This window comes from Pyrus communis, chromosome 5 (genome assembly GCF_963583255.1).
Source record: "Pyrus communis chromosome 5, drPyrComm1.1, whole genome shotgun sequence".
Taxonomy (NCBI): Eukaryota; Viridiplantae; Streptophyta; class Magnoliopsida; order Rosales; family Rosaceae; genus Pyrus; species Pyrus communis.
This window is the reverse complement of record NC_084807.1, coordinates 17,617,973-17,687,177: the sequence shown is the minus strand read 5'-3', so window position 1 is coordinate 17,687,177 and position 69,205 is coordinate 17,617,973. Positions and strand designations below refer to the sequence as shown.

Genomic DNA, 69,205 nt, shown 5'->3' with positions numbered 1-69,205 from the left:
ATTGAGTCAAACCGACCACTTACATATTAGTATGAGAAATGATTAATACAACATTTTTCTCTCCTTACACATCCCTGTTTAAACATGTTTATTTTTGTTTCATTTATTCAGCAAATAAAGATGAGTATGGCTAAAAAAGGTGTATGAAAATCAACTCTCCGGTACTGTTCACTTTAACGAAAAACTACATTTTTACACTAAAAAGTCACACCTGATACTATTCACTTTACTCTTTATTTTGTCTATATAGTTAAAACTCAAAGTTTTCAAGCCCTTTTCATTAGTTTTCCTTTTCTTTTTTTTATTGTCTAATAACTAGATAACAGTGTTGAATTTGATGATTGATGAATATCAAAGTTGTTAATTTTTGAGTTGTAACTATATTAGTTACTAAAGGGCTGTTTGATAACCTTCATTTTCAGTTACCAAAGGAGTGTTCAAATTTCAGTTTTCAAAAAATAAAAATTAAAAGTTAAAAATGAAATAGTTATCAAATGACTATAAATTTTGAATTTTAATGGCAAGTAGGATGTATTTGGTGTACTAAACGAGAATATATGTAACAAATTATGATATTTTTATCATTGTAATTCCTCTAAAATGTTGACAAAATAATTGAGCTTAGGTCCAACCCGCTAGAACAAAACCATTAAATACTTTAGTTTGGTTCGATTTCTTTAAAAACCTTTGACAAAATCAAACCGAATCAAACAGTAATTGTGTAATCGATCTAGTTATGATTTTAACATGAAATCGATTCAATTTAAGTGGTGTCAACTAGTACACATACATCACCACTATTTAGAGCGCGTGAGACGCATTGGAAGACTAAAGTACAATGGTGACCTCACAGAAAATGGGTTAGGGTCCGGTCGAGTAGAGGGCGACTTTGCATGTGACTGACTATGCGAGTGTGTGACTCATCTCTCTCATCTCACCACTTTCCATGCCCCAGGGTGGCCAAATGCAAACTAGGACGAAAACATCTACACAAAGAGTACTGATGGCACAAACATATACATGTAGGACAATGGAGGCTGGAGAGCCACCTATAAAGTGAATGTATGTGGAAGGTTTGTGCTTAATGTGTGAGTGTGTATTTAGCTAAATCCCCAAGGCTTTGGTCGCAAGGTTTATATACATTGTTGGTTTATTTTCTAATGACTTAAATTTTCAAGTCAACGTATAATTAGAAGAGTTTTTTTTTGTAAGTGGTTATGAGTTATATTTATATTCAGCACTTGTTTGTTAGTTTCTAAACATAGAATGAGACATAATTTATATGTTTTGTTTTGCTTCAATAAATGCACGTGTTTCTACATTTCAGTTTAACGTTATTCGGCACGAGTGGGAAAACGTAAACTTGATATACATTTTTGCTTAGTCACCTTTTTACCTTTCTTGCTAATTGCCCATTAATAAGGGTAATTGCCTAACATTAGTCTAATGTGGAAATGTCCACACTAATTCTTCATGTTAATTAGGCATCAACTCATGAACAAAGATGGGCTAAAAACTATTATACAAAGATTTGATCTTAGAACTATCCCATACCAAATTAAACTAATTTTATAATATAGTGAGAGACTATTTTTATAATATTGGATAGTTGCACAGATTTTTGGAGGACTGTTTTATTTGGTCCATGAGCATGGGATCATGATCTCCAAAAGCGGATGTACCTTTTTTTTTAATAAACAAAGTGGAAGTACCTTGAACTCTGTTTTTAGAAAAATTCCAATTTTTAAACACAATTTTTTATTTGTTTTGGTGCTTCTTCAATCAAGATTTAGCCAATTATAGTGGGCCAAAAGGTTATGGGTGTCGTTTTCAATATCAATCATTAATCCAAAGTTTATATGGCAATATTTTTTTGTCAACTAATTTTAATAAAAATAAAATATACTAATACAAAGTGAGTCAAGTCCAAAGACAATCTACAATATTAAAGTAAAAGTATAACCCGCTACAAAGGTAAAATAAGAAAACAAGCCCCAAAAACGCGAGCCCATAATAATGCCTAAGTCGTTAACTCTAGATCTGGAAACGAGAACTAGCGTCCTCCACCAAATAGACACACCACCATCGCCAAGCCACCACCACTAAGAAGAACCAACGAACTGAAAGGATGAACTGAAAATAGGGTGGCAAAGCCACCGCACTAAAAGCTTCCCATAATCCACCAAATAATACGAAGTGCACTTTAGTAGCCACCGAAACTCAAAGCACGCCTCATTTCAAGGGCCAAAGAAAAAGAAAAAGAAAATAAAGAAGGTGGGGCTAAGAAAGAAGGAGAAGGGATTAGAGAAGAAGGAAATGGGGTTGCCACCGACCCCATCCGGCAGGAAGGGTCATCAACTAATTAGTAAGATTGGATTTGGGGATTCTTGACTTTGGGAGTAAGGGAGCGGCGCTAGGGTTCTCTCGTTATTGGCACCTTGTTTATATGGCAATATATAATGTTGATAAATACTTGCAAATTTGTAGGTTTTTCATGACATGGGTTAAATTACTTAGATTAATGTGTTCGTTTTTGCACTCATGACACACCCTGACCTAGAATGTCAACTAAGACTCTGAATCAAGTTATGCTGGGCGACACCAAGAAGGTGACGAAGCCATAAGTGTAGTGATGTAGAAAATGTGAATAAATTTAAACCTAAAAGTGCCTAAATACAAGAGTGCACTGTGAGCGGGAATGAACCCAATTCACACGTGATGACAGAGCATAAGTACAGTACAGTAAAATAGGGTGAGAATTATACCATCGATGATAATCGTCTGCACCAAGATTTGCCAATAATCCTCGTCGGTACAAAAACTCTGCAACTAACACCTAGAGGGGCGAAAAACAAGGATGAGTAGGCCTGAAAATAAAGTTTTAATAAATACCTTTTGAAAGTGTTATAACCCCTCGTTGTAAAACCCGTATAGTTTCCAGAAAATAATACTACATAAGTACGAAAACGAATGCATGAGTGCAATGAAAATATAAGTGTGTTATGCCTCAATATCTTAGCAATACTAAGTGTAAGCCAGGTGTGAAACCAATACAAAATAGTATGCCAGTCGGAGTCACCTAACGTGACCTGTACAAATGGACCTGTAGCTCATCAATCTAGGCTAGCACACGAGTCAGAGTCACCTAGTGTGACATGTACGACATGCTGGGTATAAATATGTACGCTCAAGTGCTACAATCACGTGAAGGCTATGCAATAATTCGCGGGTCGCTTATGAGTCGAAACCACCTATTATGGTTTGTACGACAGGCTGACAACAGACTTAGATCCCAGGTGAGTGTGCGGTGCGGGAGATAAACAATCATGTGAAGGCTGGCCCTAGCCCCGGGTAAGAGCACTAATACCAGGGTGCAGCCATAATGAGCTCTAAATAAATGTGTGCATACCAATGTAATACAACCCATTCAATAACATAATACTCACTTGAAGCTTACCTGAGCCTTCGCAACAATGCAAAATTTAAAATGTAACTTATTTACGACATGGCAAGCAAAGCATAGTTCCACATAAAAATGCTTTTGGAGATTGTGTGTGTGTGTGTGTGTGTGTATATATAAAACAAATGTTCACTCACCTGAGGTCCGCGCTACAACTCCCAATCATGAATATCGAGGCATCACGAACGATCATCACCTAGAACAAATATTCAGTTACATCTCAGAATTCTTATCGATAGAATACGTAACTTACATAAAACACATCCCCAAAGACGTTCTAGAATGATTTGAGACCCATTGACCAAAAGTCAACCGTCGGTCAAAGATCGATGGTAGGGTCCACAACCCTATGTAACTCGATCCGGAAGATCCACATCACATATTTCCGATCCTTAACTTCCAAAGATCCACATTATGCTTCTAAAACATCATACTAAAGTTTCATTACGATCCAACGGTCGGATCTCTGACAATTGTAAATTTAAATGGCAGTAAACATTTTATTTTACGAACTTAGGAATCCAATTCGGGAAGATCCACACGTCGGATTACCGATCCATTAGTTCCTATTGTCCTCAATTATTATGAATAATAACCTACTAAATTTTGGTGATGATCCAATCTTTGGATCGTTGATTCAAATAAGGATCAAGTGGCGGACCTTAGCGAAATTGTACCCAAAGAATGGAATTTCGTTAATCGGAATTCACCTATGCAATTGGAGTATTAGACTTAGCTTAGGAAGGTCAGGTGGGGTCTCGGCCCACTGGCTTCCGCCACGCGCCACCGCACACGGTGGTCGACCGTCTCGACTCGCCAAAAAAATCAACTATTTCTAAAAATTCTCAAATTTCAATAAAATGAAGATCTCAATAAGTAGAGTAAGTTTCATACCTGCGGCCAAGTCCAATTTTACTAGAAAAGCCTCAAATCGCCACGAACCCGTCAGAAACCTTAGAAATGAGTGGTTTTGATTCGACTCCAAACAAGTTCCGACACCCCAGCCAATGCATGGGCTTTGTTCCTGAGGTTGAGGAGATTCTATTGGTGGTGATGGTTGGTTGAGTTTGCTTCAGGAATGGCGGTTGCCGCCATAAGACCCGTCGCACCCACCGGTGCCATTCTCCACAAAATAAAACCAAATCTTGTTGAGTTTGGGGTGGAATTCATAGCGAGGATGTCGTAGTGATGTTTACATGTGATGGTTGGCCGTGAAAAGCTAGGAAAACGCCGTGAAAGGCGTCGGAAAAGCCGCGGAACATCGAGTCGCGACCTGGAAACGGGTCGGGGGTCCGATCGGCTACCCCCCTCAACTCTCTCATTTCCCTTCCTTTTTCTCCTCTCCCATTGGTTCTCTCATTTTCTCCCTTTCCAAATTGGTCATGTTCCCCCCTTCCTTTCTCTCCTTTATCTTCCATCTCCACCGCCCATCTTACATGGCTTTCCAGATTTTGCTCCAAAAATCTGGAGCATTCCAGAAAATAATAAATTCACAATTTTACCCTCAACTTCATTCATTAATAACTCCTTCGTTATAACTCCAAATTACATTCTGTTTGCATCCATGTGTTTGTAGCGACGAGTACTACGAGGATACACCAAGAAAATGGATCTTACATGACTCGACAAGGTAGTCAACAAAAGTCAATGCATTTGCCTCGAAGGGCATTTTCAAAATTTCACATTTTAAAATTATAAAAACTGTAGTTTTTGGGGATGGGTCAGTACAACTCATATCTAAACCTTCTTCTTATTGTAAAGTAGAGTAGTTTAGAATACTGTCTAATTGATCGAGAAAATAGCATGTTTTTAAATAAAGGATCAATTTCATTGAAGATGGAAGACGAATAATACAACGAAGCACCAAACGTGAGTCAAAGAGAAGCCAACAAACTAGCTATCACGACCCTCAAATATCAAATTAGGAATAAAGGTGGGAGGTTCCTCAAACCAAGAGCAAAAATTGTGAATACAATGTGTAACAAACAAGGCAATGAGAAACACCATTGGCTTGGTAGTGGACATGAGTAAAAGTATCCGCCGATGCATCAAATACACCAACCAAAGAAATGTTTGTAGAAGAAAGATTTGGATAAGAATTTTAAACAGTTCAATTTCAAACGGACTAGCAAGATCATAGTTTTCAAAGTAGAATGATATTTTCCCACATCCTACATTTCTTGTAGGTTCAAATTTCCTACCCTAAGGATATGTAATTAGATTTATTAATAGGATGGTCCAATTTCTAAAATAATAAGTCACTTTCTTGAACATCAACCCTCCGTCCAAACAAAATGAGAGGAGGAATATTTGAGAGGGATAATGACCTAAGCAAGCTTATGTTGGTTGGTGGAGCTACCCTCAACCTGTAGTTGTTGAAGAGTAACTTGTATATATTTGCTGAATTTAAAAGAAACAAATAGAACAAAGGAATTATTTGTGTAATATTTTAAAGAATGAAACAAATGTTGGTTTGGACTAGGAAGTTGTACTTGCTATTTATTGGTAACCATGTCTTTTTTATTTCTTACCTAGTGTCCATATTTTAGACAATAAGAGAGTTACTTTCCCAAATGGTCAAATGAAAGAGGGATACGACCTAATCTTATAGACAATGAACCAAAAAAGTGGGTGGTTGATTGCCTTAATAACTAGGGCATACTTTTGCGTATTACGTTCAATCTTTTTTTGTTTCTTAGAGTAGTTTAGAGTAGAAATATAATTGTATTAAAAAAAATAAAAATAAAAAGAGAATTTTGGACGACGAAGTTGAATCGAACCTAAAGCAGTTCCTAACAAAAAGATTATTAGTGTTAATTAATCACCATCAAATAATTTAGAAGGCATCTATCTAGAGGTCAAGATTACAACGGATAAAAGTGTCCATCTTCCTCTCTAAACTCAATTGACCTAAGCAGTTAGCCCGTCGGTGCACAATTTAAGCTTTCCAAAATGACCTTACTAGTAGTTGTAATTTCATGGTAATAGAACACTCGGAACATTTGGAAACAAGTATAAAGTATGAGATTCCTTTCTCAATTCATTTTTCTTCACACAAGCGACACTGAAGGAAGGAAAAATCGAACAAAGGACCTTATGTGTAGGTCATGTAGAGATAAATGTCCTTAACTACTCGAGCTACATATCGCTTACTTACCCCATTTTTTAAGTTTTTCACTATAATTAGGGCGAGCGGGGAGATTTCGAAATTATTATAATAATTTAGAGTAGGGAAGAGTTTCGAACCCCAGATGCATGGTTAGAAACGCAACACTCTATCCACTAGGATATTAGAGGATTCTTTTAAGGACATTGGAAGTTTTCAAGATTATCCAAACTTTTCTCAGAAGCTTTCACAGAAAAGCTTCTTGTTGTTAACCTGAAGTGGTGATCCATGGTAGTTCTTATTGTTTATTTTTCAATTGGGCCGTGGATGAGTGATGAGATGGCCAACTTCCCACTTTAACGAAAAATTTAGTTTCAAGTTTGCCTGCTAATGTTTGTGGTTCTTCACTTTAGTCCGCATCCTCCTTTTTAGGAATTAGGAGATGATTTTAAAAAGAAGTTTTCAATTTTCATACAAAATTTTTGGAATTGAATTGAATTGGATCACAATTTTCTAAATTACAATATTTATAATTTTCAAAGTCAGAGTTAATTAAAAAAAAACTTGAAATATAATGTGGAATTTCATATAATTTACAAGTTTTTGAATACTCTCGAACTTGATATATATTTATCTATATTTATTCTTTTTAACATACAAGTGTATGACAACGAACACAATGTATATCGTAAAATGTATTAACTAACAATAAAATACAAAAGTTGATTACAAAGTAAATAATTTTAGTAAATAACTATAATATCGACAAAAAAAATAAAAAAGAAGAAGAAAGAAGTAAATGACCATAATAATTTGGAATTTTCAGAGTTTTTTTAATCAAAATAAATTTATTCCAATTTCTATTCTGGTTTTTCAAATTTTCAGATTAGAAATTTTTGTGTTCAGATTTTTTTGTTTTTGGTCAAATGATAGATTGATTAGATTAGATGTTAGATTAGGAAGCTGACAGAATTCAAACGCACGCCATAGTGTAAGAACAATACTCATCTCCACTACTACTGTAGTAGATGATCACTTGCTTTTTAGTGCGGAGCTGACAAGTCAATTTGCCGATGCTGATTACGGGCTTTGTTTTGTGGCCCAAATAAATGCACAGTTTCATGGCCCTAAAAAAGTATTTTTAATTTTGGGCCGTAAATGAATTCATGAGTCCTAAAATTATATTACGAAAATACCACAACCTTCAAGATTCTTTCGTTCACTCCCACAGTTCTGAGATATTTCAAAGGCTTCCGTCAGAGCGACAGAAGGATGTTAGATTGGCTCAATCCGCAGAGTAGAGAACGCAGAATAAGGATTGTTAATTTGGGTCAATCGGGAAGCTTTTGATTTCTGGGTTTCGGGTTTTTGGAATCTGGGTCCTGCAGTTTTTGTTGATTTCAGTTACGCCGAGCCCTCAGGTGCAAGTATCTGATCTCCGAAGTCCTGGCGTTGTAGATGATTGTCATCCAAAGAGAAAGGATATAATTTCGGATGCAGAAATCGACCCATCAATCAGGTACTTATAAGGAGGACGAATTAACTACCGATTTCTGGATAAAGTACTTTTGATTATGGTAATTAATGAGATAATTTTGATTTTTCTGTTTAGGGTTCCCTTGATCGCATTGAAATGTTCGTGTAATGTTCGTTGAACTCCCTCGTCCGGGTAATATCGAATCGTATTGAATTCTGCGTGGTTTGGGTTTTTTGGGTGTGCTCTGTTTGGATGCTCGGAAAATTAGGTGGGAATTGGAAATTCAGTTTGGAACTGAGGATTTGGAGTTATTTTCTATGTGGGGTTATGAGTTTGAAGATTTTCGGCTTAGTTTTGGCTAAGAAAGAATTAGAGTGTTACTTATTGAGTTGAGTTAGGAGGATTGCGGTCTCCGAAATTAGGAAGGGTTAGTGCTATTGTAATGGCACTTGCATTTGTTTTGAACCTACGAAATATTTGGCCCTTTTCGGTACTGAAATCGGATGACTTGACAATATCGAATGAGTTAGTGCGCAAACTCCGAATACCTGAACGCACGAAACAGTTTGTTTACGCGGTAAGGGAGCCTGAAACTCAATCTGTAATATACGTACTTTCTGCTCAAAGTTTATCAGAGTGGTCAGCATCGGATGTTGATTGTCTAATTAGGGAGATTAGACCTGATGCTGTCGTTGCCCAGGTGGGTCATTCAACTCTGACTGAAATTCAATCAGAAGAAAGTGTCTTGAGTGATGGTTTTGACTACTCATTTCCCACTTCATCGTTAGGAGTTCTCAAACGATGTTTTTTGGAGAAGGTTAATAAGGAGAGGTATGAAGATATTGCAGGAAACTTGGTTTTACAAAAGATTTTTGGGGTTGGTTTTCATGGACATTTTTTGGCAGCCAAGAGGGTGGCTCAGGAGGTTGGATCATCATTCTTGGTGCTTGAATTGCCATTTGTAAAAAGTTCTGGTGTGGAGAATTCCCCGGGTGAACTTGAAACAGTGAGCAAGTTCCAAGGTTTAGTTAGTAGTTTGGTTCCACAGAAAGTGGGTTCAGTTGCTTCGTCGAGTTCGAGGAGGCTATACATAACCAATGAAATACAGTCACAGATGGTTAAGTTATTATCCCCATCTATTGATTTATCAATATCGAGGCTAAATCCATCAACTTCTGTTTCTGTGGTGGCGCCTAAAGAAATCCAGCTACAATCCAATTATGAGGCCCCACAGTTTGCTCAGTCAATTTATCCATTTCTTTTGGATCTACATAATATCTTTTCTGATCTCCCAGCAATGGGAAAGGCTTTAGCTTATGCGCAGAAGATGTTTTACGATGTGAACGGAGGTGAAGCTGTAGATACCAGTGTTATGTCTGAAGTCTATGCCTTTCGGATTGCAGTCGAGGGGCTGAGAATTTCTCTGAATAATGCTGGTCGGCTTCCCTTTAATAAAATAAGGGATTCGAATTTAAATAAGGTTGAGTTTTCTGATCTTCCAGTTGAGGACAAGTCACATGCTCTGCTGGTAGAGGCTCTTCGTGGCCAAACAAAGAAGTTCAAGACCATAGTGGCAGTAGTGGATGCTAGTGGCTTAGCAGGTCTTAGAAAACACTGGAACACTCCTGTCCCTTTAGAGGTCAAGGATATGGTCGGAGAGCTTGTTAATAATTGCGAAGGTGAGGGGGAAATGTCAAATGACACTGACAGGAAACGACTACTAACTGATAAACCATTGGTGGCAGTAGGGGCCGGGGCAACAGCAGTTTTAGGAGCATCTTCACTCTCTAAGGCCGCGACACTCAAAGTTCCTGCTTCAACTTTGATGAAAGTGGTGACGTTTAAAGTCCCAGCTTCACTCAAACTCTTTCTAAGTCAAACCCATAAGACATTGGGATTTGCTCTTAGTAAAACTCTTGGCCCCTCAAATGTGGTGGCTCCAGGTGTCAAATCAACAACTATACTGAAAGCAACTGCTTCTGCTGAGAAGATCCGAGCCGCTGCCCATAGTGTTATAGCTGCTGCGGAGAAGACTAGCTTTTCAGCCATGAGAACAGCATTCTATCAAATAATGAGGAAACGGCATATCCAGAAAATTGGTGTCCTACCATGGGCTACATTTGGATGTAGTATTGCAACTTGTGCCGGTCTGGTTGCATATGGAGATGGGATTGAATGTGCTGCTGAATCACTACCTGCAGCTCCATCAATCGCCAGTTTGGGTCGCGGAATTCAAAGTTTACACCTCGCATCTCAGGAAGTGGCACGGAGAGATAGCACAAGCTTACAAAAATCTATTGAATCCCTCATGTACAGGTTGAAGAAAGTCAGAACTCAGTAGTAAGAATGCAATTCTTATCTGATTTGTATACTAGTCGTTGCCGTTTACAACAATCTTTATAGAAAACCGAAAGAGACTGTCTAGAGCAGGGGTTATTTGTATCATCATTTGTGTTTTTCCTTGTTTTGTATTGGGAATCTGTTTCTAGAAGTAGATTGCCTATACACAAATTTTGCAGGAATTTTTTTGTGTTTTATGTTAAGTATTGAGAGTTCTTTGAGTGGAGTTAGCTAAAAAAAAGAATGACAATGAATACATTTATATGCAAACAATGATTTGTCTCTATCTAGATTTGAGTAATGTCTTACTATAACAGTATAAACATTTCACACATGGAAACTCCATATGCTTCTACAATATATCGCGCTCCTCTCCAATACAGGCACAAGATGAATTTAGCCATATGTTGCGTGAGGCAACTCCGGTAACCAATGGGCTTGCAAGCAACTTACATACGTAGAGTGTGCTTGTTTGTTTGTATTTTTAAGATCGTTTTAATGACTAGGATTCTGATTAAGTTTTGACAATTTCTTTTCAAACTTGCTGTCTTACCCTCACACAGTTTCCATTCCATTCTTCTCCCACCCTCGCTTGTCATGGTTGTCAATGCTCACAAACCTAGCACTCACTTCTCTCTCACACGCATTCGTACTTAGATTTGATGGCAACTTATATGTATTGTCCTATATAACATATATTAACAAGTGTAAAAAAATTCTGAACATTTAATTTGGGGAAAAACAATAGTAAGAGCTGGTCTTTGTGTCCCAAACTAAAAGTGGAATAACCTTAGAGGGAGTTTGAAAATGCGTCCAATCCGTCAAAGAATTAGTGGCTTTCACTCTGATGTTGATTGGGATCTCAGAGAGACCGAAATGGATTCTAATGACATTGACCGAAATTTCTCAATCAAGGTGAGCTTTACTCTGCCTTTGGCTTTATTATTCATTGTTTTGTGCCTGTTTCTCTTTGTTTTAGTGTTTTTAGCTCTGTTATCGTTTCTGTATAAATACATTTCTCAATTCTTATATAGTGTCTGGTCGTTGTTAGGGAAGCAGGTGCAGTTCATGTACAAACAAAGGTGAAGGCTGTGTACATGTTGGGATACTATCCCCAAAAAAGGTAGGTAAGGGATTTTTCGTTTTGAGTAGAACAAATCCATACAATGTAGTTCATTTCGGTTTCTTTTCAACATGCAGCTCATCATTGAAGACAGACATTATTCTCATGGGTTTATGCATTTGTATCTCAACATTTTGTGTCCAAAAAATTCATATCTTCACCACCTTCACGAAGATGCTCACTCATGATTTGTATCTAAACTTTATTTTATTATTATTATTTTATAGTAAGGTCAAATCGAGATTAAATACTAAATTGTACCCCGATGCACCTTATTAGTCGTAAAGTTAGCAAATGATTGAAAGTCTCACCTTTTGTTGGCCGTTGGCCCCATTCCCATTCAATCCACACAACAAAATTCAATTCAAATCCCACCAATAAACTCCAACGCCGTTGGCGGTGGGATTTAGAAAAATTGTGGAAAAATCTTCACAAGTAAATTAATACAAGAATGATTACTTAATTTAATATCCTTGACTCGTGGTATGTTTTTTTATAGATTGATCAATTTACTCAGTTGTTGCGAAGGTGATGAGTGGTTGCTTGTGGCAGAATATATGCCCAATGAAACACTTGTAAAACATCTTTTTCATTGCAAGGCTTACTCCTTATACGTATACGAGGTTTTTGGTTACTATCTATCTTGTATTCATATTTTAATTGTTGGATATCGGATCCGCTTGGTCTTATAATTGCCTCTGCTTAATAGTTTTACTTTGTCTCACAGATCATTTAACTTTGGGTTCTCATTCGGAAAGGACATACTAGGATATTAGGCATCACATCATCTGGCATTTACTTCTCCTGAATTTTTTGAGGCCTGGTAAGTACATCATGGAGAAAAAAGCGGCGTGTTCGAATTTATGATTTACTTGACAAACATCCTTTAAGTATGCAGTTCAGCAAATATTATACACCGCACATCCCATGTATTGCAGGGAGAGTAACACCAGACAGTGTAATACACAGCTTTGGGACTCTCTTGGTTGATCTTCTCAGCGGAAAGCATATTCCCGCTAGCCATGCAAGTGATTGTTCGAGTGATGGAACAGCGGAAAGCATATTACCGGCGTGCATTTACCGTTTGAGAAACTTGCAAGAACTTATTAATCAAGTTACAGAGAGAAAAGCTGACAGATAGTTCAATCAAGATTTGATAAATTAACATTGAGAAATATCGCCGAATTGGTCTTCCCACATCTTCGTTAAAAACCAAATCCTGACGAGAAATCGGACCCCTCAAAATACAACCATTAATTATTATATATACTCATTACCATAGCCTAACAAATTCATTATGAAAATCGTGTTTGCATTAGATAAACTGGCAATCAGCGTACACGCTCTGCATGTGCAACTATGTTTGCTTGTCATTTTATTACAAATTATCACGGGTAGGGACTAGGGGTGGGCAAATAGGTAGAGGACCAGCGGGTTGGGGCGGGTAATCATGGTTTCGGAGGGTACGGGGCGAGTCTAATTTTTTTTAATAGAAACGAGATGGGGCGGGGCAGGTCTAAATCTTTAGACTCACAGGGCTTGGGACCGGTCCATTTCTATAATGCAATGGATGGGCACTGTTGGGGAATATAAACCCACCTATTTGAATGAATGGATGGGCCCATTCCTATAATAATAATACAATGAAATTGGGCCCGTGTCTACAACAATAATACAAAATGAAATTAAACGAAAGAAATTTAATTGGCAACTTCTTCTAGGCCCTCTTTCTCTCTCATTTTGAAACCTTCCCAGGCTTCTAAAGCCTTCTCCTTTCTTTGATTCCAAACCGAAACCCACCAAGTTCATACGTCTCTCTCATTACTCTCTCATTACTGTCTATCTTTACTCATATTTTAATTGTTGGATATAAGATCCATTTGGTCTTAAAATTGCCTCTGCTTAATAGTTTCACTTTGTCTCACTGATCATTTAACCTTGGCTTTTCTTTTGGAAAGGACATACTAGGATATTAGGCATCACATTTATTTTCGAACTTCCAAAATATAAATTACGCTCGTCTGGTATAATTTATCACTTCTTTTCCCTGAATTCCATCGTCACCTAATATTGCTTAAGAGGTGTTGGTGTGGGGATCTACATTGAGATAATGGTTGCAGGGTTTTTACTGCATCCCCCCTTTTGGGTGTTAGAAACATTTGCTGATAATCATTTTTGTTTATAGCACAGGTTCACGTTTGACAACTACGTGGTCTTATTTCAGTTATAGCATCTTCTCGAATTTTGCTAATTATCTTGTCAGTTGCATGGATGTTTCCGCTAATGAGTACTGTGCTAGTGTTATGTGGAATATAACTTTATTACCTTCTTGAATCTTCAATGAATGTGCAGCCTATGAAATGGGTAATTCGATTAAGGGTTGTGTTACATCTTGCACAGGCTCTAGAATACTGCACAAGTAGGGCGTGCACTTTATCAAGACCTTAATGCTTACAGAATTTTGTTCCATCTTTTTGGTATCCTTTTACTAAGTACTTTCTGATTGTATTTGTTTATTTTATATATTATAATTTGCAGGTTGGCAATCCTAGAATATACACCTTTGGCCTGATGAAAAATAGTAGAGATGGGGAAGAGTTATGGTACAAATCTGGCATTTACTTCTCTTGAATATTTTGAGGACTGGCGAGTACATCATGGGAAAAAAAAACAGCGGTTGAATTTATGATTTACTTGACAAACATCCTTTAAGTATGCAGATCAGCAAACGTTATACACTGCACATCCCTTGTATTGCAAGGAAAGTAACACCAGAAAGTTTAATACACAGCTTTGGGAGACTCTTGATTGATCTTCTCATCAGAAAGCATATTCCTCCTAGCCATGTAAGTGACTGTTCGAGTGGTGAGCAGGGGAAAAAGAAAAACCATTTGTGGGAAAAGATAAATGGGGAAACTCTTATAAGGATCTAACAATTATTTGTGAGGTAAGACGATGAGTCATTAAACTGATTGAATTGTAGCATTTGAAGTATTTGGACCTTTGGGATATTAACTTCATTGGGAGCAAAATTCCATATTTCATTGCTTCTCTTAAGTTTAAGATATCTTAATCTCTCTTATGCTTCTTTTGGTGGTCAACTTCCAAGTCAAGTTGGAAAACTTAACACTGTTGTATATTATGATCTTACAGGTGATGACATTACGAATGCTGAAAATCACAATTCATGGCTTCCTCGTATTTCTTATTTAACATATTTGGACTTGAGTTGGAGCAATCTCATTAATGGTTATGAATGGCTGGAAGCAACTAATAAACTCCAGATCTTAGGAACTTGGCATTGGCTGAATGCAGTCTTCCTTCTCTGATTACCATAAATTCTTCTAAATCTCTTGTTCGTGTTGTCCTCTCTGAAAACCAATTAAAACATGAGCTCTCTTGCATATCTAGATCTCTCTTTTATTTAACTAACCAATTTGAAGAGGGATTTCAGAAAGTCATTTCTGGTGACTCTCTAGATTAAGACGTCTGTTTTTCTCCTCCAACTCACTAGCCTTAAGCTTTGGTTCTAATTGGATTCCTCCTTTCTAATTGCTTTACATAAATTTGACGAGATTTTGACACCCTTTTGGAAAATACATGTGAATTTGTTCTCTCCAGGGTTGAAAGATGGTTTTCGTGTTTTTTAGCCTGATCCAAATAACGTGAATTACGAGTACAAAACAGGCTTCTAAAACATAAACGGGTCAACACACTCAATGCGGATTTGTGTTGATTGTTACTACAGTCTTTGCAGATATTATCAATGTTTTGGAGAGATGAGTCATCGTCATATTACTAACCACTTGCAAAAAAGTAGCTGGTCCACTCACACATGTTCCATGCTTGACCATTTGAGTCAAGACAACCCAGTGATGTTGATAATTGATCGAGAAAAAGCCACTACTGACCAGTACCTCTGGTGTGAACTCTGTGTTTGCCTTGCCCACAATTGATCCTCCTTTCCCATTGCTTTATTATCTCGGGTGATTCAATTAACACGTTCATTTTTATCACTCACACGCTCCTCTTAATTTTCAGTAGTTGGATCGAATAAATTAAAGAAGAACATAAGACATAAATTAACAAGAGGTGTGGAAGATGTAAATTTGGTTGGGTGAATAGCAACATCCTTTTATCTTCTCACACACTTCTTTTTATTTTTATTTATCTGATTGAATAAATAAAATAGAGATCAATGACAAAATTAAATAGGTGTGCTTGAAGCTGAGTTTTTTGTAGACTTGGATGCTCTTTAACACGATTGTTGCGTGTTGAAATCCCGGGCCACTTGTGTGGTGGGAAGTCAAGTCACACGTAAGAATAATGCATGTGTCGCTTTTACCTGTTTCTTCCACACGTCTGGACTTGTGGAGTGTTCTGTTTGCATTCCTCCTTTCCAGTTGGATTCCATGTATTTCTTCCACTTGTGGAGTTGTAATGATATTGACTGATTGAAACCCATTTCACCCGACTTTCTTTTTCATTACCCAACATTCTTTTTCATACCTTGGCATTGGAGAAGCTAGAAGGTGCAGTAATCCGTCAAAGTCAAGTGAACAAGTGGCCACTTGAGTTGTTAGTTTTCAAATCATTTTCATTAGTTTTTATTGTATATCAAAACCACAATTTTCAAAAGTAATGCAATGAACTTGGGATGAAAGTTAGTCCCTTTGAAAGCAAGACAGTCAATGCACGCTTCAGTAGGTGGAATGTTATGGTCAAAAAGATAAATATTATTTGAATAAGTGGTTGGTGCAAAATCGTGGGGCTTGAGTTTGGGGCTACATCTAGCGTTTCTAATTCGTGCAATATTCTAATCTAATCTAAACGATGGGGAGGGGGATTCGAACTTTGGGAGCATGTTCAAGGGAAGTATACTACTTTAGCCAACTTGGCTACATCTAGGTATGTTGGGGCAACAAATGGCTTGAACTAGGGACATTTGTCAGATTTTGTATGAGACTGACTGTGTCTAGTTGCTTTTCTTGCGAACAGGGTGATTCAATGGACACTCGAGAATTGTCTTAGGGCACCCAAGAACGGTTTATGAACAACTAAGAATTTGTCTTCATAGTCGGAGGTCCACAGAATCACCCTTGTGCAAAAGCATAATCTGGGCCAGCCATAGGGGATAATTCGAACGGTCAAGCTTGATATTAACGACACTAGTCATTGCAGAAGAGAATGAGGTGATGGAAGTATGAGCAGCGGGAGGTGGGAAAAATTGGTTTGAGTGGTGGAGTTGGTGTTGTTGTTTTTAGCCATGGAAGCGACGATGGTTTGGAAAAAATTGGATCGTTTGTCGTTAGACTGTAGGGCTCAATACCATGTAAAACTTTAGAACACTAGGGTTTTCAACTCAGTTGCACACCCATATAATGATGGATTGCCGTATATTTATACACATCAATTTCAGATTACAAGTAGGTTTTTGAATACCCTATTTATACAGAGATCTTTGAATTCAAAAAGTACAAAATCACAACAAACTTATCCTTGAGCTATTCAAACTAAAACCAGACCTAGCAATCTTATCCTTTGAAGAGTTTGTTTCGGAGCTGAGTTTTTGATAAGATTGACTCGGTTTAACATAAAGATGGTTTTCGTGATTTTTAGCCTGGTCCAAATATCATGAATTACGAGTATAAAACAAGCTTCTAAAACATAAATGGATCAAACACTCAACGCAGATTTGTGTTGATTGTTGCAATTTTTGCAGATGTTATCAATGTTTAGGAGAGATGAGTCATCAACGTGTTACTAAACACTTGCAGAAAGTCGCTGGTCTACTCACACATGTTATCAATGTTTAAGGCGTTTGTTTTTCTCCTCCAACTCACTAGCCTTAAGCTTTGGTTCTAATTGGATTCCTCCTTTCTAATTGCTTTACATAAATTTGAGGAGATTTTGACACCCTTTTGGAAAATACATGTGAATTTGTTCTCTCCAGGGGTTGAAAGATGGTTTTCATTTTTTTTAGTCTGATCCAAACAACGTGAATTACGAGTACAAGACAGGCTTCTAAAACATAAACGGATCAAACACTCAATGCGGATTTGTGTTGATTGTTGCTACAGTCTTTGCATATATTATCAACGTTTTGGAGAGATGAGTCATCGTCATATTACTAACCACTTGCAGAAAAGTAGCTGGTCCACTCACACATGTTCCATGCTTGACCATTTGAGTCAAGACAACCCAGTGATGTTGATAATTGATCGAGAAAAAGCCACTACTGATTGGTACCTCTGGTGTGAACTCTGTGTTTGCCTTGCCTACAATTAATCCTCCTTTCCCATTGCTTTATTATCTCGGGTGATTCAATTCACACGTTCATTTTTATCACTCACACGCTCCTCTTAATTTTCAGTAGTTGGATCGAATAAATTAAAGAAGAACATAAGACATAAATTAACAAGAGGTGTGGAAGATGTAAATTTGGTTGGGTGAATAGCAACATCCTTTTATCTTCTCACACTTCTTTTTCTTTTTATTTGTCTGGTTGAATAAATAAAATAGAGATCAATGACAAAATTAAATAGGTGTGCTTGAAGCTTAGTTTTTTGTAGACTTGGATGCTCTTTAACTCGATTGTTGTGTGTTGAACTACCGGGCCACTAGTGTGGTGGGAAGTCAAGTCACGCGTAAGAATAATACATGTGTCGCTTTTACCTGTTTCTTCCACACGTCTGGACTTGTGGAGTGTTCTGATTGCATTCCTCCTTTCCAGTTGGATTCCATGTATTTCTTCCACTTGTGGAGTTTTAATGATATTGACTGATTGAAACCCATTTCACCCGACTTTCTTTTTCATTACCCAACTTTCTTTTTCATACCTTGGCATTGGAGAAGCTAGAAGGTGCAGTAATACGTCAAAGTCAAGTGAACAAGTGGCCACTCGAGTTGTTTGTAAGAGGCAACTTTATATATGTATATATGTACACTTGTAGTGTTGCAATCTTCTTCCAAATTTCCAATAACATAGCCTAAATACTTTTTCTTCTTCATTGTTGTTGAGATGCGGGGCGAGGGCGAGGGAATTAGGTGCTTCAAACTATTTCATGCTTCAATATTTGCTGTGCTAATTTTGTTACAATGTTGCAACCATTCCCTATCCCTTGATTTCAATAATATTTCTTCTGGAGTAGTTGGCCACTGGGATATTGCTAAGGTGCCCAAGGTGATCAGGTGCATACAGAGAGAAAAGGAAGCACTCCTTGCTTTCAAACGAGACGTCGTGGATAGCAAAAATCGCCTCTCTTCGTGGGGAAGCGAAGCCCAAAAACAAGATTGTTGTGCATCATGGGAAGGAGTCTACTGCGACAAATATACCGGCCACGTTGTCAAACTTGATTTACAAGGAAGATTTTCTCTTGGTGGTCGATTATCAAGTCAGGTTGGAAACCTTACCCACTTGCAATATCTCGATCTCAGCCTCAATGACTTTGCTAGTGTTGAAAATCTTAATTCATGGCTCCCTCGCCTTTCATCGTTAACCTATTTGGATCTCAGTTGGAGCAATCTCAGTAATTCTTATGACTGGCTGGAAGCAATTAATATGCTCCCTAAACTGACAAACTTGTCATTGTATCACTGTGGTCTTTCTGCTCCTCTCATTCATTCCAGTACTCTTTTTAACATAAATTCTTCAAAATCTCTTGCTCATGTTGACCTCATTTCCAACCAACTTACTTCTTCAATATTTGTATGGTTGTCAAACTACAATGCCAGCCTTGTTCATCTTGACCTCTTTGACAACCAATTAGTTGGTTCAATTCCCCATGTTTTAGGAAACATGAGCTCTCTTGTTCATCTTGACCTCTCTGTAAACCAACTAGTTGGTTCAATTCCCCATGTTTTAGGAAACATGAGCTCTCTTGTTCATCTTGACCTCTCTGTAAACCAACTAGTTGGTTCAATTCCCCATGTTTTAGGAAACATGAGCTCTCTTGTTCATCTTGGCCTCTCTTACAACCAATTAGTTGGTTCAATTCCCCATGTTTTAGGAAACTTGAGCTTTCTTGCCATTCTTGATCTCTCTGGCAACCAAATTGAAGGAGGGATTCCGCAATCTTTTTCCAAGTTATGTAATCTGCAAGAATTGGACCTTTTTAACAACATTCTGAGTGGACAGCTTTCCTGGTTGCTTCAAATATCAATGTCTGCATGCCCTGATCAGAACTCATTAGAGACTTTGCACCTTGGAATGAATGCTCTGGAAGGGGTGGTTTCAGAAAGCCATTTCTCCAATCTCTCCAGATTAACAATTTTGGATTTGTCCTCCAACTCACTAGCTTTAAGCTTCAATTCTAATTGGGTTCCTCCCTTCCAATTGAAATTCATAGATTTGGGCTCTTGCAAGATGGGTCCACATTTTCCTAAATGGCTTCAAACTCAGAAAAATTATCGGATTCTTGATATTTCTAATACAGGAATTTCTGATATCCTTCCAAGTTGGCTATGGGAAATGATGTCTCATTATCCAGAGTATATACTTATAGATCTCTCCAACAACCAAATTAGAGGAATAATACCCAATTCAAGATTTGAATTTCCCTCATATTCCTTTACTAGAGTGAATTTGAGTAAGAATCAATTGGAAGGTCCAATCCCTTCATTCCTTTCCAAAGCGACATTGCTCGATCTCTCCAACAATAAGCTTTCAGGGTTAATTTCTTTCTTGTCCCCAGACAAGGTTAGTAATTTAACCTATCTTGATCTCTCAAGCAACAATTTACATGTACAAATTCCTAATTGCTGGACAAATTTTGCAAATCTAGCCATTCTTGATTTGAGTAACAATGCTCTTTTTGGGAAAATTCCTACCACAATAGGCTCTTTATTTTCAATTCAAACATTGAAGCTGAATAAGAATAGATTTGTGGGAGAATTGCCTTCATCTTTGAAGAATTGTACAAGCCTCGTAGTCTTTGATGTTGGAGAAAATAATTTATCAGGGTTAATACCTGAATGGTTAGGGGTTGAACTTCCAAAGTTGGCTATCCTTATCTTCCGTTCTAATCACTTTTATGGAAACATTCCCCTGCAGTTATGTAATCTAAAACAGATTCAAATTCTAGATCTCTCGATAAACCATATCTCTGGAAGTATACCCAAATGCTTCAACAATTTGACTAAATTGACTGAAATAGGAAAGGCAAATCTAACCGTCCATCATGAGTATGGCGGTACCCTCACTATGTTTTTCGGGAACAGGGTTTATGAAGATAAAGCATCCTTGATATGGAAAGGCGTAATGTCCGAATACAAAAGTACTCTGGGGCTTGTAAAGAGTATTCATCTATCGAGCAATCAGTTAACTGGGGAGATTCCTAATGAAATTGCTGATCTTGTTGGGTTAGTTTCTTTAAACCTGTCGAGAAACAATTTAACAGGTCAAATAACTCCAGAGATCGGGAAGTTGCAGTCATTAGATTCGCTTGATTTGTCAAACAACCAAATACATGGTACAATTCCAACAAGTCTCTTTCAAATATCTGGCCTTGGTAAGTTGGACCTGTCAAACAACAACTTGTTTGGAAGAATTCCAATGGGGACTCGGCTCCAAAACTATGAACCCTCTGCTTTTGCTGGGAATCCTCTACTTTGTGGAATTCCACTTCAACAGTTGTGCTCTCCCAAGGAAACAAGTCCAGAGGAGCCACCCGTGTTCAGGGATCAAGTTGAAGACAATGATGGATTTATAACACCGGGATTTTTTGTGAGCTTGGCGCTTGGGTTTGTTGTTGGATTTTGGGGAGTTTGTGGGAGTTTAATGTTCATCAGGTCATGGAGATACACATACTTCAAGTTCTTGAACTGTGTATACGACTGGCTTTATGTGAGGGTGGCGTTGATTAGGCGACGAAGAATTGTTTATGGGTAAATTGTAAGTACTCTTCCACATAACTATAGTGTGATGATATGGCATCATTGCTATCATGATTAATATGAATTTGGTCTGTCTAATTGTCTTTGAATTTGTAACTAATATATGCTGTGGTTTTTCTCAATATTTTCAGCTCGTGCATCTACCGTTCGCAAGCCATGCTCCCCTTCAGCCGGAGAAGGAGATAGAAGAGTGCAATTAGAAGTTATGATTTGGTGAAAGTGTTGTGCTTGATTTAGGGGCGTGTTTGTTTTTGCAATGATGTAATTCAGATTATCTTTGAGGGGTTAATTAGGTCCCTTTAATCCCCTTTTACTTATTGTTATCATTTTATTATTAAATTTTCTTGAGAAACTTGCAGAAACTTATTAATCAAGCAACAAAGAGAAAAGCAGACATATAGTTCAATCAAGATTTGATACATTAACCCTAAGAACATCCCAGCACCGGTCTTTCAATATCTTCGTTAAAAACCAAATCTTGACAAGATTAGATTCGGCCAGTGACCATCTAGTTTTTCTATATGTATAGCTGCGTTGTAATATCCGATCCTTTTTTTTTTAGTTGCTTGCATTTATTATATAAAATCCTGCATCTTCAGTCGTTCATCAGTTATTTTGTTAGTTTGAAACCATGTTCGTTAGCGTCAAATTAAGACCAAGAAACACAATAACTTAGGGCAAATAAATCAAAAGAAGAACCACAACCAAACTAATAATCATGTACGTACAACAAAACAACTGTATTTATGCTTGTCTGGCCTCTCAAAATATAACCATTAGTTATATACACTCATTATCATAGCCTATTAACCAAACATACAATAATTCCACTACACAGCATATTTCATAAATTGACCTTGTGATGCACCAAGGTATTGAAATCCTAGTGGAGAGCCCATCTAAGCTAATAAAAATAAGGAACTTTAACGAAAAACTCTTCGTACTGTTCACTTTGACGGAAAAATCACATTTTTACACTAAAAAGTCAATCTTTGTACTATTCACTTTATCTTTTATTTTGTCCGTATCGTTAAAACTCAAAGTTTTCAAGTCATTTTCATTAGTTTTCATTGTATATCAAAACCACAATTTTCAAAAGTAATGCAATGAACCTGGGATGAAAGTTAGTCCCTTTGAAAGCAAGACAGTCAATGCACGCTTCAATGGGTGGAATGTTATGGTCAAAAAGATAAATATTATTTGAACAAGTGGTTGGTGCAAAATCGTGGGGCTTGAGTTTGGGGCTACATCTAGCGTTTCTAATTCGTGCAATATTCTAATCTAATCCAAACGATGGGGAGGGGGATTTGAACTTTGGGGGGTATGTTCAAGGGGAGCATACTACTTTAGCCAACTTGGCTACACCCAGGTATGTTGGGGCAACAAATGGCTTGAACTAGGGACATTTGTCAGATTTTGTATGAGACTGACTGTGTCTAGTTGCTTTTCTTACGAACAGGGTGATTCAATGGACACTCGAGAATTGTCTTAGGGCACCCAAGAACGGTTTATGAACAACTAAGAATTTGTCTTCATAGTCGGGGGTCCACAGAATCACCCTTGTGCAAAAGCATATGTTTAGAGAGAGGAATATCCAAATTTTGGGGTTCATTGTTGATTGCTAATAGACTCTTCTGCAACTGGAGCTGCAATGGAAAGAAACATGGCAGCAGATGGCTCACCTTGGTCTAGGTTTGCACTTGAGCCTGCATGCATGCTTGACATCCCGCAACTGTTTTAAGTTGATGTCCTTGCAGATGACTTGTCTGATGTCAAGATAATAGTATCGTATATCCAGCAAAGATACTTCTCAGACAGCCCGCCTTTCTGGAACAAAATAACTGACATAAATTTCATTGAGAAGGGGAATGCAATGAAAGGCCTGCACCATCTGTCTTTTTTCCAATTTTTTCCAAAGCAATTCATTGAAAATATCACATGCTAAACCGATCACAATGTTACAATATGTCCACTGATCGCAATGTTATAACTCGAAATGACTCCTTTGTTATTCCATAGTCTGAACTGTTTCTTTGCTGCCATTAGCTCGAAATGACTCCTTTGTTATTCCGTAGTAGACTGGTTCTTCGCCTACAAAGGTAATGAAATTCCAGCCGAAAGCAGACCCACCAACAATATATGTCCCTTGAGTCTGACCATCTTCAGCCCGCTGCTTTTCGCTGGATACACCTGTTGGAAACTTATTTTCTGATGGCTTTGCAAAAGCCCTTGTATCTTGGGGCTTTTCACCTGGGACATTCTTACTTCTTGTTGCCGAAACTGTTTCAGCCGTCATCTGTTTGCATAGTTCCATTAGAAGTTTAACATCTGAAATTTGCAACATAAGCGATAATTAGCAGATCTCATGATCACTAAGCAACATCTCAAGCAATTGGCCCCATCATACAAAGCCTTGAACTCTAAAGTGTCCAAAGGAATCCAAAAACTGGAGAATAGGCAGATATGGTGCTCAAGAAACTCAGAACAAAACCATGTGTCAATATAAGAAGATGAGTGAGACAGATATCTCCTCGTAAAGAAAGGAAAAGGTCAACTGAACGCCACTAACAGTATTCTAGGATTGGGCTGCCACCAATAAAACTATCAGAGACTCAGTTTCAAGGGTGAAACTCGATATAATCATTTACACAAAGATTAATAAACCAAGCACATGAATGAAAGTCAGATGTCATCATAACCACCACATTAATAAACTGCTTATTTTAAGATTAACAAATCAGCTCAGCTTTAGCATACAACTCAAGGGATAACTATTTGTCTGTGAAAAGATGAAAACAAAATCTAAATGAGCTTACATTCTTGAATTTCTTCAGATGACTTGCACGTTCGAAAGTCAGGGGTCCTGAGAACCTTCAAGATGACAAAAAAATAAGTTACTCCATGCATACTTCATATAATGTAGCAAACAAACGAAGCAGTTCAAAACAGCAGGATTTAGACAAATTGATTGAGAGTGATTACATTGACAACCTTGATAGATGAAATCTGCAAACCAAGTGATTACATTGACATACAGATTACACAACGATATAGCATGCATTCAACACATTACACTTGGTCTGCAGCCTCAGATAATCAAACACTATCCGAAATGTAGCACATAAACACTAATTTTGACAGCTTCACTTGATACAAATTAGAAACACCTCAATTCACTTGAAAGCATAAATCACTTGCCTTCATTCTTCACCTAATCCCAAAAATGATTACTAATAGTTCAAATATTACAATTCTGCACCGAAAATATTAAACAACTCAATCATTAGATTCATGACCAACAGCCATTTCCATAAAAAACGTTATTTACACAATTTTTAAATGCATAGCTACTAAGGGCACCTAAAATGTAAGTACAAGGCAGCAGAGTTACAAAGATTATACATTTATTTAATATTTTAAGAAAAGTGAAATCTTTAGAAATGTTAAAGACATGCCAATTATGAATCCAAACAAACCCAAAATCCACAATTCAATACAAAGAAAACCCTCTGATATTAAAATTTAAAAAAAAAATTAAAAAAAAAGAACAATAAAAGGAAAACCCAGATCACAAAAATCTTCAAAATTTACAAGAAATTCACATCAAAATGAAAATTTTGGGAAATGGGTTTTCAACTGTACCTCGAGAAAATGAGGGCGGACCTCTTTGAGGACCGCGCGAATCTTGTCGAGGGTGGATGAGTTGGAGAAATGGGCATCGTTTTCAAGAGGTCTCTTCTTGGACTTGGGAGGAAGAGAAGACGGAGGAGGCTGGGGAGGGAGGACTTCGGCAGAGCTCGGAGGGATTGGGAGGATTTCGGTGGCTGTGGACTCGGCTGGCTTTGGATCTTCTTCCATTAGTGCTGTTTGTCCGCGGAGTTCAGAGTACTATTGGGTTTTAAGTTGCATACAAGCGCGAGTGACAAAGGCTTGTGGTGTGTTTGGCTGTCAGTGTAAGCTTATGCGCTTAAAGCAGGACTACATACAACCGTTACATTACATTAGCATTGTGATTTTTGTACCTGTAACGTAAAGATATATGTAAATTTGTATCTACGTAGCGTTATATTAATTAGCACACCTGCTACACTCGTGTCATGTAAGTTTTTTTTTTAGGGAAAATTAGAATGCCTACATCTTTTCTATAGTTATTAGATTAAACATTCATCCCTTTTAAAGATTTGATTAAAGTGCTTTAATCAATTGTCACCTCAATAATTTTTTATTTATTTAATTTCCATGTCATTAATTTAAATGCATTTATATCAAGGCACAAGGTAGCTTAGCAACTAATTACCTATAATATAGGAATTTAATTTCGAATCCGCTTCTACGCATTAAATGATATTTTTTAATAAAATAAAATAAAAAATTAATTAACTAATTCCTCATTTCCTTATTATCAATATTTAAAAAAGAAATTCTCTTTCTATTAAAAATGTCTCAATAAAAGGTCTTCAATACATATTTTTTTCACGTATAGATATATAAAAAATATACTTAAAACTTATGGTACATTTGAGAACAAAAGTATCGACTTTTGGTACGTTTAGATTTCAAATGCACCGAGAAACCAAATGTACCAAAATTTCAAATGTACCATAAAACCAAATGTACCTATTGTTATGTAACTCTTTTGGTTCATTTAGATTTCAAATATACAGAAAAACCAAATGTACCAAAATTTCAAATTTACCATAAAACCAAATGTGCCCATTGTCAGGTAACCCTTTTGGTATGTTTAGATTCCAAATGTACCAAAAGACCAAATGAACAAAAAATCCCAAATGTACCACAAAACCAAATATCTTTATCAGATAACCCTTTTTGGTATATTTACATCCCAAATGTACCGAGAAATACAAAAAATTAATCCACTGTAAAACTAAATGTGTCCATATTATAGGTAACTAGACATAGCTATATTGTCACATCACGGTCCGGGGCCCACCACATCCCGGCCCCGCTCCACCACCGTAGTACGATATTGTTCGCTTTAGGCCTTACCATTCCCTCACGGTTTTGTTTTTGGGAACTCATGAGTAACTTCCCAGTGGGTCACCCATCATGGGATTGATCTAGCCCCCTTCTCGCTTAACTTCGGAGTTTCTACGGAACCCGAAGCCAGTGAGCTCCCAAAAGGCCTCGTGCTAGGTAGGGATGGGAATATACATTTAAGGATCACTCTCATGGGTGATGTGGGATGTCACAATCCACCCCCCCTTAGGGGCCCGACGTCCTCGTCGGCACACTACGGCCAAGGTTAGGCTCTGATACCAAATTGTCACATCCCGGCCCAGGGCCCACCACATCCCGAGCCCACTTCACCACCGTAGCACGATATTGTCCGCTTTAGGCCTTACCATTCCCTCACGGTTTTGTTTTTGGGAACTCACGAGCAAATTCCCAATGGGTCACCCATCATGGGATTGCTCTAGCCCCTTTCTCGCTTAACTTCGGAGTTCCTATGGAACCCGAAGCCAGTGAGCTCCCAAAAGACCTCGTGCTAGGTAGGGATGGGAATATACATTTAAGGATCACTCCCCTGGGCGATGTGGGATGTCACATATATAATCAAACAAATCTTTATTATGTGTTGGGTCTTCTAAATAATAAAATCTGACAATTTTTTTTTATAAATATTCTACTATATTCACAAAAAAAAAAGTAAAAATTATAACAAACAATAAAAAAATGCATAGAGATGGATAATAAATACATAAATATAGGGATAATAGGAAAAGAAAAAAGAAAAAAGAAAAACAAAATGTCCAGGAGAAGTCGTGAAAAACTAAAATTCTAAACAAAATTGAACGTATGTGAAAAACTGAAATTAATAACCAAAATTTTAAGAAAATGTTTGATCAAATTTTCAAAATGAGTGTACGTTTAATCTAAAAAATTAAAAAACAAGGTGCCTATATCAAAACCCCCCTTTTATTTATTTTCAGAAACAATTGTGATAAACAGAAAACCAAATGGTGTTTTCTCATATTTTACTAAGACCAACTCCAATGGTTGAAGTTAAAACTTAAATCTTTAGCTTAAAAAATTTAGGTTTTAACTCAAAAATATTTTTTTTTTCTCTAATGATTTTGGCTTAATATTTGAGCCCAAATTATTGAAGAATGAATTTAGACTAAATTTTGGTAACTTTTTTTATAAATAAAATTTATGTGTATTATTCTAATTTATTTTTATGAAAATTTTAACATAAAAATATTTTCATTCTGATAAGTAATGAAAAATCATTAAATATGCTTCAATTTTGGATGAATTTTGATTTAAATAATTTTTTTTTGGATTTAATCTTAGATCGCATATTTTATTTTATCGATAGATTTAATTATATTCGACCTTAGCGGTTGGATCTAATGTATTTATAAATTATATTGAATAAAAAAAGTTTGAATTTGTGTTGTTGGATCAACCAACAACCCAATCTTTACAAGCAACGGATTACAAAATAGTCGTTGGAATGGAATAGTATAAGGTGGCATACAAAGTTGTTAGCATCATGAGAGCCCGCCACTAACTTGGCTCATTTTGTCATTTTTGAGCTAAATCTGCCCAAATTTTAGGTTTTATCACAAACACAAATTGTAGCCCAATTGTTTTGGAGAAGATTGGGGGTGTTTAAAATCTAAAATTATAAGTTTTAACCCGACCATTGAAGTTAGTCTAAATGGTAATTATAAATATTTTTTTCGATGAAAAAAAATACTTATATTAAATAAAGTTACTATGATCACAACCAGTTTTGATAAAATAGGTCTTGAAGGCCACAAATGGTAATTGCCTATCCCAAACATGAAGAATATTAAATTGAATAATTGCATTTGCTAGAAAGTTTGCTTCTCTAAAAATGTGGGCTAACGAGAATAAATCAAAAGAGGTCGTCAAACTTTTGATGTCTTCAACAATAATCTTTAAGCGCCAAGGAGCACTACATGATCCTAATTCCTAATCTAGCGTCAATCACTAATTTTTTTTATTTATTTTTTATATCTTCAGTTTCCACATTTTCTTCAAAAATCAAATTTCAAGTTATCATTATTTACATTATTTTGGATCCGAGTCACAAATTTAACAATAAATCTTTCACCGGCATTCAAGCCCCAACAAATATGGGTCCAAAATGTTTTGACCATTTATGACAACTCGTAGAATGATATTTCAGTCAAGTAGATGGATTACGCCCTTCCATTTCATTTCCTCCTTTTTCCAGTTCCCTATATTTCTGTCTCCTTTAAGTCATAATCTTAAGAAGAAGAAAAAAAAGAGCTCAATAACAATTCATGATTTTGCAATCAATTTACTTCAGAAGAGCTCAACACCAATTTATACAATTTGGTTGCTAATATGAGCAATTGATAGGTTGATGAAATGTGGAGTTTCCTCAAAATCCAAGCCAACTAGTATCTCGGGTGGGGGAGTGGGGCAAAGCCTCACACTCGGTTAGCCATAATAATGTGGTTTAAATTCGCCATTAGTGAGAATTGAACCTAAGACCTCTCATTTACAAGTGAAAAAGAAAATCACTAGACCATAATATTAAGTGGTCCAAGTATATCACTTTTAAACACACTTAACAACCTTTAATCGTGATTGTGCTCTCGTCATTTTGTCCTTATTAAACACATTTTTAAAAATTTGAGAACTAATAACTTGGAATGAAAATACATTAAGGATCAAACTGAAGCAACCCAGAAAGGGGGATTTTCTTTAAATCCTTGACTAATATTTTTTAGCACAAAATCTAATATGGTTTGAGGAGGCACTTGATACAATTATTGATTTTTGTAGTAAAACTATGTAATATTTTAGTGAAAGAAAGTCCTTCTTCTTTGATTGAAATTTCCGACAAGATTTTATGCTTTATTTCATAAATATCAGACTTTCGCTATACATATAGAACAATATTTGGCTACTCAAACATGAGTAGGAACTCCTATTCAAAATTTCTCAAAATTTCTCAAAATTGTTCATTGTCAATTTATAGAACTTCATGTTTATAATCAGAACCATTCATATTATAAATCGTGTAACGACTCGTCCCCAAAAGTTACAATCTTAATAATTTTAATAAGTGAATTTACGAAAATGCCCTTCGAGGCAAAGTGTTGACTTTTGTTGACTGTCATGTCGTGTCATGTAAGACTCGTTTTCTTGCCATATTCTTGTGGTACTCGTCGATACGGACACGTGGGCGCAAATGGAACGCAATTTGGAGTTATAACGAAGGAGTTATTAATGAATGAAGTCGAGGGTAAAATTGTAAATTTATTATTTTCTAGAATACTCCAGATTTTTGGAGTAAAATATGGTGGAGCCACCTGTGTGGCCCAAATTTAAAGAAGAAAAGATGGGCGATGGAGATAGGCTATAAAGGAAAGAAATGAGGGGGATGTGAAGCCAACCAGGAGAAGAGAGAGATGGTGAGTGACCAATGGAGAAAGAAGAAAGGAGGGGAAAGGAGAAGGGTGAGAAGCACGGGATCATGGATCCCTTACCGGTTCTGCACGACCCGACCTGCGAAAATTGTGAAACCTGAAGGGTTTCGATGGTTTTCCGGCTAATTTCCAACGATTTACGCTGAGTTATCATCTGGGAACTTCTCACCAACCTTTCCTCTTCGATTTTCCACACAAATTAGATAAGATTTGGTCTTGGTTTCGTGAGAATGGCACCGGAGGCACCGTTGTGTTCTTGGTGGCAATTCGCCAATTTTTGAAGCAAAGTCCTTCAATCTCTACCACCATTAGACTTTCCTTGAATCCCAGAAACAAAGCCCAATCATCCTTGGAGGCGTCGGAGCTTGTTTGGAGTTGAATCAAGAACACCCATTTCAAGGGTTTCTGACAGATCGAGGTGGATTTCAGGTGTTTATTGGCCTTAGACACAGGTACGAAAGTTTCTCTATTCACTGAGATCTTCATTTATGTGAAGTTTGAGAATTTTTAGAAATAGTTGAATTTTCCTGCGAGTCAGGGCGGCGCGTGGGCCAAGACGTCCCCTAACCTTCCTAGGCTAAATTTGAATACCTTGATTCCATTGGTGAAGTCCAATTGATGAATTTCCGTCATTTGAACGTAGTTCCATTAAGGTCCGGCTTGATTATTATAGCAATTGACAATCCGACCGTTGGATCATCACCAAACTTTGATATGTTATAATACTTAATATTTGGGGATATTAGAAACTTACGGATCGGGAATCTGACTTACGGATCTTCCCGAATAGGATATGTAAGTTGCATGTTCTATTGATAAGAATTCTAAAACATGATTTGATAATTGTTCTAGGCACCGATCGTTCGTGACGCCTTGATGTTTGTGCTAGAGAGTTGTAGCGCAGACTCCAGGTGAGTAGGCTTTTGGTTTTCTATATATATGTTTTCCATTTTCCCAGAAATGGTTTTAAATGGATTTACATTTTTAAATGCCATGTCAAATGCATTACATTTTAGTGTATGCATTAGTATAGATATGCATATTATTGCATGACGCTGTGGACGCCTAGGTAAACTTCAGGTAAGTGCATATTGATGTTAGTGATTGCAATGTGTATGGTTATGTTTAGATGCATTTAGTGCTCATTATCCTGCACCCTAGTGTTAGTGCTCCACCCGAGGCCAGGGCCAGCCTTCACGTGATCGTTCACCTTCCGTATTGTACGCTCACCTTGGATCCAAGGCAGGTGCCACCCTGTTGTACAGACCACATTAGGTGATTTCGACTCGTAGGTGACTTGCGATACTTCGCACAGTCTTCACGTGATCGTAGCACTTGAGCGTATTTATTTACACCCAGCCTGTCGTATAGACCACATTAGGTGGTTCCGACTCATATGCAAGAATTGGTTAATGAGCTATAGGTTCAGCCGTACAGGTCATGTTAGGTGACTTCGGCTGTCATATCATTTTACATTGATTTATTTTACCTGGCTTACTTATTTTATTGCTAAGATACTTGACATGGCATATACTTGGTTTTCACTACTCTCGAGCATGATTTCTATATACATATGTATTATTATTTTTTGAGAAAGTATACGGGTGTTACAGCGAGGGGTTATAACGTTTTCAAAAAGTTTTTATTAAAAACTTTATTTTCAAGCCCATTCACCCTTATTTTGCGCCCCTCCAGGTTTTAACTGTTGGAAGTTCGTATCGATGAGGATTCGTGGTGAATCTCAATATAGGTGGCTACCTTTGAGGGTATGATCCTTACCCATACTACTGTACTTTACTTATGCTCTGACGTTGCGTGTGAAATGGGCTCATTCCCGCTCATAGCGTACTTTTGTCTTTAGGCACTTTTAGGTTTAAATTTAATCACATTTTCCACATCACCATACTTTATGTCTTCGTCACCTTCCAGGTGTCACCCAGCACAACTCGATTCGGAATCCTAGTGGATATTCCGAGTCATGGTGTGTCAAATCGCCCTATAAAGATGCCTTTACAACAAATCAATTTAAACTAAGATCGTTTAGTCATCAAACTGTTTAAAATCAAATGAACGATATTGGTTTTACGAACAGTTTATGTATTTGCTACAATAGATTGACTAAACGACCTTAATTTTAATTTATTTTTTGCGAGATGATCTTTACATTATGATTCATAGTATGAACAATTCTGATGATAAGCACAAAGCTCTATGATTAAACACTAAGAGTTTTGAGTAGGAGTTCCTACTCATTTTTAAGTAGCCAAGCATTGTTCATAAGAGTAGGAATTCTTACTCAAAACTCTTCGTATTCGAATCACATAGCTTTGTACTTATGATCAGAATCGTTCATATTATGAATCACTTTGTAAAGATCATCTTTGCAAAAATGAATTAAAACTAAGGTCGTTTAGTTAATCTATTATAGCAAATCCATGGACGGTTCGTAATGCTCTTATCAATTCCGTTCATCTGTTTTTATACAATTCAATGACTAAACGACCTTAATTTTAATTGATTTTTTTTACAGAGATGATCTTTATGGAGTGATTTATAATATGAATAATTTCGATCATATACACGAACTTATAGGAATCGACAACGAATACTTTTGAGTATGAATTCCTACTTATCCTTTGAGGAGCCAAATATATATATATATATATATATATATATATAAAGGAAATTAAGAAAAAATTAAAAATAAATAAATAAATAAATAACCCCATTTTGCTTCCAATTCCTTGTACTTTCTTCCCTTCTAAAAAAATGAAAAATCCTCACTTTCTCTAAAACCAACTCTCAAAAGCCTCCATCTTTAAACCAATCTTTCCAGAGAATCCGAGAGAAAGCGAAGGCAAAAGGATATGAACTCAAAAACCGAAAGGCTGGTGAGGAGGACGACCATGGTGGCCACTGTCACTGCTGCCTATTTCCTCTTGACTGCTGATTACGGCTCCGAGCCCAACGCTCTCGACCCTGTAAGTTCCTTTTTCTTCCCGCAATTTCATATTCTGTAATCAAACTTTGATATTGTTGCGAAAAGGGTAGGGAGGAAAGGAATAATTAGTCTTGGGTTGTGATTTAACTTCTCAGATGTGTAATTTTAGTTCACAAATGTGGGGGTCTTTCGATTTCGGGTTCGATTTACAGTTGCTTGTTGTAGAATGAATTGTGGGTTATGGAATTGGACTAATTGGGTTTTTTTTTTTTTTTTTTTTTTGGCTCTGCGTCGATTTTGTTCATATCTTTTTAGCAAAATGATAATGTGAGTGAGATTTTGGGTAGTTTTCTGCTTGTATAGTTACCACTCTTTGCTTGCAAGTTTTTTAGTATTTGATTGCTCAAGATACTAAGAGTGATTTTTCTGTCATTGAGATTCGATCGTTTATGATGAAAATGGTATCGTAAAAAGCTTCAGAAAATGCGACCTAGGAATGGTATTGGTCTGCTATGCCGTGTAGATTATCGAGCACTTCCTTTTTTCTTCCCTGAATGTAGAGAGGAGCGTTTTAATCAGTTAGGAACGACTTGTTTGGCGATTAGAAGAACTATAGGATGCTAAAACGGATAAGCGGTCGATTTTGTGGAGATAGAAACTGGTGGTGTCATGAAAAAGTCACCTCTTCTTATCCAAAGTGAGAGGATATAACGTGAAAGGTTTAAGCACAGAAAGATTGGGGGTTGCAGGGAGATCAAAAAGAGGTTAAAGTTAAAAGTAACAGCCAGAATATCTGATAAAGACCGTCAGTAATGTGTAAGCTTTCGGGGTTGCCAAAACTGTTTTTTATAGGCATACGAACTTTACTATGTCTTGCACATCAATGAAGGCATTTGCGCATGGAACTGTTACCCAACTCTAAAATACCATGCCTGCTAGACTTATGAATTGCTTAAAAACCTTGTTATTCCGTCATTAGTAATTAGTGATTGTCATTGGCTGTATATTTGAGGTCTAATTGCACCAATTTGTGATGGCAGATTAAGAAAGCTATACAGTCTGCAGAAGGTTCTGTGAAAGACTTCATTTTCAGATCAAAGAGTCCACCTCAGGAAAGCAAAATCGAGAAGCTGGGCGCTGCTGATGCAAAGGACCGTCCTTAGTTTAATAGGCAGTTGATTATGTATAGAAAGATCGTCGGTCTGAGAATGATGTTACAGTTCTGTTAAGTTTCTGTGGGGTGATATTTGGACCTTGTGTACCTTTTGCAGAAAGATAGTTTCATGCTTGGTTTTATGTATGATATTCTCCTTGCTGCTGATATAGAACTCAACTCAGTGCGGATATGATTATGATGTTCACTATATTACATGTTATAAGTCATGCGATCCCGGGTTGTAGGACCCAATTGTCCAACATCGGAGAAATAGATTATTGTGGAGTGGTTAAGAGCTCTTAGCACCCTTTCCTTACGAGCTGGTTTTGGGTGCAAATTTTACCCACACTCCTAAGAATTGGTATCAGAGCCAGGTTTCACTGTGCACTTGGCCTCAAACTCCGCAGGAAGGAGCAAAGGGCTACCTTAGGGAAAGTGCCAATAAAGTGGTGCAGCGAGGGCGTTGGGTACGAAAGCGAGTGGAATGTTAGGACTCAATTTGTCGCACCTCGGAACAATATCTTGGAGTGATGGAAGAGTTCTTGGGCACCCTCCCATTACGTGCCGGTTTTCAGTGACAGATTTTAGCTTCTTAAAGAGTTAGTTTGGTATTGCTGCGTTTTTTAAAAGAACTATTATGTTGTGCTATAATAATAAATATATGTAAAATAAATTATAGAATGTTTGATGAACATTTTTTGTGAAAGTGTTTATAACCAAAAAAAAAAAAAGTGTATAAATGTTTGGTAAATTTTTATATAAAATTCATGTGAATATGTCAAGTGACTAAAAAAGATATGATATTTAATAAGATATAATAATTGCCAAAGAGAATATTGTAGGAGCAAAGATTGTCATTTTGTAAAATATGCAGAGCTATACTTGTCATTTGAAAATTTCATTAGATGGGCACTGTTCACCATGCTTTGAAAAAAAAAAAACAATTTTGTTAGAAGCATGGTAAACCTTGCTTCTGTTTTCCGTACTGTTCTATTGTCATTAATAGTAATTTTTTATATAAGCACTTTTTTTTTTTTTTTACCAAACATATTTTCAAATTTTTTAATAAGCTAATATCTGTGGCAATTTGATAGACGGTGCAGATGAGCCTGTCACCCTTCTTGAGTCCCACCAGCATCCCCCCTTCCTAACTAAAGCATCAAATTTTTAGTCCAACTAAAATTTGAAAATGTGTAAAAACCTCCTTCACACATAACCGTTATTTAACTAACTCATCCACTCCCTCCCTCCCTCCCTCCCTCTCCAACTAAAACTCCCGCACTCTGTGAAACCATAACATGCCCCTTCCTTCTTCCCTCTCCCTCCAAACCCTAGCTCCTCCAAATGCTGACACAATCCAGAAACCCCATCAAACTCTCCCCCAAAATCTTACTCTCTTCCAACTTGTCCACCCCCAACACTTTTCCACATTACAATTTCAAAACCTTCCCTCCAGACCAAAAACCCTCAAGTTCAAGCTCCTCTGCTCACAATCCCCAACCCCAAACCCTTCGCCGCCATCATCTTCCTCTCCGGTCCAAACCCTAATCTCAATACTGCGAATCATACCCGACTGGGCAGACCGCACGCAAGAGCGTGGAATGAGACAGCACAGAACACTTTATGACCATGAGAAATGGATGCATCACAGAAACTCCTACCGCCATCTCCGGCACTTGCTCTCAAGCCTTTCGTCAAGAGTCATCTTGTCTTTGATACCGCCGGTGATTGCTTTTACTTTGGTAGCTGTGGTGATTGCTAGCTATAATACAGCAGTTGCGTTGGATTTGCTTCCGGGAATTTTCCCGTTGTTGAGGTCCTCATCTTTGCCATACCAGCTCACAGCGCCGGCATTGGCGTTGTTGCTGGTGTTCAGGACAGAGGCTTCGTATTCGAGGTTTGAAGAAGGGAGGAAGGCTTGGACTGAGGTGATTGCAGGGGCTAATGATTTCGCAAGGCAGATCATTTCTAGTGTTGAGACTTCGGGTGATGCACAACTCAAGAAGGCACTTTTGCAGTATATTGTGGCCTTCCCTGTTGCACTGAAGGTTTGTGGCTTTCGGGTTTGAAATGTAGTCTTGTTAGAAGCTTTGCATGCCTTATTCTATTCTATTTGGTTGTATTATACTTTTAACAGGTTGTAAATTACTGAGAAAAAGATGAGAGCACACGAAATTGATCATTGAAAAGTAATCCCAAAGTGAATGTGCAATCGGTAAAGAAATGCTCAGTTAACTATAACATGAGCTAGAGCCTTACCTTTTGTTTCGTTGATTTTTCCAAGCTGAAGAAAAACATGATTCTGTTTCTTGTTCATTCTTTGAAGCTGTTCTTTGTTAAGTTTGATATTGGTAACGCAATCATTTGATAGAGGTGAACTTTTAAGTGCAGTGTCATGTCATTTATGGCTCAGATATTGGACGAGACCTCCAAAATTTGCTTGAAGTAGATGATCTGCTAGTAGTTTTGAACTCAAAACATCGACCTGGCTGCATTATTCAGTTCATCTCCCGGAGCCTTCAATTGCTAAAGTTGGAGGAATCAAGGAGAATTATGTTGGTAATCCCTTCCCTTCCTTGATTAATAGTAGTCTCAGATTACTATTTTACTTGATATTTTTTTGTTCTCATGATCTTTCTGGTGCATAAGTTCAATCAAAATTACTAGTGACATGGTTTCTTGAATAAAATATCAGTAAACAGTTGGCAGGTGTAAATCAGTATTATTTCATTCTTAAACAATCTGCAATCAAAGATCATGTCGACGAAGAAACTTAATCAGTATCTTACCTTATCATTATGCAGCAATCAAAGATCTCTTGTTTCCATGAAGGAATTGGCGTATGTGAACAGCTAATTGGTACTCCCATCCCTCTGTCTTATACGCGCTTGACCTCAAGGTTTCTAGTCCTCTGGCATCTCACTCTCCCTATTATACTATGGGATGATTGCCACTGGATTGTGGTTCCCGCTACTTTCATCAGTGCAGCTTCACTGTTCTGCATCGAACAAGTGTGTTCCTTTCTGTCCCTGCTATGTTATGTTCCCTTTTTAGTGCTGCATATTTCATATTTCTTCCTTTAATATGATTAGAAAAGCCATTCTTTGTATAAACGGAATGGGACCAATGGTGTCCAACAATGGTTTTGATGAGACTGTAACCGAGGTCTCAAACAGATTTCCTCTGACCTTAGTCTTTTAATCTTGTATTAGACCAATAGAAAGACACATCCGGAATCGCACTTTCACTCTTAAACTATCAATCGTCACTTCATATATGTTTCATTCTGGAACACCGGCTTTTACTGCTGTAATACATCTAGTCTTGTACTGTTTCATTCTCCAAAAAGGTTAATGAACTGGATTCTTGAATGCTGATGGCAGAAGATTCGAAAGAATCGTATCTGCTACTGTGATATGAGTTGCCTCTGCCTGATCACTTCTATGGGTATGCTACCCTAAACTTCCGACTGCATTTCCACCTGAAATGAAATATTAATGCCACTCGTGTTCATTTTCCAAATTCTGCAGGTGGGTGTTCTGATTGAGGAGCCATTTCCAATGCTTGCCCTTGACGATCTTTGCAACTCAGTTCGAAACAATGTACAGGAGGCCCTTGCAAGCGAAAAACTAATCCGCGCACGGCTTGCTGCAAAAGGAAGGATCCAGTCTGAGCAGCAGTTTCAAAATGGGCAGCCTAGGCCTTAAGTCTTAGATGGATCAGAAAGTCAGCTGCAATTATCTTCACAAACGTTATACAGGCACCGAAACATAACTCCGCGAGTCTGCAGACCTACGAGTTTCTTGCACCTTACGCCATCTATACGATGATTGAGCCTCGAGGTTGAAATTTGTAAATATAGAAATTATGAGAACCAAGGAACCTTATTAGTTTTGTCTGTTCCAACACTAGATTATGTTTCATGTGTGTATATATATCATCATGTCATACTTTGGCTCTTCTTCATTTTTGAAAACATGACACAAAACCGAGTGCAATGACATTTTAGGATTCATATAGCCAATCACACTTAGTGATATTAGGCTTTGTTGTTGTTGTAGTTGTTGTATGTAGATAGTTGGCCTCCCAATTCCACTGTAAATGATGAAGGAAAGAAATAAGTTCTTTAACCTCATTGCAAGTTTTGATGGATCACATCACATGAAGAAATTGACATACAAATCCTGTTTCATTTTGTTCTCTAAACTTTCAATTTGGTCATGAGCACCTTTAAATTTTCAAGTTGTGTCGACGTCTCTCAACTGTCAGCTTTATCAATTATTTTGTTAGACTGAGTCCATTTTGTCCAATAGAAGCCTATGAATTTCAATTCATCTTAAAACTTTATAATAAACAAAAATAAATAAATAATAGAAATGTCTGAGCCCGGGTTCGAACCGGGGACCTCTAGTGTGTGAGACTAGCGTGATAACCGACTACACCACCCAGACGTATTATTGATTGCCTTCAAACAGATATATATAATGTTTGATACTATTTGAAAGATAGAACACCTGGTTCCAACCAGTACTCACCGAAACATTCAAAATGGTAGCTGCTAATCTTGTAAACAAGTTTATACAGAAAATACCACTTGCATACACATACACATACACACAAAAAAGAAGGATGGGCTTTCTTGACATGTCTAAGGGCTCGTTTGGATGTGCTTTTAAAATAACTGAAAACGTTTTTAAAGAAAATGTTTTTGGGTTTCAAAAGCACTTTAAGTGCTTTCTACAAGAAGCACTAGTTATGAGCTCCTTCCAGGAAGCACTTTAAGTGCTTTTCCAGGATTTACTAACATTTTAACTGAGGATTGTTTCCAAAGATATTTTCACTAGAAGCTCTTTCAATCATTTTAAAATCATATCCAAACGAGTCCTAAGACTTCCATAGATCCATCTTTAGGAAATGACACAAACACCGCTACATGTACCCATTTTCCTCTTGTTCTTTAACTGATCCTGAATCTCCTCCAGCTTCACAATAATCTCTTCAAACGTCGGCCGACAATCTGGATTCTGGTGCCAGCATTCTTTCAGAAGCCTACATTATACAATTAAAACACTTAATTTCATAGTTGATTATCCTCACGTAATAGCAGAAGTAATTTTTTTTTTTTAAAAGCACGACAATACCAAAGGAGCCCTAAACTTACTAGGTTTAGTTGCTAAATCTTGCTTGCATTGGTGGATTGAGTTTAGTTTTAGATGCAAGTTTGGAAACAAATTCGAGAGCAATGAGTTCTTAAGCGAACAATTTGTACATGCAGACATACTTTCTAACTGCATTTTCTTAGCACCAGAAACTATACAAGCTTATATCTGTAAGGTTTATTCTAATGGTTGTTAAAGAATCTGCTATGGCGAAATATTCAACTAGTCCAAGAACACTCACGTCCTGATTGGCTCGGGGTACAAATAAGAGTAGAGAGGTGGTCGAGAATCCTCGTATGCGCGCTTGTCTGCAATTTTTTCTGGATCCTCTGCCAGATTAGGTGGTCCTCCAAGAAACATCTATAACAAAAAAAACATAACTATGTATAACATTCTGAAAGGGCAACCTCGATATACCAGAAATAACGTTCATGTTTGTTAGAAAGGCTTACTTGAGACACAAGTTTACAAGCTCACCTCATGGACTATGAGAGCGAATGAGAAGATATCAATACTCGTTCCATATGATTCTCGACGATAAACCTCAGGTGCCATATAACGATCTAGCAATTATGATAAGAGCATATCAGAACAAGTACCAAAATATCTAGGGATACTTGATTTTGAGCAAAAAGACAGTGTCTTACATGAACCTGTTCGTCCAGTCATTTTATAACCGGATAAATCATTTTCCTGTGCAATTTTACTTAAGCCAAAATCCGTGACCTTGAGGCGCCCGGCTTCATCTTGTAAAACATTTCTATAGAACAAAGAAGAAGAATTAGCAGAGCAAATTCCGTAGAGCTGTAAGTCGTGTATTTTGACTAAAATGCATTTACAATTTTTTCGAGCTGTACCTTGGTGTCAAATCTCGATGAATTATAGGGCGCGGTTTATGCTGATGAAGATAATTCATGCCTCTGTAATGCAAAGTTACTCATCGTAAGTACGCATTATATGATCAATAGGTTTCCACAATCACTTATATTACATCAACACCGGTGAATCACAGTACAAGATGGAAAATTATATTACAGAAGCACATATCAGTAGTATATAAGCGCGTACCTGGCGATATCTAGAGCAAAAGAAACTACAGTTTGTAGATCAAGTCTTCCTTTTCTCTTCAATATATCATGCAAACTTCCCTGGTGCATTCACATTGGTGTAAGAAACATGAACATGAATTTCGAAGGAAAGAAGTAAAAAGATTGAATTACTAACATTGCAAAGATACTCGGTAAGGAAGATCAAGCGGCTAGGGTGCTTCAAAACACCAAGGAATTGCACGATATTAGGGTGGCGCAACTTTTGCCACAAAGCGAGTTCCTTCATAAAGATATTCCTGAATTTAGAAAAGTTAGTTCAACTTTCTTGAATCAAAAAATAAAGATAAAGAGAAACTTACAACTCTCTGAAGCTTTATATCGAATTTATACTCATTATAAGCTTATGGATGACTTATTTTTACTTTAACTGATCTATTTATTTTGGCTTCTACAAGATGAAAACAAACAATCAGATCAAAGATATGCATAAATAGAGAAACTCACTTCACTATCGGATTGGAAGCAATGGACGAGCGGATTGTTTTAGCAGCAACTTCTGTACCGCGCCACCTCACTAAATAAATCTCACCATATGAACCCTGCATTGCTATGTAATTTAAGTAAATGCAGTATTGCGAACGGGATATAAAACCAAGAATGTGTAGGTCCAGAGGTTAGATATTTCACATATATGTCCCTATTGAACAAAGTTAGAACAGAAAATGCGCTGAAGTCGATTCACATTGACTACTGCCAGAAGAAATTGAATTAACAAAATTTACCTCTCCAATAAGTGCTGCTTCATCCATGTTCACCTCTCTGTGATCAAGTTCATAGCATGGAAGCTGGGAATCAAGCCCTACCTTTAACATATAAACATTTTCCAATAAGTTTGTATATTCAATATGTAAGAATGCCTATATATTAATAATTTCAAAAGAAATGCAGTTTGCAGACTACATGGAAAACAAAAAAGTTGGTCATCTGTTAATCTTGACAAGATAAGTGTATGAATTAGGAAAGTTAATTACTGGATCTATTCCACCCTTAGCCTCCAATATCTTGCAAATCGCCTCGTGACTGAAGCTACGAGCATCTGATAGTGGCTGCAAAAGATCACTCATATCAGCAAATGCCTCAAACCATTGGTATTAATTGGACAACAGAGAGATTCTGTTACAAGGGAAAAACCATAAAAAGATATTTGCAACATCCGCAAAGAGAAAATATAATTTTTCTTTTGATCATATTCTTTGTTCCTTTATTTTGATCATACAGTCTTAACCAAACAAATTATGACAATCTATATATATATATATATATATATGGTGATCCTATGTCTTAGAAAATGCTTCAGTACTTCTTATGAGCCAAATTGAAAAAATTCGCACATCAATGGCGAAAACACAGTTGAACTTACAGTGCGGCCCCAGCGATCTGTGGAGTTCACATCAGCACCTTTCTGAAGAAGCAGAACAACAATCTCAGTGCAGCCTTCACAGGATGCCAAGTGAAGAGCTGTTCTCTTATCATAGTCAGCTAAATCCGGCTCCACCCCTTTCTCTAGCTCGCGCATCACTCCTGCTTTGTCTCCCTTGCTCGAACAATATAGCAGCCGGTATGGACCTTCAAATCCAGCCACCTTTTGAGACTTCTGCATGTTGCAGCAGCAAGTAATGTTTTCAACATTTTTCTTACAATTGTTAGTTAGTATTTAAAATCCATGCACCAATAAAAATACTAAAATTTGTTCACCAAAAAAAAAGTTCACAAGTTCCTATCAGAAATCTGTTAAATTTCAGTTGGCTTTCAGATTTTAATCCATCCCTCTATTTGTTTTCTTGGAAAATGAACGAGACTAAAACTAAAAACTAAAAACGAAATATTTTAAGAAACAATAAATTGAAAAAAAAAACCTGTTAGAGTGATGTGAAAAGATGAGAATCAGGATTACCTTAGATGATGACAAGCAATCTTCCATGGGATGAAGTTAGAAAACCCTGAAAGCAATTGGAAAATAGAGTGTGATTTTTTTTTAATTTTCGTTTAAGGAAATTATAGGTTGGATTAGAGATAATGCAGCTGATTAATTAGTACGTTTGAAATGCATGTCAACACTTTGATGTTTCGGAGTCCTCAAAGTCTGTTAGATGTCTGTTTATGAGGTTTTAGAACGAAAGGGCTGGAGAGCAACCTCGTACTCTTCGCTCAGTTGAAGTTTGGATTTGGTTGACTTCTTGTTTGGTTACTGAGAAAGTTGAATAGGAAAATAGTGTACTTTTCTTGGCCGATTTTCCCATGGTTTCTGTCAGAAGACAATTGGATCAGTGAGGTCCAGAGTTGCCAAAAGAAAATTCATACAATGTATTTTGTGTATAATATACATTTTCAAGGACGGCAAATACTAAGATGTCTACATTCTCTACAATTGTATCTTCTTCAACGTATTATATACGTTGTCTTTTTGGTTAGACTCAACCATTGACATTGCCAATATAATTCATACATCAATTAAACCAAATCGATCCAGCCGTTCATTGGACAATGTATATACAACATGTTTACTTTATTTTTTGAATAACGATGTTATTTACACTAGGGGTTAGGGAATGGGTTAAAACTTACAATGAGCTAGCAATAATGTGGTTCAAATTCGTCTTTGGCGAGAATCAAACTTAAGACTTCTCACTTACAAGTGAAGAGGAATAGGGGTGGGTTCAAAAAACCGAAAACCGAACTGAAACCAAAAAAAAAAACCGAACTAAATCAATATCTTTTGGTGCGTTTTTAGTTTCCGAGGTTTAGAAACTGAATCGAACCGAATTGTTATATATTTATTTATATTTTTTTAAGCCCAATTCCCACCACAATTCCAAGCCCAATTCCAACCCAATTATAAGCCCAATTATACACCCTAGCACTGTCCCTTTTTTTTTTTTTTTTTTTTTTTGCTCAGGGAACAACATGCCTTCCTTTCTCCTCCTCTCCATCTTTATTTCTATTTTTATGTCCATCTTTCTTCTTCTTTTGTTTCTCCCAGACCTCAGCCGCATCTTCTTCTCTCCCTCTTCTTCCTTTTTTTTCTTCCTCTTCTTTCACCATAGACCCCACAACTTCTTTCTTCTCACCCCAATTTCGAATCTCACCCACAAACTTCATCCTCCCCGGAATTCCAGAGCTTTATTTGTACACGTCCTGCTTGATCTCCAGCAAATTAACTCTGTATGTAGCTCCCGACGTCGCCGCCATAGCCGAGTTCACCAAGCCTGCCATAGCCCGAGTCTACCAAGCGGTGCCTCGCAAATTTATTCAGAGATTTATATGTGGAATTTGAATTTGGATTTCTCAAAATTTCATATGATTTTAGGTCTTGCTAATCGAAATTTATGCATGCATGCATGCTTAGATTTGTGGAAAATTAATGTAGCACCCCAGAAATTTTTATTTCCGAAACTAATTATGGTGATAGGCCAAATTAAACTCTTGTTTATTTACTACCATTAATCACAATTTCTATAATAAATTCTTAATTCCTCACAAATTTTATAGCTAAATATATTTAACAAAAACATAAGGTTCATCTTTAAACTAAACACCCAATCTCTTTTCTTCTTTCTAATTTTCGATAAGGATTAATCTTAGTTATTTTATGGCTGCATCTAATCTTCTCCTTAGACTACCTACATACCCTACGAAGGAATCAAGCCAATCGCAGTTCACATTTCATTTTCAATCCATTTCCGATTATATTCAAATAGCCAAAATAATCAACATTAGCTTTAATAAACGAAACAAATCAAATGGATACCAAATTCGTATTTAGAATATTAAAATTTGCACAAAATGGCATTATCGGCACCCTAGCCATGCGTTGCCACACATGGCAATTTCCGGCGAATGAAAACCTAATTTTCCGATGAATTCTAAAAATTACCAAATTTTACAGGCAAGTAGAGTTCAAATAAAGGAACAACTTTCATATTGGGCTGAAGTCCTTGAATTGGGTGTTCTTGATTTGACTCTAAAACAACTCTGACGCCCCAACCAATGCATAGGCTTTGTTCCAGGCCTTAAGGAGAGTCCAAGGTTGGTTGTAATTAAAGGATTTAGCTTTAGGATTTGAGGAATCACCACCACGAACTCGTTACACCCACCGTTGGTTTTCACAATTTCAAGCCCAAATTTCATCGAATTTGGGGTGGAATGAGTAGAGGGAAGGTTGCGGGGTATTTCTCAGGTGGTTTCTTGGAGTAATTCTCTGGAATTTGGTCGGGAAATGCATCAGAAACCCTTATTTCCGTCAGCTTGGGTCGCCAAAGAAAAACAGGCCAAGGGGAGGGCTGGATTGTCGACCCCTCTCCCTCTCTTCTTTCTCCTCCTTTTCTCCTTTCCCATTGGTCATCTCCTTCTCTCCATTCCCCCCCCCCCCCCCCCAATTGGGTCAACTTCCTTACCCTATTTCTCATTTTCTTCTTCTCCTATCAATCCATCTCTCTCCTTCCCCTTCTTATCCCACCATCCTGGCCACACATGTGGCATCATCTGATTGTTCCAGAAATCTGGAGTCTTCTAGATGAGGGCCAAAATTACAAAAATGTCCCTAACTTTAAACATTAATAACTCTTTCGTTATAACTCTGTTTCATGAACGGATTTTGCCTATGCGCTCGTAGGATTGTCCTCTATCCAAATATATCAACAAATATAATACAATATGTAAGGATAAAATACGTCCTTGTATAATTACATTGGGCCAACTAGGGGCATTTTTGTTATTTTCTACATAATGAAAAATTATACAACATAAATAATAATAAAATCAAGGAACGGGATTCCACATTTTCTCCATTCAAAATTCATAACCCTAATTCAATTTATTTTCAATTTCCTCCACATAACTAATTTATATTTATATTTTAATTTTTCAAGGTATTACAATTAATGTATGGGACTTGTGTTTTAGTTGATTAGATAGAGATACACTTCTTTATGAAAGATTTTCATGATATGAAAATTAGTATTCTAAAACTTGGATGAAATCCAGAGTTTGTACCTTTTCGATGATTGAATTTGAAAATTTGTTTGCTTAACGATAGGGTCAGTTTATTGAGTTTGTTATGCAATCTATGTATCTAGAAACAAATTGATTTATTTTGGTTGAAATTGTCACATCCCCGCCCGGGTTCCACCACATCCCAGGCCCGCTTCATCACCGCAACACGATATTGTCCACTTTGGGCCTCGACCACACCTTCACGGTTTTGTTTCTGGGAACTCACACGAGAAGTTCCCAGTGGGTCACCCATCATGGGATTGCTCTCGCGCGCTACTCGCTTAACTTCGGAGTTCCGATGGAACCCGAAGCCAGTGAGCTCCCAAAAGGCCTCGTGCTAGGTAGGGATGGGAATATACATATAAGGATCATTCACCTGGGCAATGTGGGATCTAACAATCCACCCCCCTTAAGGGCCCGACGTCCTTGTCGGCACACCACGGCCAGGGTTAGACTCTGATACCAAATTGTCACATCCCCACCCAGGGTCCACCATATCCTGGGCCTGCTCCACCATAGTAGCACGATATTGTCCGCTTTGGGCCCCGACCACGCCCTCATGGTTTTGTTTCTGGGAACTCACATGAGAACTTCCAGTGGGTCACCCATCATGGGATTGCTCTCGCGCGCTACTCGGATAACTTCGGAGTTCCAATGAAACCTAAAGCCAGTGAGCTCCCAAAAGGCCTCGTGCTATGTAGGGATGAGAATATACATATAAAGATCACTCCCCTGGGCAATGTGGGATCTAACAGAAATTCAACCTAAAAAAGTTGCAAAAAAATAAAAAAAAACCGAACCGTAAAAAACTGAACCAAAGTTAAATTGAACAAAAAAAATCCGAAAGGAAACCAAATCGAATAGTAATTTCGGTTTGATTTCTGGTTGTGGTAAAAAATCGAACCGAACCCATCCCTAAAGAGGAATACCACTATTGTGTTGAAAACTTTCTTATACGCACTCAATGAGACTCTCTAATATTTAGCGCACTCTATGTATGAAGCCACCCCTAAAGAGGAATACTACTTATGTGTTGAAAACTTTCTCATATGCACTCCATGAGACTCTCTAATATTTAGTGCTTTCTATGTATGATTATGAAAAACATTTTTAATGATTATAGGGGGCTAGGGGGCTTCCCTATTTATAGAATTTGAGATACCTTTTTGGAAAACATGCAACCATTCATGAAGAGTCAAAAGTTGCAATTTTTCATTAGGACAGACACATATTTCCACCAAGATGCATCACTTGTAATTTCTATTCAATTAATAAATTTAATATAATAATAATATTATTAAATTTTCCAACATTTTTAGTATTCTCACATTTATAAGAAGGTAACCAAGTCATTGATGCCCTTGCAAATCACGGTTTCTCTTATACTAGTCTGGTTTGGTGGGATTCTCCTAATTTCATATTGTTGTATCATCATTGTGATTATCCAGAGCTTCCAGACTACCACTTTAGATAGCTTATATTTTGTTGGCCTTGTTATACCTTGTATTGGTTGTCGAAGGGTTAGTTTATTATGGCTACTATTTATGGTTAGAGTTAGGCTTTGTGTCCTCCTTAACTGATTTTAATTTCTTTTTTTTTAATAAAGCTGCCTCATTGTTTGTCACTTCCCATGATAACAATGCTAGAGTGGGATTGACTTTGAGATTTTACCAAAAAAAAAAAAAAAAAAAAAAAGGGTTTGATTCTCATAGATGATAAGTCTGATACCAAATTATCATGACATGTTCACTATAACTTAGCCCAAATATTTTACCCTTAGTGTAAATTAGGGATAATGTTACATACACACCCATTTTTATTTCCCACGCACACTTGTTAATTTTTTTTTGACATTGATCATTTTCAATTCATTTGATCTGATATCTGAAAATTAAGAGGCATCTGTGAGAAATAACAATAGGTGTGCAGAGAGCACTACCGTAAATTAATGGTTGTATTTTTAGAATGCTAAATAACCACTTAAAAAAGGCTTATTAATTGATTTGCCTCCTTAAACTGTCATTTAGTCTCACTTTACCTTTTAAAACTGGTTATGTCTCATTTTGCTCCATGAGATGGACATTTTCGTCTTCTTTCACCCCATTTTTGTTCATTGCATCAAACATTAAATTAAAAGGGTAGGGTGAACATTTTATTTTTGACACAAGTCTTTACCTCCAACTTGCCTGTTAAAACAATCTAAATTCCATTTTCAATAATTCTGATGTAAGTGCTTGTCTCTCTTGCTAATTGGTGTGGAGCTGTAACTGTAGCCGTTGGCAAAAACAAATAAAGGGTTGTGTTTCAAAGTAATATAATGGGTTGTGTTTCAAAATCTAAGTCAAGCCAGTCAATGAATTCAATGGTTGCAACTATAGTTCCGCATCAATCCGCAAGATAGATAAATGGGGGTTTAAATTAGAGTTATCAAAAAAGAAATTGTGATTGTTTAAGCAGACATTTTGGAGGTAAAGAGTTGTGTCAAAAATAAAATGTCTATACTACCTTTTAAGTTAGCTTATATTTGACGGAATAGACGAAAATAAGGTGAACTGAGGCTATATGAGACAAAAATTATAGTTTTACGGGCCAATAAAGTAAGACTAAATAGCAGTCGAGGAGGAAAATCAATTAATAAGCCTTTAAAAATAGAAATGAAAAAAAAATTGTTTGACTTTCCAACGAGAGATTTTTCAGTATGTCACATGGATACTGTCATATGTTATTATATAAAGTAGAGAAACACTTAAAAAATAATGGCTTGAATGTTAAAATGGTCAATGTGTTTTAGTTATTGGGTCAATTTAGTCTCTGTGTTTTTAATTTGACTAATTTGGTAATTGTGTTTATCTTTATTAGCCAATTAAGGATGTTTCCATCTAATTTATGTAAAACAAAATTTAAAATTATTATAAATGATAATTTATTTGATTTAAAATATTTAAAATGAAATAAAATTAAAAAATTAAAAGAAAATTTGTTTTCCTCTCAAGTCTCAAGTCTCAACTCTCTGATCTCCTCCTTAACATTACCCCCTATTTTTTCTATGTCACAATCTTAATCATTTTTCAGATTGGAAGTTTTATTTCTTATATACGTTATATCTCATTGATTTTCATTTTTTAGTTAGGAGAAGGGGTAATTATTTCTCATATGAATTTTCTTATGAATTTTTTAAAAGAGATTGAATGAAAATATTCTTATTTGGCTAACAGAGACAAATACGATGACTAAATTAGTCGAATTGAAAACACAAAAACTAAATTGACATATGACTATAACACAGGAATAACTTTGATATTGAAGTCAAAAACAATTTCCTTACACTCATATAATAACATATGACATACTATCCATCTAATAAACACATTTAAAAAATCTCACCTTAATCCTTATCAACGGAATTGAAAAAACCCGATGGCAAAAAGAGTAGGCATACGGGAATAAGCATTTCAAATTTCGAAAAAGCCCTGACCTTGAGATAGTACAAAATTACCCTCCAAAACGAAACCTCAACCTGATTTCACGCTCTCACTCTCACCCCCCTGCATTAGTGCATTTGGAGGAATGGCGCTGAATTTAAGCGGATCCGATCTGGAAGATGAGGAGCTGGAGCGCCAAGTGCAGGAAATGGCGAAGAAGATTCTCGAGTACAGAGCCATTTTACCAGACCAGCTCAAGAATACCTTCGCCTCCATTCTCGCTGCTCACCGGCCCGCTATTTCGGATAGGTCGGGTCCTGGGACGTCCGGAGCTTCGAGTTTAGGTACGTTTCTTTTAAGTGGTTGCTGGGTTTTTCATATTTTACTGAATTATTTTATAATGATTGCCGTGTGCTCAGATTGATATCGTTTGCAACTTTCTAAGGTTTGTTTGGTAGCTGAGAAAATTCTAGGTTTGAATAGAAAATGAAAAGTTGGGTCTTTTTAGAGATGATTTATTTGGGGTTCTTAGAAATTTCAGAATCAAAATTGGGTCTTTTTTTTTAAATGACATTATAATTTGTAGTGTATTTAGTTTCATATTATTTTGGTTTGCACAAAACATAGAAGCTTGGTAGTGGAAAGAGCCCCTTTTGGGAGTTTTACGTTAATTCCCAATTTTGGTGGCTGCAAAGAGATTTGGATGGATTGTTGTGTTTCTGGGACAATAATTATATGGATTGGAGTAATTGCATTGACGCAGTGTGAGGCAATCCATCTTTTTATTTTTATTTTTTATGCTAGTGATCATACTAGCATATCGGCACTCACACACCAGAAATTGCTGATATTGATGTTGTGTGTCCCGGTTGTGGAAATGCTTAGTTGAGGGATACAATTCCTCTCTCTTGTGTTGTTCTCAGTGACGAATGGAGTAATTGAATGTTGCTATCTATGTTGCATATAAATACTGATGGGTACATGTTATTAAAGGCAAGATTGGTGGCGTGTCTACTACTTGTATAATTTGTTCTTGATAGTGATTATATAGTTTACTTTCACTAAACCATTCTCCGTTTTTATATAGATTTAGTTCCAAAAGTCTAGGGTATTCAAATAGAAGGAACTCTTTCATTTGATACAGCATTACTTAACACCCAGAACACACAGATTTAGAAAACACAGAATTATGCTTGCCAGAAATAAAAATTGAAGAATATAGGCAGCTAGAAGAGATTATAGAAGCTGAAGTAGAATTCACAGAAATTAATTTTGAATTCACCAATTAGCACAGAAAAACTTCATCAGAAAAGTAAGAAAAAGTAAGCTGAGTAGATATTGAGAGAGAGAAGTGGAGTTTACCAGAAGTGGGCGCAGCCATTACCAACTTTGTATTCAGCAGCTTTTGCTGAATGTTTCTTCAAGGGTGTTGCTTTGGGGAACATACTTCCATTCTTGAGCTTTTTGCGGAACAAGCTAAAGAACTAGTACCTCTATTCTTCTAATATTTCATCTTCGTATTGCTCTTCTATCCAATACTCCAGAATTGGATAATTATATGCGTCTGATTTTACAAGACAAACCTAAAGAGATAGAAGTTCATACGAGAGATTTGTTAAAAAGAGTTGAGAATCAAATAAATCAGTTACAAAATAGAATAGATAGTATTGAAGAAACTCAGAACAAATTACAAAAGACGATAATAGATTAGAGTTAGAATGAATAGAGTAAACAATTTTACCATTTATCTATCTTACATAGATTGGTCAGTAGAAATAGTTTATTAGTAATAAAAGAAAGACTCTTAGATCAGCTTTTGCAAATTGAATAAGTTAGAGCAATAATGAGAAGGCCGGAACTTGTAAATAGATTAGTAATTTGCCAGTGAAGCACTCAGGTGTAGATGATGTCTCTGGTTATGTAGTTGAACATACGGCTATGTTGATAGAAAAAGTGATCACGTGTTGACACAGGTCGCAGTGAACTTTTTTTTAGAGATGGTAGCAATGTTGAGTCAAAGATTACAGTGGGTGGAAAATGATATGGAAGCGAATAGGTTGTTGTTTCAACTAGGTTTTCTCTCCCTTCACTGTTGGTGCTGCTAGATTAAAGTTTCAAAACAAACATGTCTAAGAAGTTGTTATATTGCCTTGTCCGGGAAGATTGGTGCTTTATGTGAACGTGGTGTAGGATTTCTTGCATCTGTCATCGGAACCTTTCTTCTTGCTTTCCAATATCACCTTGAATTGAGAATTCCTAAATGCTGTTTGTTTTCGGTGCTGTTTTATCCCCCAAAAATAAGAAAAAGTGAAGTAGCATGGAGTTTCGTTTTCTCAAGGACAAATTTCCAGTTCTAATTATGTGTATATTTTTCAGATGCAGGGCAAGTTGCTTCTAAGAAGGCGGGATTACTGGCTGATGGAGATCAGACTTTCGAGAAGATGCGACTGCACAAAGATAAAGTTCCCAGCAATGTCGCTGCCTTGCATATTGTTTTGAAGAGGGCGGAAGAATGTTTCTTTAAGATTGACAAATTAGATCCTCAAAACCGAACGTCTCAGAACAAAGGGACTAGTTGACCGAGATTGCAACCCTTTAGTGGCTTCTATATCTGCTGTTGATTGATGTAGAATGGCACAGATGTTTTGAATTTGGTCATATTTGATTGGTACAATCAAGCAAGACGATGTTTAGCGTGAATGTAATTACCAAAGAAAGCGTGCTTTGAATTCGAAGTTATACCTTAATATGTTGCTAATTTACCAGAAAGCTCCTCTTTCAGATATCCTGACCTTTACAGTTGACTGATTAACTGCATAATGCACATACTACGTTTTGAGGTCATGATCAGGGATGCATGCTGGAATCAGGGTTTAAAGGTTATCTGCCCAGCTTAAATACACTGGAATTTCATTGTTCAAATTCAAGAAGAATTCTCTTCTAGGGTTGGGGCTGTTGCCTTCAAGAATGATGAACAGGGTTTTTCGGTACTTGTTATCGAGGAGTAATGTTATTAAGGCACACAAAACTGATCTCATCCTTGACGCTTTTTTAATACATACAACAATTAGGCATTACCTTTATCAAGGTGTAACCAACGAGGCCCTGTTCATAACTGAATAAAGTAGTGTCACACACAAAATTGAGAGATTAATGTTGTTTTGTTGCTACTCATAGTCGAATAAATTTGTCACACAAAAAATTGAGAGATTAATGTCTTTTAGTTGAGACTTGGGTCTAGTGGTATTTTATTTTATTTATAAGTTAGATGTCTTAGGTTTAGTTCTCGTCAAAGACAAATTCGGACCTAATTATTATGGCAAGTCCATTGTAAGGTTTAGCTCACTTTTTCACCCGTTAGTGTGGATAATATCAAATTAAAATGAAAATGAAAATAAAAAAATAAAAGCCAATTAGGTAATAAAAAATGAGATTAAAAAACTTAGGCGATTAAAAAAAGTTAAAAATAAAAGACAACGCCCACCGTGGGGCTCGAACCCACGACCACAAGGTTAAGAGCCTTGCGCTCTACCAACTGAGCTAGACGGGCAGCTTGACAACTCCGCTTATACAAACATTATGGCTTGTGATATCGAGTTCCAGTACTTGCTAAATTCCCGGTGGTGGAAGCTGTAAAAGCATAGTGTTGACACAAATTCACAGCTTCAAATTTAAGAATTACAATCCAAAAGACCTTAAAAAATAATTGAATTAAATTCATCTTTATGAGACGTCCAAATACATCAAAGCATGTATTTGAATACAAGAATGGTAGTTTCCGAATATGCCTTCGGATACAAGAATTTCAAATCGATCAACATTTGCAGCCAATTACATTGTCATCTGAACTCAGTTCAGGTACTGAATTGACAAGCCCCTTTCTCACATCAAACATCACTCTGCCAATCCCCTTTCCCACAACATAACATTTCTTCCCAATAGCTACGAGCTGACAGGGCGGTCTAGTAAGCCGTGATGGCAGCAACCCGACAGGGATCCACTCCCTCTCCTTCTCCCACATCATCAGCCTGGTTCCTCAACTCTGATCCAACACAGAGGGTTCCGCCTATGACAACCGCTGGACCTCGCCAGCCCGAAACCATGTCATATTCTGCGTACTGCCATGTCCCATTGACGGTTCATAAACGACAGCGTGCACATGAGTAGTTACAGCACCAGTGCCACAACGAGCGTAAACCTTCCCGTCCATGACCACAGAATCCTCAATTTCAGGAACAATGTTTGTCATCAAATATTTCACAAGAAAAATAGCACCTGCATGCGCAAATTAAATGAACCAAAGCTCCTTAAGATTCACCATAACAAACAAATGAGCAATCAATATGCTCAGAAAGTTCGAGCAGGTGAAATATATATGAAGTTTGAACCTGAATTCGAGCTTCACCCGTGCAAATACCTAGCAGTGGACAAGGGAGAAGCTTCACCCCAAGCGTTCAGGGAAGCATTATAACTGTAGACCTCATCAGTAGCATCTTCACACCAACCGCAACCACCCAACAAGTAAACTTTCTTTCCCGGAACTTCAAAACCCATTCCCTTTCTCTTCATGATGCGAGGCGGAAGCCCATGAACATAGTAAGTTTTCTGTTGCACTTCAGGTAAGATTATGAGATTCTACTGTGGTTGTTATAATGAACCAGGATGATTTCTTACCTTGGACAACTGCCGCTTTGGATAACTTGTTCAAATCACTTTATCTGGTAAAACATAGTACGTTTTTTGTCGAACTTCTTGCATTTGATAATTCATTGCTATGTACTGATAGAATTCAGATTGTACCTGTATTTTTACCTTGAGATCAGGTAATGGTTGAGAAAGAATTATGGAAGTTCCGGCGAAGCAGAGGTTGGAAACGAAAAGAGTCCCTCGTCCACAATCACAGCGAGGAGCACAAGGCAGGGCTTTCAGAACTCTGGAAGATCGAGCGTATGGACTCCTTGTAATACATCATTAAAGGAAAGGAGGGAAAGATGGGATGACTTCGCAGGGCGGCTTTTCGATGTAGATGAGTCCGGTGACATGGTGTCCAAGAAGTAAAACTTTGGCGAGTAGGAAATATGGTCTGAAGAATGTCGATCGCAGTTCCATGAACAATCCTTTGGGGAATTCTTTTTTTTATTTTAAGTGCACCGATATATTTTACAATAAGAGGAGTGTGAAGTGCGTCTAAGCATAATACTGAGTGGCTCCTTTTGGGAATTCTTTGATTCTTGTCAAGCATTCTCCGTTGGGTGGCCCGCGGTCAGTAGCTGCTTATGGCGGTAAAAGAACACGTTAAGCAACTGCAATTTGGAGGAAAGTACTTCCGCAAGCAATGTTTTCTAAAAGCTACAAGGATTTTACATTTAAATTACTTTTACATATCAATCATGATCGCTGTTCGATTACAAAATAGTTGAATCTCGTCGTTAGCCACTGTCATATCGACTGGTATAGGTAACTGACTAATACTAATACTAATACCCGCATCTGGAAATTAATGAGCACAACAATTTTTGGGGCTATGAAAATTTTCCTCTTTTTCTCTAAGAAAAGAAGAAAATACACTAACCGAACAAACCTCTCCCTTCAAGAGGATAAATAAAACACTATCTGGCAAGACTTCGTTCTACTTGCTATATACTTGGTGATCAACAACAGCTTCCCCTGCAGTGAAATTCAAAGTTACAACTCATAACCGTCTTCAGAAAATCGACAGCGACAGCTATGTAAACTGGCTCTGATTCTTTTTCATTTTTTCTTTTATGTTCTCCAATATGGAGTAGCTTTTATACGAGCATATATCGTTATTTTACGTTCCAATATTCTAGTACTAGATCAAGAATGCATCAAACAAAATCAAGAATAATGCACTGATCAGATGTAATAAAACTAAAGGCGCCTTACCGTGCATTCTCCTAACAAATCGCTCAAATTCCATGAAGTTTTGTCTTTCCATTAGGAGTGGACTGAGCCTAAGGTAGGTAAAAGATGACAAATGCCTTCCATCTGGATCAGTCAAGGGCTTGGAATTATCCAATATCTTGTTGTAGCTGATACGATCATGACAAGCAAGAGTGTTCTCACTAGAAACTGGTAAGCAAACATCCCACGCAGCATTCAGCACCTGAAATGGTAGATTATAGTATTAATTGCCAAAGACTTCCACCGCGAACATGCATATATTGTTCAATTTAGGGTATATCTTTCACAACAAATCCCAGTAGTTCCCAAAACAGACAGATTCTAATCAAGAAAAGTGCTGAAGCTTGGCACTCCATGACTTTTCAGATAAATTTGATGCTTACTTGCCAAAATAAACCCTCAGAATCTCCCAGTGCCTCTTGGAATTCTTCATGCTGGTCTAACACGTGCAATTCAGTACACGCTAATTTTACAGTAGCTTCATGCTTCTTTAGCATCGTCATGATTGGAGCATAACCATCACGATTGCATGAATTATAGATGCCCGCAGTCAATTCAGCTGCATGACTAGCTGTCTTGTACCACCAGTGAAGACCTGATAGCTGCTTAACAATTAAAATATAGCAAACTGACTGATCAATCCATAACTAGCCAAATTACTTCTAAGGTTGCAAAACTTTCAACACTCAACAATATTAGGCATGCATAACAGTCTTCATTCTAGATTAAAACTTGAAACTTAGAATCCAACATGGATAATTTTGTCTTCGGTATTATTTCAATGCTTTGGCCACATTTGCAAGGTAAGTTCCTAATTATTTTTTCTATGCTTTTAATCTTCTTTCAAATATCAGATCTAAAACATTCATCTTTCATTTATGTTCAAAATGATGGAAGCTGACTCACCTTTGCAGCAATGCAGGTTCCGTCGAAAGCTAACCTTGCTAGAGAAAGCACCCGATCACCATGATCAACTAAAACTCGAGAGTACCAGTTAAGGAAGAACCTGCCATAGTAGCCATCATAATCACCGCCTTCGGAAAAGAAACCGGTTTCATTTGGCCGGGAATTATAAGAACCTGCATTATCCGGACCTCTACCCCAGAAGGAGTGTCCCTTTGTTTCTGCTGCCTTCCTTAAACTTTTCAGCAAATACTGATCGTAACACTGCAATTTTTTAAATGCTCAGGCTGAGGAAATAGACAGACCCATTCACTTGTAAACAGATATAACATTATTCAACAAGTTACCTGAAATTCACCGATACCGGGATATCGCCAACCATGCTTTACAGGACAAGATGGGTATCGCAATTCCCCACACGGACCTAGTCCAATTTGAATCATGGAGATATTACCATCTTTGAAGTACTCGTCAAACTCTACACGGAAGCTTCTCATGCAGTCAAAGTATACCTATATCAGCAAAAATTAGCATTTTGACACTGAGTATATAGGACTACCATTCAAAAATGGTAGAATATTATAGAATAACTGCCATCTGTACAGGCCATTAATTGAAATTCTCCACACAAAAAAAAGTTTTTAGATCAATAGGTGTAAATGGTTTGACATACAAAGAATACAGTCACTACCCATTTTTATTGCAAGCAGAAAGACTAAGGTCTCATTCATCATATGTTACTGTAATACCTCAACAGCCGTCCGGCCTCTTAGAACTCGTTCCTTGTCAATTCCCCATGAAAGGCATTCAGGATTACGTCTTCCCTCTCTATCGGTGAAAAATATGTCAGGGTTGCTTCTACCAATTTCAGCCACCCAATGAGGCAGTGGAATACACACATCATCACCAACATTGCCTCCACATTCATGAAATGACATCACAACCTTAACATAGAAGTTGCCCATCAGACCCAAATAAATTTCGGAAGAACTAACAAAAGCAACTATGTCCAAATGATTATAATCTCCAGATTTTTTCAGCAATGGTTAATAGTGAGTGAATTCGGAGCATGAAAGGGAAGTGAGTTACTTGGTTCCCACATTGTAAGACAAAACAAAACTTTGCCAAGCATTACAGGAAAACCATGGAAAGGAATAGGATAAGAATGACCACAAAGATGGCAAAACAATTAACCACTTGTGTTGTTAAAGCTTCTGCAAGTGAAAAAGCGTATTCATATAAAACAGACCTGTAGCTTCAGCTTAAGCTCGCGCACCATCTGAAAGAGCCTCCTGTATCCATTCCAGTTATACTCCTGTGGAGCATGTCCTTCTACTATTCCCCACCAGCAATCAACCATAACCCCATCTACATTCACTGATTTCAAAACCCTTAGCTGCTTTAATAGACCATCTGGATCAACCAGCTCACACTTCATATTAATGACACCTAGCTGCCACCAAAATAAAAGACATGATAAAGAGCATATAGATTAGAGACTAAGCTTAAAAACAACCGGTGTCTGTCAAGCAAAACTCGAACTCCTTGACATGGCAACCTCTAACGCAGGATACAAAGTAGAAAAAGCAAACCTATTGAAAAGCAGAAAACCAACAATTTAACTTGTATAGTAAAAGAATATTAGGAAAGTTACAGAACTCACTGGTAGCATTATATAAACTGGAATGTTAGCGGTGCTGGAGAAATCACGTTCTTGTAACTTCAGGGGTATGTCAACAATCTACAAAAAAATAATTAATGTGCATTGAAGAATGTGACACTGCCCAACTTAGGAAGCTATAACTTATCTCAAGTATACATTAATAGAAATTAAATGAACTATATGAGAAATAGAATTTCACCACTTATGGGGTCCTAGTAAATTGCAATGCAGTTATAAGCATAAACGAAGACAGTATAATGCAGAGTCATGCCTCCATACATTTGCTAACATAGGCTACTGTTATTTATGCTATTTAACGCCTGATGATATGTGATAACAAAATTAACCAAGATGGTACAAATAATGACCATATAAGAGAATTCAACAACTGCATACCAAGAGATATATCCAGAAACCCATACCACAGTTGAAGTCTCAACAAATACGTCACACATGATGCCATGACAGAATGCACAAAGCATGATGTTATGGGGTAAAATAATTTTTTATTTTTTATATTTTGGTAGGCATAGAGTCATAGACTGTAGGATTTCTCATTATAGTACCTGTTTGTCACCAATATTATCCATGGAGCCACCTATAAGAGGATGACTCTCTGTTTGACATGCTCCTTCCCCCACAAGGGATGAACTTTGGGACCGAGCACTTGAGGGGAGATCATAAGGTGATAAACTGGGCAAATAAACACCTTTGGTGTTACAAGCATTAAGCTCCCCAGGGCTCTGATAGCTAGAAGTACCTCCTTTAAGGGAAGCAGGAGTATGTGGGGATACCATTTGGGAGGATGATGTCACTGGCGCAGAATTGACACCAGCCAACCTTGCACCCTGTAAAAGTTCAATAGAAAGATTCCCATTTGGGGTTTTTCTGAAATTTGTTAGAAATGAGAATCATAATAAGATGCATTAAATGTCATCCACAGGTTCATTAAGGAAGCCAAAACCAAACATGCACTCATGATCTAAGATCAGCCAATGCATGAACCACATGAAGATCAATTTTTTTTCTTTTATAGGAAGACGATCAATTTTTAAACATAATATGCAGTCATGGTCATAAATAAAAAAAATAAAAAAAAAGGAAGCTAAATTCTTCAAAATAGGGAAAAAGAAAAAAGAAAAAAGCTTCTTGCTTGAGAGAGAAGTACCTGAGATTTTGAAGGAAACGTTGTTCCATCTGGAAGAACAACCCAGCCAGCTTCCCTAGCCAAAGCTGCAATTACATCATTGATATCAGCCCTAACTCTAAGATTATAATTTCCATGCCTCCGCAGCCCTGCTAAGATCCTTGCAGTGATGGCCCTGCGCTGCCGTTCTCTCAACTTAGTTCTCTCCTTCTCTTCTATCGGTCTACACCTCCTAGCTCCTCCCCCTCCTGGAGTCCCCACTTGTTCTTGAAATTGATGGTGCTGTTGAAAACGGTTATTATTATTACTTCTTGTTGGCATTTCCCCATCAACGCCCAACATCATTTGGGTGGCATCAACATGCTTCTCTCCATCTTCATCATCTTCTTCATCGCCATCGTCCTCTTCTTTCACGTCCATCTCCATTTCTTCGTCATCATCTTCTTCACTTGTGATTAACTTCTGAAGATCCGATGCCATAATCTCGTTATTCCGTTTATCCTACACTTTAAACCCCCTGATTATCCTAGATTCTTGATCCTTCTACCATGAATGTGGAAACCATCACTGCTTAATTCGCCACATAACCACCTGAAGGATTAGATTTAGCCATAGCTCACGTTAATGAATCAACTATATTTTAAAATTACAGAGGCACAGAACCTACTAAATTGACTTGTTTACACCTATTTGGCTCTAATCAGTTGACTCAAATTTTCTCAGCCGCCAAACAAGGCGCTTATTCTCTATTACTTTCCACACAAGTCACAAACAAGAAAGCTTTTAAATTTTCTCATAAAAAACTTTCTCAGAATCAAAATATGACCAAAAAGCAAAACTTTTCCAAATTGTGAACTGAGTTACCTTCTAAAACCAGCTGGGACGACCGAATTATAGCAAAATTGACTCCACATTGGCCGGAATTCTCCATTTCCTCCTCGAATTCGACCTCCTCGTCTTCACTCAGAGCCCCCAATCCAACTTTTCTACCCGATCCATCTTCTCTTCCGCCTTTCAGAAGCCCTAGCTGCTTCACCGGGTTCCGTGCTCGAATTTTCCGGCGACCGGAAATGTATAGTACGGCGTCGTCTCACGAGGAGTAGGCCAGGGCTCCGAAGAGGAAGGCGGAGGGGGTCAGAGATGGGCGGGTCGGGTCGGGCGGGAGAGGGTTGGGAAGGGGGAAGCGTGCGAGCATGCGAGGATGGGGGCGCTCAGGGGATTCTCACGCGTGCGAGGTGCGAGCGTGTTTGGGGGATTTTCTGGCACGAACGAGGCGTGCGTGGGTGTAAGCATGCGGAGAACGGGTGCGTTTCACGGTTTGGGCGTGAGGCGTGACACGTGTCGCACGTGCCGAGAGCGTGGGCTGTGGGGACGTCAAGGACACGAGATTTGGGTGTGTCCTGTCCTGATGTGTGGAAGAGGAATCACGTGAAGTTGCAACTTGCAGGACCGTTGTCAAAGTGAATGGTAATGACTCTGAGCTGTTTACGTGAATGATTGTTATCTGTTGATCATGATATTATTAGATGATTATGATGTTTAAGGATGGACGATGGTTACTTTTGAAAATAATTTAGAAAAGAGAGAAAAATGAATATTTTCAAATGCTGATAACAATTATGTTTATCAATTGATATGACGTTCTAAAATGGAAGATATAATCACATAATAAGCCGTTGAACATTAAGTTTTAGGATTATTAGCATTTATCCTTCGTTATATGACATTTTTAGGATGGATTATTAGTTGTAGATTATGATATGCTAGAATGATTATCATTATGAATCTTTCTTGACTTTTTCTTGTTTTTTTACATTTCGAAGTTTATTTATGTTTCATTTTCTGCAATGTAAATCTGCTTTTCAGCCCAAAAATCTTTTTTATGAATGTTTGTAGTCTTGACTCAATCATGAAGTGATTACACCCAATTTCTACTTTCATTTATATCTTATTTCTGTTTACAAACTTAGGCAAACACATGTTCACATTGGTTTCTAAGTCTTTGTTAATCCATTCTCTTTTTGCTTTCTATCAGTGCCTTATACCTTGCAGTTGCTAGTAGAACAAGAAACAAAGAACCTAGGATTCCATTATAGCCAATAATTTCCATATGTTGCCTATAAGATACAAAATCAGATTGTCATTAATTTTCCCATGATAATTGCGTAAAACCAGCAATAAAAGTATGTTATACTAGCTTTATACAAGTGAACACATTCGATTTCACTCTTGATCAGTATTTTAAAATAGTCGCTTCGAGGCGCGCCTATGTGGCCTTGGAGATTGGGCAGGTGGCTTGCCGCCTTTGTTTTGTGGGAGTTGGTGAAAAACTCGCCTAGGATTGTCGGGGCACGCCTAGGCAGCTGAGGCACGCCCCAAGGCATGCTGAGGTAGCCGAAAACTTACCTGAAATTTGTTAGGGACCTCGAAGTCGAAGGCTGGGCTCATTGCAGCGACTGCCTTATGGTTTTTCTTAAGTTTCAGCAGCGGCACCTTCACGAAGAAGACGGCCGCGAAGAAGATAAAATGTTTATTTTTTTTTTCTTAAGACTTGGCTAAAAAATGACGTCGTTTTGGCTATCTTTTTTTTTTTTTGCCCAGGACGACGTTGTTTTAATTTAATTTTTTTTTTTTTTTTTTGGCAAGACAAGTGACATATACTTTCTCTTAAAACATCCAAAAGAGTTACATAATTTAGACTCTCAACATGTTTTAATTAACTGGATAAAACCACAACAACTTTTCAACATGAAATGGAGACAAATTCTTGTAGGGTATATTTGGGTGAAGAACTTTCAAAAATGATTTAGGCATAATGATGAAGAAATAAATCACAAAAAATTAGATATGAGAGATTAAAATGCAATACATGATCATTACAAAAATGCGCGAAAGGAATTTGCAAATTATTACTTGAAAGGATTATCGTTACGTACATTGGTGTGTATACATATAGAAATATTTACACTAATTCAACAATTGCTTCTACAGTTCTACCATCTGAACCACTACTTTATGCAATGTCATAATTGCTTAATGCCTATTATTATTAAAAGGAATCTGATTCACTACTTTTTCTAAATTTTTGGCTTCTAATGAATGTCTCCCTTCAAGGTCATTTTTTTTTTTTTTTAAATTGTCAAACGGTAGATTTTGTTATATTAGATATTAGATTAATAATCAACATGATTTGAACACATATCTTCAAGTAAGGACTCAATATCTTTCTACCATTGTGGTAAATGGTCATTTGCTCTAAGGTCCGTTGTTTGTTCCTATTATGCATCCATTGTTGATTTTTATAAGAAAATAAAACTGATTTTCGCATGTTCTTTTTCTCCTTTTTTAGCTTATATTTATTGTTATTTTTTTACTCTCTTGAATTTATTCAATTTAAATGACCAAAAATAAACACGAGTATATTAAAAAAACAAAAGAAAAATAATGTGAAAATCACAATCACTTTCCAGATAGTTGAAATTTCATTTGTAAAACTTTTACAAACCATTCTCATTTTCCTTAGAAATTTAATAAAAGAAGAATAATCATTCAGACAACACAAAATTCCAAAATTTTGGATGGCAACCGATATGAGAGTTTTCATTATTGGGCTGCTTTCCTACGAGTGTTGAGTACCCAAAATCCACGTCCACTTCAATGATTCATCTCAGTATTACGCTTTGTTTTGATTTTTTTAGATGAAACGGTAGCAGTTTATTACAATATTAAAACTTGAAACAAATATCAAAGAGAGCATCTAGGATAATATTCAAGTGGTCCTCAATACAAAGAAAGTTTAACCAAAAATAAAAGGCCAACTTGGCCAAACTAGTTGCCATCATAACGGTGGATTTGAGGGCGAGATATGCCCGAGAATAAGCAAAGGAACACATTCAGATTTTGAAATCATCCACACCCAAACATGGAGGATTGAGATGGCACTCCAAACGAAAGAAACTCCTTTTCTAATGAAAAGGTTAATCACTCCGTGAATTGGCTTCTGAGAACTTCTACGTATGAAACCTTGAATATGAACAAGATGATACTCTTCGATAATGAGTAGTGCTGACTCCAAAGAGAAATTGACAACGAACCAACTAGCATCCATACCTGAATTTTGTGTACAACAACATCTACAAAGATACTGATTATAAAAAAGTAGACTCATAAAGAGTCGATAACGACCAATATAAAATTAAAGGACTAACTAAGAGAGATGCAAATAACCTCATGAATGAGGCACCTGTTGACAAAAATATTAAGAAAAAAATAGATATGTAGCAATCCATTAGAGAATGAAGGAGGAAGGGCAGAAAAATGGGGAAAGGGGCTGCTACCGGCCCCAAGCTAAAGCCAGTGTCAGCTACTATGGAGATCTTAGATTTAGGGTTTGGTAAGAGGAAGGAGAGAAGAGATAGCGGCTAGGGTTTCGTTTATCCTTGGTTTTTTTGCTTAGGAAAATACTTAATGTTTTGTTTTGCTTTACTTAAAATTCATATTTTCATCTAATTAAAATTCATGTAGTACTTAATGAAGTGATTGTAATTGTATTGATGAATCAAAAGGAACTTACAAAATTCGGATGTTTTTTTTCACAAGTTTAATGAAGAAAGATTAGATGAAATTAGCTCTTCAGTAATGACCATGTGCGAAGGTACCTATCTCCCACGTAGGGATGAGGACTATTACACCTAGAAACCCCCCGCCCCTCCCTCCTCCGCCATTTTTATTAGGAAATATTAGGAATGTAAAAGAAAATATACAAGCGGGTGGACTAAGCCAAAACTTGCCATGACCAAATGATCAACGAAACAGATAATAAGGGCGCAAAATGAAATGTCATGAGAATGGGCTAAGGCAACATAATCCAGAACTGTAGACCACTAGTGATAAGCATAACTAAATACCCTAAATAAAGCTAAAGAATCAGCAACCTGATTTCTTTCTCAATAAATATATGTATATATAAACCGCATTTGACAAAGTCACCATAGACAGTTCTTCTATTCCATCATAAGGAACCAAGGGACAACATAGAAGCCTTGAAAAGATAATGAATAACCAACATATAATTTGTTTCAATCCATATATGCTTCCATTCTATAACCCAAGCTATATGCACAACCTCAATAAAGGCAAGAATTTCTGCAGCAACTAAACTTATAAAATTCGTATTTGAAGCAAAAGCAGCTAGCACCCCACCCTTGGAAGAGCGAAAGGATCCCCCCAAAACCAGCATGTTCGTTGGCACAAGATCTACCAATACTAACCTTAAGCCTCCCATCCATCGACAACTTCCTAAGGATTGGAATAAAGGATGGAGCCGCAATAGAAAACGGTGAGATACCCCATAAAGGCAAAATAGGCAACATTGAAGATGATGAGTTACAACTTGGGAAAAACAAGGTAAAACAGGTTGAGTCGGGGTTCGGTTTGAAGTTTAAAATCCATTCAGATAATAAGTTTGACACGACACGATCTATTAAGATAACGAATTTGACACAAAAACAACAGGCAAACATGACCCCTTTGCGAGGTCTGATTAAAACTAACAATCATTAAGTAGTTAATCATGAGATTTCTACAATGTTATCCATCATGTTAACTATTAATTGCATTTAAAAACATTATTGATCATACAATACCAATACAATCAATTGTCGCCATCTCCAATTGAAAATTGTTCAAATTACACAAATCATTCGTGCGGTGCGAGTCATGTATCAATGTCACCCGTGGACACGAGTAACATTGACATATAACACGCTTCGCACACTAATGATTTGTGCAATTTAGCCCCCGTCAACGTTTGCAACCACACAAACAACTATCGTAGCTGAGCTGATCTGGAATCACTTGCAAGTGGGGTGTTGTTTGTTTCCTTTCTCGACTCTTTTAGTAACTTCAAGCTAAAAACAGGGCTCATGACATGAGTATGCATTTGTGAGATTTGGAATGGAAATATCTTATAAATTACCATCATAGGTAACAAGTTTGTAACCACAGTTTTATCAGTTAATACACCAAACCTGTAGAATGCTATTATATTTTGTTTTACTCCTATAACACAGTATTAAATACCGTCGATTTGCACACACAGACGAATCTGAAGATTTTATTACTCTCTCTCCGAAGCAGCAAGGCCCGCGTCCGTCCCCTGAAACCGGTGTGCTGTCTATTTGAGTTGATCTAAACATCAGGAGTGGCTTCTCCTGCGTTTTCAAGTGTTAGATGTGAGACCAGGGCCTGGTCACCAGCCCAACAGAAAAAACAAGGAAAGCACTACACCATGTGAGACATATCATCGTCTCATAATAGCAAGTGTATGTACAGATCATAGCAGCAGGGATATGATACAGATTCTATATGCGGTAATGTATCCGACAAAAAAAAAAAAAAATGCAGTAACAATTGAGAGATGTGTAGGACAAAAGAATATGCTTTAATTTTCTTTCTACATGCTGTACACAGTGACTTGCAGAGTGAAAGTCTTGTTTAAAGAACACAGTATGGGGAATTAGGTACACTATTATATAGAAAGCAAAACTCAACTTCATCGTCTGCATGCTGAAAAAAGAATTTTAACGCAAATCTTCAAATTATTTTTCCTGACATGGCTATTCATGCGGTTTGTCATACACCGCTCACATGGTGTATATGTGAGATACATTGCAAAACTGTATAGCGGTGTTCCCCATGTCTTTGAGTGTAAGAAATTGAGTAAATATGAGTGTAGGGTCAGTTTGAAGCAGCTTTGATGAGAAGAAATGTGTAAATGAAGAGCTTCTACCAAATGACCCTTTGTATAATAAATGTTGATCCTGCGGCTAGAAGAAGTTACATGCTTGCACATACACACACACATATACATGAGTCTAAGAATGTACGTTCGACCCTCTACATTATTTCATTAACTGGATTTCAGCTTCTTGCATAAGCTCAAGTTTTAGAGAGAAGGCTTGAATTTAGAGCTTATCAGAGAACCCTGATTTTGGCTTATGCAGGGTTCTTATTCAAAGGGTGTAACCAAACAACACAACACAACATAATATGAGAAAAAACACTTCTGAGCGTGCAAGAGGACGTCCCATACAGTGCATTGTATAAATCATTCTTCTCGTTATAAAATGAAATATATGCAAGTCTGTGCATATGTGTGCTCATGCTTGAGTGTGTAGAAATGTAGGAGAAGAGAATCGTGTAGTCTTACAACTCTTACCATGCATTCTCTTGACAAACCGTTCGAACTCCATTAAGTTATGCCTCTCAATGAGAACTGGGCTTAATCTGAGGTAGGTAAATGCTGATAAATGTCTGCCATCTGGATCATTCCTGGGCTTAGCATTTTCTAATATCTTGTTGTAGCCCTCTCTATCAAAGCATGTAAGAGCATTCTCACTAGCGACTGGAATGTCAGCATCCCATGCAGCATTTAGCACCTGCAAACCAATGTCAACTCCAAAATCATTATAAAAACGAAGAAAATGCTTTACAAATAACATTTTGATTAAGTATTCAACGCAGATTGACATGGAGGATTTATTAACATTTCACATGGTTGCTTGCCCATGTAGTTAGAAATTTTGAAACATTTGCTTGACAGATGGAGAAAAATGAATTTGAGCAGATAAATTATTCACAAAATAACAACTAACTCAGATACTAAAGGTGTCCCCCTTCCCAAGTAAAAAAAAAAAAAGGCATATTCACTCCAAATTCAAAATGATGCTTTTCAAATTTCATCCCATCCAGCCACACGCTTTTCCAAATGTTGGTGGTTTGTATTTATTTCTTAATTTAGGTACACTTATAATCCAGGAAGTAATTACATGGGTTTCTGTGCTTGCTACCTGCCAAACCAATCCCTCAGGGTCTGCCAGTGCTTCCGGAAAGCCCTGATGCTGGTCTGACGTGCGCATTTCAACACATGTGAAATTCAGGGCAGCCTCATGCTTTTTTAACATTTCTGATATTGGCACGTACCCATCACGATTGCAGGAATTGTAAAATCCAGCAGTTAATTCAGCAGGATGGCTGGCAGTCTTGTACCACCAGTGGATACCTGATACCTGCTCATAAATCATATAAAGAAACTCCACAAAACGAAAACTTGTGAAGAACTAATGTCCAAGAAGCAAGAACTGAAGAAAGCGACTCACCTTTGTAGCAATGTGTGTGCCTTCGAAAGCTAAATTGGCCAGAGCAAGTACACGATCACCATGATCAATCAAAACACGGGAGTACCAATTGAGGAAGAATCTGCCATAGTAGCTATCATAATCACCTCCGTCACGGAAAAACCCTGTCTCATGTGGTTGGGAACTATAAGAACCTGCATTATCTGGTGCTCTGGCCCAAAAGGAGTGGCCCCTTGCTTCTGCAGCCTGCGCCAGATCCTTCATCAAGTATCGGTCATAACACTGCACCGAACCAGGTTGAATCAAAGGATTTTTTCAAAGGTCAGAAAGAAGTAAAAAATCAAATGAACTACTGGCTTAAGGTCATAACGATAGATGAATGAAGGGCTATTAACTTAACGTTCAGAAATAACTGTCAGTCCCTAGCTATCATGCATGCCGCCACCTTATTAATCGCCCAGTAATGAAAAGAATTATCACCAAGGTACCTGGAATTCACCAATACCAGGATATTTCCAACCATGCTGTTCAGGATAAGAAGGATACCGTAGCTCTCCACACGGACCTAATCCAACTTCAATTTCTGATATTATTCCTTCCTCAAAAAATTCATTAAATTCAACTCTGAAGCTCCTCATGTAGTCGAAGTAAACCTGCATTTGGTTTCATTATAAATAAACAGAATAGAAATTCTCAGCATCAAGCAGTATGTCTGAAGAATTCATAAGCTTTGATTCTTATAGCATACAAATATAGGAGCTGGAAAAGGTTTAACAATAGTTTCTTTCTAAAACATGAGTGGAACATGTAAAAGAAGACAAATATAGCAGGAATGGAGCAATGGCAAACCCTAGAAATAAAAGACCAGCATAACTAAGTAATTCCAGAATACTATACCTCAACAGCAGTACGGCCTCTTAAAACTCGCTCCTTATCAATTCCCCATGTGAGGCATTCAGCATTGCGTTTCCCTTCTTTATTTGTAAAATATATATCAGGATTCTTTTGGCCAATTTCTGTCACCCAGTGAGGAAGTGGGATATGTACATCATCCCCGACATTGCCTCCACATTCATGGAATGACATCACGACCTACAGCAATATAGAGTATGACAAAACATATAGTAGAAAATCCATATCCTATTCGAAATGAGATTTTAATGATAGGCAGTCTCACAAACTAATATAACAACAGAAACGTTATCAGTATATTAGCTTTCAGAATCCACTCAAGACTATTATGCCACTTACCTAAGACAATAGTCCCATTTACTAATGACAACTCATTAAAAAAGGATAGCTTAGTACAAATCACCCTGATTGAATTATCTGTATAAATCAAAGCCTTTTCAACTGTTTCAAAATAAGTATCTCGACTGACAGATTTTATTAATAAGCAACTGTCTCTTGTACAGATTGTGTATAAATGACCTATTGTACACTTTCTTTTTTTATCAACTAAAGTATACTTTATTCTCGTGAATTACTGCATTTATCTGAGTGATCCACCGCCGACGAAAGTCTCTATTTTGTTTACATCTATAACTCTAAATAAACCATATCTACAATTCTACATCATGTATCAACTAAAGTCAAAGAAGTTTCCAAGCCAAGGGAAGAAATTTTTTAACCATGTAAGGAATATATGTTTAGCGTTTACAGTGATTCATTTAAGTTAACTTCACAAACTCATACAGTGTAACCTATTTAAATAACAGATTTATGTCGAAAAGCAACTAAAGTGCATCATGTCAGACGCAAATATGATACTTCCAGAACCATCTCAGTGTATGAGGAAGCTTAAAAGTATCAGTTCTCTATGACATAACTAAATTCGGAGATTGGTGCAGGTTAACTTAGGTAAGAACTGCACTCTCATAATTTTATTTAAAGAGTGCACAAGATACTGAAGGGAAACAAGAAACAGAATACGAAAAGAAAAGAAATATTACAACACACACCCAAAGCGAAAAAAGAAATTCTAGTATAAGCATATACTACTCACCTGTAGCTTAAGGTTAAGATCACGCACAATCTGAAAAAGTCTCTTGTAGCCATTCCAATTATATTGCTGTGGATTGTGCGCCTCTACTATTCCCCACCAGCAATCAACCATAACACCATCAACACCAACCGACTTCAACACTTGTAGTTGATTTCGCAGAGCTTGTGGCTCAACTAGCTCAACATTCATATTGATCACACCCAACTGACAGTTTCCCCCAATGTGAAACACAGAACAACTACAATTAGCCTTGACTTGTACAAAAAGATAGCTTCAACATGAAGAAAAATAAAAACAAAAACTTGAACAGCAATTTTTGTTCACAAGTCTCATTGTGATTTGAACGGTTCAAACCCAACAAAGATATGTATAATTTCTAAATTGTTAATCTGGCACATTCACACATTGAAACATGATATCACTTAATTGACAATATCAATTAAAAATCTAACAATTTGACAAGACAATGATTAGAAACCAAATACAAACATACCATTTTATGTCGCTAGACAGTCTTTTATAGAGCGATATGTTTAATTAGGATCACATTTTCATATATGATTTCACTTGATCAATTTTATTGATTGAATATTTACAACTTACAGTTCACAATAGCAAATTTCATCTATACAGATAGTAGAAAGGAGTGCTTCAGAAACTCACCGGTAACATCACATACACAGGAACATACGGCGTGCCAGTAAAATCACGCTCCTCAAACTTTTCTGTTGAAGAATCTTCAGCCTATCATCAAAACCAGAAAAAGTTTCCAAATTTCACCTTAATCACGGC

At 37.1% G+C, this 69,205-nt stretch overlaps 9 protein-coding genes, 2 non-coding genes and 2 pseudogenes across 12 annotated transcripts in view; 6 read left to right on the top strand and 7 right to left on the bottom strand.

Annotated features, from left to right (window-relative positions):
• Positions 1-7,802: 7,802 nt before the first annotated feature.
• Positions 7,803-12,493, top strand: LOC137734159 (uncharacterized). The gene is made up of 2 exons (XM_068473466.1): positions 7,803-8,085; positions 8,179-12,493. The coding sequence occupies exon 2, from the start codon at positions 8,486-8,488 to the stop codon at positions 10,382-10,384; it is 1,899 nt and encodes a 632-aa protein (XP_068329567.1). The 5' UTR covers positions 7,803-8,085; positions 8,179-8,485; the 3' UTR covers positions 10,385-12,493.
• On the top strand, positions 11,191-15,962 carry LOC137734331 (receptor-like protein 36; annotated as a pseudogene).
• A 2,259-nt stretch (positions 15,963-18,221) lies between these two features.
• LOC137734157 (receptor-like protein EIX1) lies at positions 18,222-21,742 on the top strand. Its single transcript, XM_068473464.1, has 2 exons — positions 18,222-21,398; positions 21,532-21,742. Exon 1 carries the CDS (start codon positions 18,528-18,530, stop codon positions 21,393-21,395), a length of 2,868 nt encoding a protein of 955 aa, XP_068329565.1. The 5' UTR covers positions 18,222-18,527; the 3' UTR covers positions 21,396-21,398; positions 21,532-21,742.
• Positions 21,743-23,269: 1,527 nt separating this feature from the next.
• Positions 23,270-25,343, bottom strand: LOC137734158 (uncharacterized). Its single transcript, XM_068473465.1, has 3 exons — positions 25,043-25,343; positions 24,217-24,271; positions 23,270-23,728 (listed from the first exon to the last, which is right to left on the bottom strand). Exons 1-3 carry the CDS (start codon positions 25,256-25,258, stop codon positions 23,409-23,411), a joined length of 591 nt encoding a protein of 196 aa, XP_068329566.1. The 5' UTR covers positions 25,259-25,343; the 3' UTR covers positions 23,270-23,408.
• A 7,258-nt stretch (positions 25,344-32,601) lies between these two features.
• LOC137735086 (uncharacterized) lies at positions 32,602-34,155 on the top strand. The gene is made up of 2 exons (XM_068474459.1): positions 32,602-32,834; positions 33,835-34,155. The coding sequence occupies exons 1-2, from the start codon at positions 32,721-32,723 to the stop codon at positions 33,955-33,957; spliced, it is 237 nt and encodes a 78-aa protein (XP_068330560.1). The 5' UTR covers positions 32,602-32,720; the 3' UTR covers positions 33,958-34,155.
• Positions 34,156-35,248: 1,093 nt separating this feature from the next.
• On the top strand, positions 35,249-38,120 carry LOC137733142 (voltage-dependent chloride channel 1, chloroplastic-like). The gene is made up of 4 exons (XM_068472301.1): positions 35,249-35,998; positions 36,342-36,509; positions 36,755-36,961; positions 37,481-38,120. The coding sequence occupies exons 1-4, from the start codon at positions 35,249-35,251 to the stop codon at positions 37,655-37,657; spliced, it is 1,302 nt and encodes a 433-aa protein (XP_068328402.1). The 3' UTR covers positions 37,658-38,120.
• Positions 38,121-38,327: 207 nt separating this feature from the next.
• TRNAV-CAC (transfer RNA valine (anticodon CAC)) lies at positions 38,328-38,401 on the bottom strand. The gene has a single exon. It is a non-coding gene; the product is annotated as a tRNA-Val (tRNA).
• Positions 38,402-38,597: 196 nt separating this feature from the next.
• On the bottom strand, positions 38,598-42,324 carry LOC137734330 (serine/threonine-protein kinase 12-like). The gene is made up of 12 exons (XM_068473616.1): positions 42,113-42,324; positions 41,579-41,812; positions 41,190-41,264; positions 40,941-41,021; positions 40,663-40,757; positions 40,334-40,454; positions 40,178-40,257; positions 39,967-40,029; positions 39,757-39,869; positions 39,587-39,672; positions 39,351-39,469; positions 38,598-38,999 (listed from the first exon to the last, which is right to left on the bottom strand). Exons 1-12 carry the CDS (start codon positions 42,137-42,139, stop codon positions 38,858-38,860), a joined length of 1,236 nt encoding a protein of 411 aa, XP_068329717.1. The 5' UTR covers positions 42,140-42,324; the 3' UTR covers positions 38,598-38,857.
• Positions 42,325-48,701: 6,377 nt separating this feature from the next.
• LOC137735278 (uncharacterized) lies at positions 48,702-51,402 on the top strand. Its single transcript, XM_068474692.1, has 2 exons — positions 48,702-48,976; positions 51,009-51,402. Exons 1-2 carry the CDS (start codon positions 48,778-48,780, stop codon positions 51,209-51,211), a joined length of 402 nt encoding a protein of 133 aa, XP_068330793.1. The 5' UTR covers positions 48,702-48,777; the 3' UTR covers positions 51,212-51,402.
• A 707-nt stretch (positions 51,403-52,109) lies between these two features.
• On the bottom strand, positions 52,110-52,182 carry TRNAK-CUU (transfer RNA lysine (anticodon CUU)). Its single transcript has one exon. It is a non-coding gene; the product is annotated as a tRNA-Lys (tRNA).
• Positions 52,183-52,446: 264 nt separating this feature from the next.
• On the bottom strand, positions 52,447-53,201 carry LOC137734329 (F-box/kelch-repeat protein SKIP4-like; annotated as a pseudogene).
• Positions 53,202-53,956: 755 nt separating this feature from the next.
• LOC137734017 (beta-amylase 7-like) lies at positions 53,957-59,490 on the bottom strand. Its single transcript, XM_068473259.1, has 11 exons — positions 59,135-59,490; positions 58,292-58,861; positions 57,690-57,971; positions 57,124-57,201; positions 56,710-56,913; positions 56,210-56,404; positions 55,808-55,972; positions 55,464-55,724; positions 54,941-55,159; positions 54,540-54,759; positions 53,957-54,299 (listed from the first exon to the last, which is right to left on the bottom strand). The coding sequence occupies exons 2-11, from the start codon at positions 58,748-58,750 to the stop codon at positions 54,262-54,264; spliced, it is 2,121 nt and encodes a 706-aa protein (XP_068329360.1). The 5' UTR covers positions 58,751-58,861; positions 59,135-59,490; the 3' UTR covers positions 53,957-54,261.
• A 4,736-nt stretch (positions 59,491-64,226) lies between these two features.
• The window catches only part of LOC137734705 (beta-amylase 2, chloroplastic-like), a 5,480-nt gene continuing 501 nt past the window's right edge, over positions 64,227-69,205 (bottom strand). The window contains exons 2-9 of one of the 2 annotated variants that reach the window (XM_068473967.1): positions 69,077-69,157; positions 68,414-68,617; positions 67,306-67,500; positions 66,897-67,061; positions 66,430-66,690; positions 66,100-66,339; positions 65,490-65,709; positions 64,227-64,482 (exon numbers count right to left, since the gene is read on the bottom strand). In XM_068473967.1, the coding sequence (XP_068330068.1) occupies positions 64,460-64,482; positions 65,490-65,709; positions 66,100-66,339; positions 66,430-66,690; positions 66,897-67,061; positions 67,306-67,500; positions 68,414-68,617; positions 69,077-69,157 (1,389 nt within the window). In that variant the 3' untranslated portion in view covers positions 64,227-64,459. The remainder of the gene's footprint in view (positions 64,483-65,489; positions 65,710-66,099; positions 66,340-66,429; positions 66,691-66,896; positions 67,062-67,305; positions 67,501-68,413; positions 68,618-69,076; positions 69,158-69,205) is intronic. The other variant, XM_068473968.1, reaches the window with a different exon arrangement.

What these genes read in the sequence shown, in the direction of transcription:
- LOC137735086 (XM_068474459.1), top strand. Translation starts at nt 32,721, where the DNA reads ATGAACTCAAAAACCGAAAGGCTGGTGAGGAGGACGACCATGGTGGCC. An exon ending in AGCCCAACGCTCTCGACCCT is followed by an intron (nt 32,835 to 33,834) that starts GTAAGTTCCTTT and finishes TTGTGATGGCAG; the next exon opens with ATTAAGAAAGCTATACAGTC.
- LOC137735278 (XM_068474692.1), top strand. Translation starts at nt 48,778, where the DNA reads ATGGCGCTGAATTTAAGCGGATCCGATCTGGAAGATGAGGAGCTGGAG. An exon ending in GTCCGGAGCTTCGAGTTTAG is followed by an intron (nt 48,977 to 51,008) that starts GTACGTTTCTTT and finishes TATATTTTTCAG; the next exon opens with ATGCAGGGCAAGTTGCTTCT.
- LOC137734158 (XM_068473465.1), bottom strand. Translation starts at nt 25,258, where the DNA reads ATGGAAGAAGATCCAAAGCCAGCCGAGTCCACAGCCACCGAAATCCTC. An exon ending in TCCGCCCTCATTTTCTCGAG is followed by an intron (nt 24,272 to 25,042) that starts GTACAGTTGAAA and finishes GTCATCTTGAAG; the next exon opens with GTTCTCAGGACCCCTGACTT. An exon ending in ATCTGAAGAAATTCAAGAAT is followed by an intron (nt 23,729 to 24,216) that starts GTAAGCTCATTT and finishes TGCAAATTTCAG; the next exon opens with ATGTTAAACTTCTAATGGAA.
- LOC137734330 (XM_068473616.1), bottom strand. Translation starts at nt 42,139, where the DNA reads ATGGAAGATTGCTTGTCATCATCTAAG. An exon ending in TTACCGAGTATCTTTGCAAT is followed by an intron (nt 40,258 to 40,333) that starts GTTAGTAATTCA and finishes TGAATGCACCAG; the next exon opens with GGAAGTTTGCATGATATATT. An exon ending in CATCGAGATTTGACACCAAG is followed by an intron (nt 39,870 to 39,966) that starts GTACAGCTCGAA and finishes TTTGTTCTATAG; the next exon opens with AAATGTTTTACAAGATGAAG.
- LOC137734159 (XM_068473466.1), top strand. Translation starts at nt 8,486, where the DNA reads ATGGCACTTGCATTTGTTTTGAACCTACGAAATATTTGGCCCTTTTCG.
- LOC137733142 (XM_068472301.1), top strand. Translation starts at nt 35,249, where the DNA reads ATGCCCCTTCCTTCTTCCCTCTCCCTCCAAACCCTAGCTCCTCCAAAT. An exon ending in AATCAAGGAGAATTATGTTG is followed by an intron (nt 36,510 to 36,754) that starts GTAATCCCTTCC and finishes ATCATTATGCAG; the next exon opens with CAATCAAAGATCTCTTGTTT. An exon ending in CACTGTTCTGCATCGAACAA is followed by an intron (nt 36,962 to 37,480) that starts GTGTGTTCCTTT and finishes CAAATTCTGCAG; the next exon opens with GTGGGTGTTCTGATTGAGGA.
- LOC137734017 (XM_068473259.1), bottom strand. Translation starts at nt 58,750, where the DNA reads ATGGCATCGGATCTTCAGAAGTTAATCACAAGTGAAGAAGATGATGAC. An exon ending in GAGGCCGGACGGCTGTTGAG is followed by an intron (nt 55,973 to 56,209) that starts GTATTACAGTAA and finishes TTGCTGATATAG; the next exon opens with GTATACTTTGACTGCATGAG. An exon ending in CTGAGGGTTTATTTTGGCAA is followed by an intron (nt 54,760 to 54,940) that starts GTAAGCATCAAA and finishes CTACCATTTCAG; the next exon opens with GTGCTGAATGCTGCGTGGGA.
- LOC137734157 (XM_068473464.1), top strand. Translation starts at nt 18,528, where the DNA reads ATGCGGGGCGAGGGCGAGGGAATTAGGTGCTTCAAACTATTTCATGCT.